The following is a 72,089-nucleotide window of genomic DNA, read 5'->3' on the forward strand; positions in this document are numbered from 1 at the left end:
AACAATTTAACGAAGAAGAAACTTCGCCATGAATACAAAAAGCTAAGAACACATGTGTTCATATGCAACAGCGGAGCGTGTCTCTCTCCCACACAAGCATGATGTAATCCAATTTATTCAAACACAAACAAAAATAAAAGCATACAGACGCTCCAAGTAAAGCACATAAGATGTGACCGAATAAAAATATAGTTTCAAGAGAAGGAACCTGATAATTTGTCGATGAAGAAGGGGATGCCTTGGGCATCCCCAAGCTTAGACGCTTGAGTCTTTTTAGAATATGCAGGGGTGAACCACCGGGGCATCCCCAAGCTTAGAACTTTCACTCTTCTTGATCATAGTATATCATCCTCCTCTCTTGACCCTTGAAAACTTCCTTCACACCAAACTTCTCATAAACTTCATTAGAGGGGTTAGTACATAATCAAAAACTCACATGTTCAGAGGTGACACAATCATTCTTAACACTTCTGGACATTGCTCAAAGCTACTGGAAGGTAATGGAACAAAGAAATCCACCCAACACAGCGAAAGAAGCAATGCGAAATAAAAGGCAGAATCTGTCAAAACAGAACAGTCCGTAAAGACGAATTTCTAATAAATACTTCCATTGCTCAGATCAGAAAACTCAAAACTAATGAAAGTTGCGTACATATCTGAGGAACACACACGTAAATTGGCATATTTTTCTAATTTTTCTACAGAGAAAACAGCCCAGATTCGTGACAGATAGAAATCTGTTTCTGCGCAGAAATCCAAATCTAGTATCAACCTTCGATTAGAGGCTTCACTTGGCACAACAAAACACAAAACTAAGATAAGGAGAGGTTGCTACAGTAGTAAACAACTTCCAAGACACAAATATAAAACAAATTACTGTAGCAAAATAACACATGGGTTATCTCCCAAGAAGTTCTTTTCTTTATAGCCATTAAGATGGGCTCAGCAGTTTTAATGATGCACTCGCAAGAAATAGTATTTGAAGCAAAAGAGAGCATCAAGAGGCAAATACAAAACACATTTAAGTCTAACATGCTTCCTATGCAAAGGAATCTTGTAAATAAAAAAGTTCATGAAGAGCAAAGTAACAAGCATAGGAAGATAAAACAAGTGTAGCTTGAAAAATTTCAGCACATAGAGAGGTGTTTTAGTAACATGAAAATTTCTACAACCATATTTTCCTCTCTCATAATAACTTTCAGTAGCAACATGAGCAAACTCAACAATATAACTATCACATAAAGCATTCTTATCATGAGTCTCATGCATAAAATTATTACTACTCCCAACATAAGCATAATTAATTTTATTAGTTGTAGTGGGAGCAAATTCAACAAAGTAGCTATCATTATTATTGTCATCAAGTGTAGGAGGCATAGTATAATCACAACAAAATTTACTCTCCATAGTAGGTGGCACCAAAAGACTTCTATCATTATAATCATCATAAATAGGAGGCAAAGTATCATCAAAGTAAATTTCCTCCTCAATTCTTGGGGGACTAAAAAGATCATGCTCATCAAAACCAGCTTCCCCAAGCTTAGAATTTTCCATATCATTAGCAACAATGGTGTTCAAAGCGTTCATACTAATATTACTACCAGCATGCAAATAAGATTCCATAGGTTTTTTAATTTTCGTATCAAACAATCCATGTTTTAAATCAGGAAATAGCAATAGAAGCTCATTTTTGTCCATTATGCCAAACTAGTGTAAACAAGAAACAAAAAGATGCAATTGCAGGATCTAAAGGAAATAGCTTCGAGTACTTACAATAGCGGAAATAGCTTAGTAGCCGAGATCCGGAGTGTGAGTACCTTTTACCTTTCCTCCCGGCAACGGCGCGAGAAAATAGCTTGATGTCTACGTTCCCCCTCCTTTCCTCAGACATGTGTTGGGCCTCCAAGAGCAGAGGTTTGTAGAACAGCAGCAAGTTTTCCCTTAAGTGGATCACCCAAGGTTTATCGAACTCAGGGAGGAAGAGGTCAAAGATATCCCTCTCATGCAACCCTGCAACCACAAAGCAAGAAGTCTCTTGTGTCCCCAACACACCTAATAGGTGCACTAGTTCGGCGAAGAGATAGTGAAATACAGGTGGTATGAATAAGTATGAGCAGTAGCAACGGTGCCAGAAAATAGCTTGCTGGCGTGTAGTTGATGGTGGTAGTATTGCAGCAGTAGTAACACAGTGAAACAGTAAACAAGCAGTAGTAACGCAGCAGTATTTAGGAACAAGGCCTAGGGATTAGACTTTCACTAGTGGACACTCTCAACATTGATCACATAACAGAATAGATAAATGCATACTCTACACTTTTGTTGGATGATGAACACATTGCGTAGGATTACACGAACCCTCAATGCCGGAGTTAACAAGCTCCACAATTACTGTTCATATTTTAGTAACCTTGTAGTGTAAGATAGATCAACAGACTAAACCAAGTACTAACATAGCATGCACACTGTCACCTTCATGCATATGTAGGAGGAATAGATCACATCAATATTATCATAGCAATAGTTAACTTCGCAATCTACAAGAGATCATGATCATAGCATAAACCAAGTACTAACACGGTGCACACACTGTCACCTTTACACACGTGCAGGAGGAATAAAACTACTTTAATAACCTTGCTAGAGTAGCACATAGATAAATTGTGATACAAAACTCATATGAATCTCAATCATGTAAAGCAGCTCATGAGATTATTGTATTGAGGTACATGGGAGAGAGATGAACCACATAGCTACCGGTACAGCCCCGAGCCTCGATGGAGAACTACTCCCTCCTCATGGGAGCAGCAGCGGTGATGAAGATGGCGGTGGAGATGGCAGCGGTGTCGATGGAGAAGCCTTCCGGGGGCACTTCCCCGCTCCGGCGGCGTGCCGGAACAGAGACTCCTGTCCCCCAGATCTTGGCTTCGCGATGGCGGCGGCTCTGGAAGGTTTCTGTGGTTTTCGTCGAACGTATCAGGGTTTTCGATCCAGGGGCTTTATATAGGCGAAGAGGCGGCGAAGGAGGGTCGAAGGGGCGATGACACCATAGGGCGGCGCGGCCAGGGCCTGGGCCGCGCTGGCCTATGGTCTGGGGGCCGTGCCCCCTCTGGTCCTTCCCGGGTGTTCTGGATGCTTCCGGTGAAAATAGGAACTTGGGCGTTGATTTCGTCCGATTCCGAGAATATTTCGTTACTAGGATTTCTGAAACCAAAAACAGCAGAAAACAGGAACTGGCACTTCGGCATCTTGTTAATAGGTTAGTTCCAGAAAATGCACGAATATGACATAAAGTGTGCATAAAACATGTAGATAACATCAATAATGTGGCATGGAACATAAGAAATTATCGATACGTCGGAGACGTATCAGGCGTTGATTTCGTCCAATTCCGAGAATATTTCCTTACTAGGATTTCTGAAACCAAAAACAGCAGAAAACAGCAACTGGCTCTTCGGCATCTTGTTAATAGGTTAGTGCCGGAAAATGCATAAATATGACATAAAGTATGCATAAAATATGTAGATATCATCAATAATGTGGCATGGAACATAAGAAATTATCGATACGTCGGAGACGTATCAGCATCCCCAAGCTTAGTTTCTGCTCGTCCCGAGCAGGTAAACGATAACAAAGATAATTTCTGGAGTGACATGCCATCATAACCTTGATCATACTATTGTAAGCATATGTAATGAATGCAGCGATCCAAACAATGGTAATGCAATGAGTAAACAACTGAATCATATAGCAAAGACTTTTCATGAATAGTACTTCAAGACAAGCATCAATAAGTCTTGCATAAGAGTTAACTCATAAAGCAATAATTCATAGTAGAGGTATTGAAGCAACACAAAGAAAGATTAAGTTTCAGCGGTTGCTTTCAACTTGTAACATGTATATCTCATGGATATTGTCAACATAGAGTAATATAACAAGTGCAATATGCAAGTATGTAGGAATCAATGCACAGTTCACACAAGTGTTTGCTTCTTGAGGTGGAGAGAAATAGGTGAACTGACTCAACAATAAAAGTAAAAGAAAGGTCCTTCAAAGAGGAAAGCATCGATTGCTATATTTGTGCTAGAGCTTTGATTTTGAAAACAAGAAACAATTTTGTCAACGGTAGTAATAAAGCATATATGTCATGTAAATTATATCTTACAAGTTGCAAGCCTCATGCATAGTATACTAATAGTGCCCGCACCTTGTCCTAATTAGCTCGGATTACCTGGATTATCATCGCAATGCACATGTTTTAACCAAGTGTCACAAAGGGGTACCTCTATGCCGCCTGTACAAAGGTCTAAGGAGAAAGCTCGCATCGGATTTCTCGCTATTGATTATTCTCAACTTAGACATCCATACCGGGACAACATAGACAACAGATAATGGACTCCTCTTTAATGCATAAGCATGTAGCAACAATTAATTTTCTCATATGAGATTGAGGATATTTGTCCAAAACTGAAACTTCCACCATGGATCATGGCTTTAGTTAGCGGCCCAATGTTCTTCTCTAACATTATGCAATGCTCTAACCATTTTAGTGGTAAATCTCCCTTACTTCAGACAAGATGAACATGCATAGCAACTCACATGATATTCAACAAAGAGTAGTTGATGGCGTCCCCAGGAACACGGTTATCGCACAACAAGCAACTTAATAAGAGATAAAGTGCATAAGTACATATTCAATACCACAATAGTTTTTAGGCTATTTGTCCCATGAGCTATATATTGCAAAGGTGAAGAATAGAAATTTTAAAGGTAGCACTCAAGCAATTTACTTTGGAATGGCGGGGAAATACCATGTAGTAGGTAGGTATGGTGGACACAAATGGCATAGTGGTTGGCTCAAGGATTTTGGATGCATGAGAAGTATTCCCTCTCGATACAAGGTTTAGGCTAGCAAGGTTTATTTGAAACAAACATAAGGATGAACCGGTGCAGCAAAACTCACATAAAAGACATATTGTAAACATTATAAGACTCTACACCGTCTTCCTTGTTGTTCAAACTCAATACTAGAAATTATCTAGACCTTAGAGAGACCAATTATGCAAACCAAATTTTAGCAAGCTCTATGTATTTCTTCATTAATAGGTGCAAAGTATATGATGCAAGAGCTTAAACATGAGCACAACAATTGCCAAGTATCACATTATCCAAGACATTTTAGCAATTACTACATGTATCATTTTCCAATTCCAACCATATAACAATTTAACGAAGAAGAAACTTTCGCCATGAATACTATGAGTAAAGCCTAAGGACATACTTGTCCATATGTAATAGCGGAGCGTGTCTCTCTCCCACACAATGAATGCTAGGATCCATTTTATTAAAACAAAACGAAAACAAAAACAAACAGACGCTCCAAGCAAAGTACATAAGATGTGATGGAATAAAAATATAGTTTCACTAGAGGAACCTGATAATGTTGTCGATGAAGAAGGGGATGCCTTGGGCATCCCCAAGCTTAGACGCTTGAGTCTTCTTGATATATGCAGGGGTGAACCACCGGGGCATCCCCAAGCTTAGAGCGTTCACTCTCCTTGATCATATTGTATCATCTCCCTCTCTTGATCCTTGAAAACTTCCTCCACACCAAACTCAAAACAACTCATTAGAGGGTTAGTGCGCAATTAAAATATACATGTTCAGAGGTGACATAATTATTCTTAACACTTCTGGATATTGCACAAAGCTACTGAAAGTCAATGGAATCGAAAAATCCATCAAGCATAGCAAAACAGGCAATGCGAAATAAAAGGCAGAATCTGTCAAAACAGAACAGTTCGTAAAGACGAATTTTATTGAGGCATCAGACTTGCTCAAATGAAAATTCTCAAATTGAATGAAAGTTGCGTACATATCTGAGGATCACTCACGTAAATTGGCATAATTTTCTGAGTTACCTACAGAGAATTTGGCCCAGATTCGTGACAGCAAAGAAATCTGTTTCTGCGCAGTAATCCAAATCTAGTATGAACCTTACTATCAATGACTTTACTTAGCACAACAATGCACAAAACTAAGATAAGGAGAGGTTGCTACAGTAGTAACAACTTCCAAGACTCAAATATAAAATAAAAATACTGTAGTAAAAACATGGGTTAACCTTACTATCAATGACTTTACTTGGCACAACAATGCACAAAACTAAGATAAGGAGAGGTTGCTACAGTAGTAACAACTTCCAAGACTCAAATATAAAATAAAAGTACTGTAGTAAAAACATGGGTTGTCTCCCATAAGCGCTTTTCTTTAACGCCTTTCAGCTAGGCACAGAAAGTGTGTATCAAGTGTTATCGAAAGACGGAGCATCTACAGCGGGGTGTGGAGTTTTCTCAACCATGCATAGTATTTTGGATACATAAGTTTCAGCGGCTCCCTTTTCATTAGTCTTGGGCTTGCTACTCTCATCAAACAAATTTTCAGGAACAAGCCAAGCATAGTTATTTTCTAGTGCCTCATGCATTGCTAGGAGCTTACAGGGTATCGGTGCTTTAATCTCCCCACCATCATTAACATTATTAGTGTACTTAATTCTATCCATATCCATCTTTTCAAGTGTTCTTTTAAAATCGGTGATCATGCCAAGCCTATCATGCTTACTAAAAACTTTTCTAGCTTCTTTAGCTATATCCGCAAATTCTCGCACTAAGACATTTAGAACAAAATCTCTCTTCCCTCCCCTCTCCATATCAGAAAGTGTAAGAAACATGTGTTGTATCATGGGGTTGAGACTAATAAATCTAGCTTCCAACATGCGTACCAAACAAACAGAGGCATCTTCATAAGTAGGGACAACTTTTGCAAGAGGTATATCTTTAAGATCTTCATGCATACTAACGTGGGTGAAAAATTCTTCTATATTATCTCTTCCAATTATAGACCCTTGTCCCACAGGTATATCTTTTACAGTGAAATTAAAAGGAAACATGTTGAAATAAGTAAATGCAAGTAACAAATTTTTTTGTGTTTTTAATATGGAGATTGCAAACAAGACAGTAAATAAAGTAAAGCTAGCAACTAATTTTTTTTGTGTTTTAGTGCAGCAAACAAAGTAGTAAATAAAATAAAGCAAGACAAAAACAAAGTAAAGAGATTGGGATGTGGAGACTCCCCTTGCAGCGTGTCTTGATCTCCCCGGCAACGGCGCCAGAAAAAGAGCTGTTGCCGTGGGAGTTGGCAATCTCTGGGGTGTAACTTCTCTTTAGTTCCCCGGCAACGGCGCCAGAAAAAGAGCTTGATACGCGTACAGCACGCGTCCGCTGGGAACCCCAAGAGGAAAGTGTGATGCGTACAACGGCAAGTTTTCCCTCAGTAAGAAACCAAGGTTTATCGAACCAGTAGGAGCCAAGAAGCACGTTGAAGGTTGATGGCGGCGAGATGTAGTGCGGCGCAACACCAGGGATTCCGGCGCCAACGTGGAACCTGCACAACACAACCAAAGTACTTTGCCCCAACGAAACAGTGAGGTTGTCAATCTCACCGGCTTGCTGTAACAAAGGATTAGATGTATAGTGTGGATGATGATTGTTTGCAGAGAACAGTAGAACAAGTATTGCAGCAGATTGTATTCAATGTAAAGGAATGGACCGGGGTCCACAGTTCACTAGAGGTGTCTCTCCCATAAGATAAATAGCATGTTGGGTGAACAAATTACTGTTGGGCAATTGACAAATAGAGAGGGCATGACAATGCACATACATGATATGATGAGTATTGTGAGATTTAATTGGGCATTACGACAAAGTACATAGACCGCTATCCAGCATGCATCTATGCCTAAAAAGTCCACCTTCAGGTTATCATCCGAACCCCTTCCAGTATTAAGTTGCAAACAACAGAGACACTTGCAGTAACTATGGTGCGTCATTCAATCAAGAACTACATCCTCGGACATAGCATCACTGTTTTATCCCTAGTGGCAACAGCACATCCATAACCTTAGGGGCTTCGGGCACTCCCCCCGATTCACGGAGACATGAACCCACTATCGAGCATAAATACTCCCTGTTGGAGTTACAAGCATCAACTTGGCCAAAGCATCTACTAGTAACGGAGAGCATGCAAGATCATAAACAACACATAGATTGATAATCAACATAACGTAGTATTCTCTATCCATCGGATCCCAACAAACACAACATATAGCATTACAGATAGATGATCTTGATCATGTTAGGCAGCTCACAAGATCCGACAATGAAGCATAATGAGGAGAAGACAACCATCTAGCTACTGCTATGGACCCATAGTCCAGGGGTGAACTACTCACTCATCACTCCGGAGGCGACCATGGCGGTGTAGAGTCCTCCGGGAGATGATTCCCCTCTCCGGCAGGGTGCCGGAGGCGATCTCCTGAATCCCCCGAGATGGGATTGGCGGCGGCGGCGTCTCTGGAAGGTTTTCCGTATCGTGGCTCTCGGTACTGGGGGTTTCGCGACGAAGACTATTTGTAGGTGGAAGGGCAGAGTCGGGAGAGTCACGAGGGGCCCACACGCTAGGCCGGCGCGGCCAGGGCTTGGGCCGCGCCGCCCTAGTGTGGCGCCGCCTCGTGGCCCCACTTCGTCTTCTCTTCGGTCTTCTGGAAGCTTCGTGGCAAAATAGGCCCCTGGGCGTTGATTTCGTCCAATTCCGAGAATATTTCCTTACTAGGATTTCTGAAACCAAAAACAGCAGAAAACAGCAACTGGCTCTTCGGCATCTTGTTAATAGGTTAGTGCCGGAAAATGCATAAATATGACATAAAGTATGCATAAAACATGTAGATATCATCAATAATGTGGCATGGAACATAAGAAATTATCGATACGTCGGAGACGTATCACTCCTCCAATGTTGCATACCTCGGTAGCTGTTGTTGGAGTAGCCATTGACCTGATATTGACAGACTCTCCATGAGCTGTAGTTTCCTCAAACCCGTCCGTGGAACACCACATACCACTAGCATGACATAAGAAGAAGTTATCGATCACAACCATGAAGCAATTCAGAAAAGAGCAATAGAACAACAGAAGTGTGGACAACAAATCTATTATATATTAAAAGTAGATTACGGGCTAACCAGAAAAAAGATAAAAAGCTAGAAATTCCCACAATAATTAGAAACATCCGACCATTTATTTGGTACACCAAAAATCTACAGCCATTAGATTAGACGTACGTGAAAAATTACCCATCTATGCCATTACAACAGGAATAACCTATAATGTATCTCTCACCGTTTTCTTTTATTTCCCCCCTTTTCTCCACAACGCGGCCGCCGCCTCCAGGATCAAGGCGTCTTGGATATTGACACCCAGCAGCTAAGGCGCGTACATCTCAAACCCCAATCTGGTCTCTTCTGCTCGAATTGCTGATCGCTTGGTTGATTTCTTGGTTACCATCTTCAATGCCGGATAATTTCTTTATCCCTGCATGGCCGATCGTCGTTTGGTTGATTGCTTGGTTACCATCTTCAATGCCGGATAATTTCTTTATCCCTGCATGGTGCATGGCCAATCGTGATATGTTCTGCTCGAATTGCCAATCGTTTGGTTCCCGGATCGTTTCTTGATCTCTGCACGGCAGATCGTTCCGTTGCCGCCCTCAATGTCGGATCATTCGTCTAAGCTAGGAGTGCACTAGCTAATGCATTACCATGTGCATGTGGGAGGCATGCACCGTCAATTATACATGCTGAAATTCCATTCTATCTGGTAGCTCAGGTATCAAGTCAGAATCGTGACCCTTAAAGATGGCAGGTGGTATTTATGCATTATTCTAATCTAAAAGGGGTTCCTGAAATCCTTAATAGGCCCCAAACGAAGTAAGCATGGAAGCATCCATGGCCAAATATGCCTCAGGAGAGCGAGCCGATCACCATGAGCATGAAGCAGATTAGGTCCATCATCACCTGCAGCATCAGAAGTAGATCATCCACTCCTCCATTATAATCTATATACACTGCAGTGATCCAGCGCGTGAACTACGGCTCACATACCTGCGCCTCCTCGATCCGCTCAGGAGCAGATTAATCAGGTGCGTGATCAGCTGCGGTATCTACTCTTCTATTATAATTTACATATACTTACTTTGCAGACGCACAATCTACAATTTCCGGTCAACTTGATCTGTACCCTTCTCTACACATGACTTGCTTGGTTGATGTTGTCTATGGCAAATTTTGGTACTATTAATAACTTAGGTTAGGGTACCAATTCTGGTAGAAAACCAAGCATGAAATTCTATCACTATTATCAGTTCTGGCATCGAACACCTTATTTACCAGATTGAAATTCTCAACTAAAAATTTGCAAATGGCAATAAATCAATCTTTGTTTTTTGAAGATCCAGGCATGAGCTCTGCAAAATAGCAGTAACATAAATAAGAGTTAAGTGGAGTTTTTAGTTTGTACAAGAAATATTATGGCTACATAGACATGAAATGTAATCCAACACTTAATTGCAGATTTTTTCACATTTATAAGATAGGAACTCCTATAAGTATTAGTACAGATGGAATCAACTTTATGGTTTCTATACATTTTGAGAGCAAAAATACCACTGTTTACCAGTGGATCAAACATCAGTTATTCAGGGTGCAGAAGTTACATGTCTTAACTCGATTGTTTTTCAATCTTCTAGACAGTTCATAGCATCATTTCCCGATCTGGAGAGCTACACCACTTCACTGATATCAGGGGGAACAATATGTAGGCGCTCAAGGAGACAAGAACATGATTTAAGGTGATGGCACCGGCAGCCGCAAGGAGAAAATTGATGATGTACTACTTCCTGGTAAATTAGTCCACTTCATTTTATCTGGTACATATCAGGATATTTAGAGACGCTAATGCATCTCTGAGTAAAATCCCCCTGTTTATTGTCAGACTAGAGAAGAGCAACTAAAATTTCTTGCAGTATCATGATACTGCTGATATATAACACATTATTATCTCAGCATAAGAGGATCAACACATCCCAGTAGGCTGGATGTCAAACACAAATTTTTATGAAGCTACAATGTTTTTATAAAGCTACAAATTTTTATAAAGCTACAATGTTACATCCATTTTTTCCTGAGCAAATAGCACCGTGGTGATTGGGACCTGCTGGCATTCTCATCTCAGTTCTTGCGCACACTATGGTTATGATGGTTGTCTCATAGATTGATGGGATGAGGATCCAATGGCAAACAAGAGTATCAACGTGAACAATACGTAGGCGCTCAAGGAGGCAACATGATCAGAGGTGACAGCCAGCAGCGGCCACAAGGAGAAAAATGATGATGTACTACTTCTTGGTAAAGTGCCCCCTCCATGTTTTCTGGTACGTGTCAGAATATTTAGAATACGTTAATGCATCACTGAATAAAATTTCTCGGTTTAGTGTCAGATTAGAGAAGAGCACCTAGAAGTTCTTGATGTATCAGGATACTGCTGATATAGAACACAATTTTATCTGAACATACAAGGACCAAGACATCCCAGTAGGCTGGATTTCACACGCAGATTAAATTGTCAAGCTGCAATGCTACGTCCATTTTTTCCTGAGGAAATAGCGCCGTGGTGATTGGGAGCAGCTGGCATTCTCATCTCAGTTCTCACGTGCACTATGGTCATGATGGTCATCTCGGAGATTGATGAGATAAGGCTCCAATTGCAAACAAAATATGCTTTGAGGATCTCAGCATAATTCTAAGGGATATATTAAGGCATAAAAATGAAAACAGCAGCCAGAGACCATCCGGTAGAATGACAATGGTTCTAGGAGGGGACTTCCGCAAGATACGTCCAGTTCTACCAAAGGAAATAAGGCAAAACATAGTCACTTTATCAATTTAAAGGACATATTTGACAGATGATATAACAGAGAAACAAATGGTAGCAAAATTTGCGGACTGGATTCTCAAAATTTACGATGAAACAAACACATCAGCAGAAGGTGAAGAATTGATAAAAATACCAAGTGACATACTACTGACAGAAAGGAAATGATCCAAAAAAGGTAATCGTACAAAACATCTAACCAAATTTGAGGAAGAGGTACTGCCAACAAGAATTCTTAGAAGAGCGGGCAATCTCATGTTCTAGGAACAAAATAGTCTGGGAGATAAATGAATATATAATGGATCAACTTATATACTGGTGAAGAGAAAACTTATCTAAACTGTGATACAATATGCAAATCAACAACCTTAAATGGTGAAACAAGATATGCTACACCCAAAGGAATTTCTAAATAGAATAACGTTCCCTCGAATCCCAAGTCATGAGCTAAAACTAAAAGTAGGTCTACGAGTGATGCTCGCCTTTCCAAAATATATAATGATAGATGAAACTTTTTAAAAGCCTGAAAAAAAATTTCAAATAAAATTCATGCCGTATATATATACACTTACAAGTTGATGCACTATATGGTAGCATGGATATGATCTACTACTCTACCAAAATAAAAGAAACATGCATCCTAATTTGATGTAATAAGCATGAAAAACATTACTTCCTTTAATTATAGTGGGATTGGACAACTGTACCACTGACCTCTGAAAGAGGATTACTAATATTGAAAATTGTGTATATTTATGTATGATATTATGATATGAGAAAAAAACTAAATGGGCCAACAAATTGTATAACTATAGAAATCATTTACTTTCCGAGATAACTTAATGAGAAACTAATTCTATGGTGCAGGATGGAATGGAAAAAAAGTTATGATCTATGTATACAGATGACCTGATGACGAAAACTCCCTGAAACTAGGAGCACAATATGAAGACGAATCTAAGATTGAATCAAATCAATAATATGAGAGGAAGAAGAGAGAACATAGCATCGTCTGATATCACAATAGAGTGTATTGGTACTTCCAATGCAGAACCGAAGTAGAAAAAAGTGCAGGCTGATACTAATGCATGACAGCGTCCTAGATGATTCAAAAGAACAGTACGCACCAGGACCTCTCTCTCTTCTCCAAGTAGACGGCCGAACACCTGCGCCGCCAGCCCCTCGCACGCCTGGCCAGACCCAAGATCCATGACCCTCTTCAGCCCGGAGGTCCGCCATGCTACTCCAACAACAATACATCTTCCATTTGTAGATTTATGGGCGAGGGAGAATATGAGCAAGTTGATTTAGGTGGATTCGTAAGACAAGCGGAGACAACCAGATTTAGTGGAATCCTGTGAGCGGAGGCAACCAGATTTGGAGACAAGCGGTGGAAAAAAAAGAAAGAAGAAGTAAAATGGAGCAATGGGGAAAAATGAGGATGTCTCACTGAAAGGAATTCAAGAATATAATATTATAATTTATTTTTATAACAACCCAATTAATTCCAAAGTAAGAAACCGTCCAATAAATAATGCACGAGACACGCAAACACATGAATTTCGGGGGGGGGGGGGGGGGGTGTAAGTGAGCTATTTCAAAGCATCTAGAAAGATATATACGAAAAATTATTATCCATAATATTTAGGACCAGATTTATGTATAAAAGATTTTTAAAAATAATAGTCCCTCTAATCCATAATAAGTTTTGTAGATTTAGTACTAAATATTAATTTAGTATTAATTTAGTATAACTTTATACTAACTTCGTAAAACTTACTATGGATCGGGGGCATACAAAGAAATTGAATAGTAAATTATACATTGGGTTAGATATATTTAAAGAATTATAACTAACTCAAAAATATTATAAGGTTAGTACTTATCTTCATACCAAGCTCTACTAAAAATTAAATTAATTGAAAATATTAGTACTTGAACATGAAATCTTAGAGTTTAGATAAACGCCTACGATTTCTTTTAGGTCATTCAGAAATGACTCCGCTCTATAAATCATATAATGAATTTTATAGACCATCAAGATGTGGGGTGGGCATGCGCGGGCTATAATAGTAGAAGAACAACTAAGTACTAATTTACAAATACATATGGGTTATATTCAATAATTACAAATAATTCGAAAACATTACAAGGTTAGTACTTATCTTCATATCAAACTCTACTAAAAATAAAATTGAATAAAAATATTTGTACTTTAAACACGCCATCCTATAATTAGATAAATGCCTACTTTTTTAGATCATTGAAAAATTACTCCATAAGAAATTTTACGGACCATCAAGATGTCGCCTGCGCATGAGCGCGGGCCACTGTGCTAGTGATAAACTAACAGGGGCATGCATGATCATTCCAAAAGTGGATCATAAGTTCATCCTACACTACCGTGGTGCCATCCTACCACCACAACAAAAGTGGGTGCCATCCTAACACCGCAAGTTCACCATCACCTGAGGGGTTAGTATATACCACCTCATCGTAGCTACAAAAGGGGTCCATCAAATGGTTTTCATCCCTAGCTACTGTCAGAATTTACATCATCATCATCATCATCATCATCATCATCATCATCATCATCATCATCATCATCATCATCACCAGCTCCATACATGCATCCCTGAACCACCCCCTCAAGGGCAACACTACACCATTGAGTGGTACTTGCCAAGTTAGTTCCTCAGCCAGAGGACGCGGTGTGGCTCGATCATGCCGACGAAGCTGGAACCCTGGGCTTGTGGTCGACGAGGTGGCTCAAGGCGGCCATGAGATCATCCTCGGCGAAGCCAAGCATGTCCATGACCGCATTGTACAGTTCATGGTGCATGTCCGTGGGCTTGTTTTCCCTGATGGCATGTGCGATGTCCTTCACAGCAACAATCATGTTGGTGAAGGCCACCAGCTCGTCGTCGGCGAAGGCGCCTCTCTTCCTCTTGCCGGTGCTCACCTTCTCAGGTGTGTCGGTGATACGTCCCCGACGTATCCATAATTTCTGTCATTCCATGCTTGTTTTATGACAATACTTACATGTTTTGCTTGCACTTTATGATGTTTTTATGCGTTTTCCGGAACTAACCTATTAACAAGATGCCACAGTGCCAGTTCCTGTTTTCTGCTGTTTTTGGTTCCAGAAAGGCTGTTCGGGCAATATTCTCGGAATTGGACGAAATCAACGCCAAACCTCCTATTTTTCCCGGAAGGCTCCAGAACACCGAAGAAGAGTCGGAGAGGGGCCAGGGGGCCACCACACCACATGGCGGCGCGGGCCAGGCCTTGGCCGCGCCGGCCTAGGGTGTGGCGCCCCCAGGTGCCCCCCTGCGCCGCCTCTTCGCCTATAAAAGCCCTTTCGACCTAAAAACGCAGTACCAATTGACGAAACTCCAGAAAGACTCCAGGGGCGCCGCCACCGTCGCGAAACTCCAATTCGGGGGACAGAACTCTGTCCCGGCACCCTGCCGGGACGGGGATGTGCCCCCGGAAGCCATCTCCATCAACGCCACCGCCTCCGCCATGCTCCGTGAGTAGTTCCCCCATGGACTACGGGTTCTAGCAGTAGCTAGTCGGTATTCTCTCCTCCATGTACCTCAATACAATGATCTCATGAGCTGCCTTACATGATTGAGATTCATCTGATGTAATCGGTGTTGTGTTTGTTGGGATCCGATGGATGATACATTATGATTAGTCTATCTATAAAGTTTGTGAAGTTATTGTTGCTGCAATCTTGTTATGCTTAATACTTGTCACTAGGGCCCGAGTGGCATGATCTTAGATTTAAGCTCTATACTTATTGCTTAGATTGTATCTACAAGTTGTATGCACATGTCGCTGTCCGGAACCAAAGGCCCCGAAGTGACAGAAATCGGGACAACCGGAGGAGATGGCGGTGATGTGAGGGACACATGTTTTCACGGAGTGTTAATGCTTTGCTCCGGTACTCTATTAAAAGGAGTACCTTAATATCCAGTAGTTTCCCTTGAGGCCCGGCTGCCACCGGCTGGTAGGACAAAAGATGTTGTGCAAGTTTCTCATTGCGAGCACGTACGACTATATACGGAAAACATGCCTACATAATTAATAATCCAGATGTTCTATCTTAATGCTTTGAATCCTATCAATTGCCCAACTGTAATTTGTTCACCCAACACTTGTCACTTATTGGAGAGTTACCACTAGTGTAGATCGCTGGGAACCCCGGTCCATCTCTCATTATTATATACTTGTTCTATATGTCATTGGAAGTAGTATCAACTATTTTCTGGTGCTATTGCTCTCATATTGCTATTACTGCTGCTGTGTTACTGTTACTACTGCTCTCATATCACTACTACTTTCACATCACCCCTGTTACTAGTGTTTTTCAGTGTGCAAATTTGAATTGACAACTCAGTTGTTAAGGCTTATAAGTATTCTTTACCTCCCCTTGTGTCGAATCAATAAATTTGGGTTTTACTTCCCTCGAAGACTATCGCGATCCCCTATACTTGTGGGTCATCAAGACTGTTTTCTGGCGCCGTTGCCGGGGAGGCATAGTTCTACTCATAAGTTCACCTGGGGAGTACACTTTACCTCTCTCTCTGTTTTATTTTATTTTGTTTTGCTTAGTTTACTTTTGTCTAGTTTATTTGTGCTTAGTTTATTTCTGTCTAGTATTATTTTGCGTAGTTTACTTTTGCTTAGTTTATTTTTGTCTTGTTTTATTTGTCTCATATACCCAAAAATCCATAAAAATTTGAAAAACCAAAAAATTAAAAACTGCTGTTATGGGAGAACCTACAACCTACTTGGAGCTTATAGAATGTTATAATAATTATAGAGAATCAAGAACTGGTAAAATAATGAGTGCTATGATAGAGAAATTAAATACAATTGCTAGAATCTTGCTTAAACGCCATGATATAAACTGTTGCTCTCAACAGGATACTAAACATCTTAAATTTCAATGTGGCTTTAGTGAGGAATTTTTTATTAAGAACTATAACCGGAATTGCTATATTCATTATGGGTTCGAAGAGGTAGAACAATTTGTCTTATTTATGGGAGCCTCTGAGATAGAATCCTTCATGGTTGAGAATTATGAAACTTGTGCTATTTGTAAGGACCTTAAAGATTATGTCTCTACTATCCTTAATTCTTGCATAGAATGCTACAGTAGGAATCCTTATATCCTTGATTATAAAGAGAGACACATTAATGCACAAGAATGCACTCACAATTTGCAGGAACCGGTGGAAGAAGAAATTGATGAACCTGAAAGCTCATTGGATGAAAAAGAGGAGGAAATTGATGAACCTGAATGCTCATTGGATGAAAAAGAAGAGGAGAGCGACGAACAAAAGGAGGAAGAATAGATTAGCTACCCATGCCAACCTTCTAATGAGAGTAACTCTTTATCTCTTACACTATTTGATTGTCCTCCATGCTTACCGAAAGAGGTTGAATGTTATGTTCCTGTGGATTCTCTTGAAATATTCCCTATGAGTAAAACTTGTGAGAATAATTATGCTACTGTTATTTATGATAATCCATGCTACTTTGATAAATCTTATGATAATGCTTTGTTTGTGCCTCGATGTCGAAATGCATGGTACTAAAGAATTTTGCTTAGCAAATGTTTATGATAAAGCTCTAGATGATGGTCCTATGTTACTTGATACTATTAATTGTACTACTAATGAAAATGGGATTGGAGAGTCCTTGACTTATTCTATGAGTCCCATATCTCTTGAGATTGATCAACTACCTTGTTATATTATTAATAAAAGTAAGTTTGAAAGTTTTTATTCCACTATTCTTGAACTTGATAAAAATTATGTGTTTGGAAATCATGAGAAGCATGCTGCATGTGATAGTTATATTGTTGAGTTTGTTCATGAAGCTACTGAAAATTATTATGAGAGAGTAAAATATGGTAGTAGAAATTTTCATGGTACTAATACACCTCTCTATATGCTGAAATTGTTGAAATTACACTTGTTCTATCTTCCTATGCTTGTTACTTTGCTTTTCATGAACTTGTTTATTTACAAGATTCCTTTGCATAGGAAGCATGTTAGACTTAAATGTGTTTTGGATTTGCCTCTTGATGCTCTCTTTTGCTTCAAATCCTATTTCTTGCGAGTGCATCATTAAAACTGCTGAGCCCATCTTAATGGCTATAAAGAAAGCAACTTCTTGGGAGATAACCCATGTGTTATTTTGCTACAGTACTTTGTTTTATATTTGTGTCTTGGAAGTTGTTTACTACTGTAGCAACCTCTCCTTATCTTAGTTTTGTGTTTTGTTGTGCCAAGTGAAGCCTCTAATCGAAGGTTGATACTAGATTTGGATTTCTGCGCAGAAACAGATTTCTATCTGTCACGAATCTGGGTCTAATTCTCTGTAGGAAAATCAGAAAATTATGCCAATTTACGTGCGTGTTCCTCAGATATGTACGCAACTTTCATTAGTTTTGAGTTTTCTGATTTGAGCAACGGAAGTATTTATTTAAAATTCGTCTTTACTGGCTGTTCTGTTTTGGCAGATTCTGTCTCTATTTTTTTGCATTGTCTCTTGTGGACTTTAAGCGAGCTTTTCTAGACATAGAGAGCTGTAGCTAATGTTTTATTGAGTTCTTGCAATGTGCCACTACAGGACCAAGGTGGATTCAAATTTTTTGAGTACTAACCCCTCTAATGAAGTTTATGAGAAGTTTGTTGTGAAGGAAGTTTTCAAGGGTCAAGAGAGGAGGATGATATATGATCAAGAAGAGTAAAAAGTCTAAGCTTGGGGATGCCCCCGTGGTTCATCCCTGCATATTTCAAGAAGACTCAAGCGTCTAAGCTTGGGGATGCCCAAGGCATCCCCTTCTTCATCAACTTATCAGGTTCCTCCCCTGAAACTATATTTTTATTCGGTCACATCATATGTGTTTTACTTGGAGCGTCTGTGTGTTTTTATTTTTGTTTGTGTTTGAATAAATTCGGATCCTAGCAATCCTTGTTTGGGAGAGATACACGCTCCGCTTTTTCATATGAACACTTGTTCTTCGTTTTACTTTTAATGTTCAATGATAAAAGTTGGAAGCTACAATACTTATCTTTATTTGGTTGGAAGCAGAAAATGCCTCATATGTCTTGGATAATTTGATACTTGGCAATTGTTTTGAGCTCTCAAGTAGATCATAAGTTTTTGCATGTAGTTTAAACCTATTAGTGGAGAACTACCGTAAAGCTTGTTAAAATTGGTTTGCATAATTGATCTCTCTTAAGGTCTAGATATTTTCTGGTAAAAGTGTTTGAGCAACAAGGAAGACAGTGTAGAGTATTATAATGCTTGCAATATGTTCTTATGTAAGTTTTGCTGTACCGGTTCATACTTGTGTTTGCTTCAAACAACCTTGCTAGCCAAAGCCTTGTACTGAGAGGGAGTACTTCTCGTGCATCCAAAAACCTTGAGCCAAAACCTATACCATTTGTGTCCACCATACCTACCTACTATGTGGTATTTCCTGCCATTCCAAAGTAAATTGCTTGAGTGCTACCTTTAAACAATTCAAAATTTATCACCTCTGATTTGTGTCAATGTTTTATAGCTCATGAGGAAGTATGTGGTGTTTTATCTTTCAATCTTGTTGGGCAACTTTCACCAATGGACTAGTGGCTTCATCCGCTTATCCAATAATTTTGCAAAAAGAGCTGGCAATGGGATTCCCAGTCCCAAATTAATTAACAAAAATAGACACTCCTCCATGGTATGTGATTGTTGGACGGCACCCGAAGGATTCGGTTAGCCATGGCTTGTGTAAGCAAAGGATGGGAGGAGTGTCATCATAATAAAACTAAAATAAAAAGGCACTCCTTCATGGTATGAGATTGTTGGCAGGCACCCGAGGATTCGGTTAGCCATGGTTTGTGAAAGAAAGGTTGGAAGGAGTGCCACCCAAAAATAAAAATTCATGGGAGCCGCTCTTGGAAGTCCGGTTGGCGAGGTAGTTAGTGTACCCATTACCATTCATTGACAACAACAAACACCTCTCAAAACTTTGCTTTTATGCTCTCTATATGTTTTCAAAATCAAAGCTCTAGCACAAATATAGCAATCGATGCTTTCCTCTTTGAAGGGCCATTCTTTTACTTTTATGTTGAGTCAGTCACCTACTTCCTTCCATCTTAGAAGCAAACACTTGTGTTAACTGTGCATTGATTCTTACATACTTGCATATTTGCATTCATCATATTACTTTATGTTGACAGTGTCCATGAGATATGCATGTTGAAAGTTGAAAGCAATCGCTGAAACTTATATCTTCCTTTGTGTTGCTTCGATGCCTTTACTTTGAATTTATTGCTTTATGAGTTAACTCTTGTGCAAGACTTTTGATGCTTGTCTTGAAAGTACTCTCCATGAAAAGTTTTGCTATATGTTATCTACTAGTTAGCAACTATAGATCATTGCCTTGAGTCACTTCATTCATTTCATATGCTTTGTAATAGTATGATCAAGGTTATGTAAGTAGCATGTCACTACAGAAATTATTCTTTTTATCGTTTACCTGCTCGGGACGAGCAGGAACTAAGCTTGGGGATGCTGATACGTCCCCGACGTATCCATAATTTCTGTCATTCCATGCTTGTTTTATGACAATACTTACATGTTTTGCTTGCACTTTATGATGTTTTTATGCGTTTTCCGGAACTAACCTATTAACAAGATGCCACAGTGCCAGTTCCTGTTTTCTGCTGTTTTTGGTTCCAGAAAGGCTGTTCGGGCAATATTCTCGGAATTGGACAAAATCAACGCCAAACCTCCTATTTTTCCCGGAAGGCTCCAGAACACCGAAGAAGAGTCGGAGAGGGGCCAGGGGGCCACCACACCACATGGCGGCGCGGGCCAGGCCTTGGCCGCGCCGGCCTAGGGTGTGGCGCCCCAGTGCCCCCGCGCCGCCTCTTCGCCTATAAAAGCCCTTTCGACCTAAAAACGCAGTACCAATTGACGAAACTCCGAGAAGACTCCAGGGGCGCCGCCACCGTCGCGAAACTCCAATTCGGGGGACAGAACTCTGTCCCGGCACCCTGCCGGGACGGGGAAGTGCCCCCGGAAGCCATCTCCATCAACGCCACCGCCTCCGCCATGCTCCGTGAGTAGTTTCCCCATGGACTACGGGTTCTAGCAGTAGCTAGTCGGTATTCTCTCCTCCATGTACCTCAATACAATGATCTCATGAGCTGCCTTACATGATTGAGATTCATCTGATGTAATCGGTGTTGTGTTTGTTGGGATCCGATGGATGATACATTATGATTAGTCTATCTATAAAGTTTGTGAAGTTATTGTTGCTGCAATCTTGTTATGCTTAATACTTGTCACTAGGGCTCGAGTGGCATGATCTTAGATTTAAGCTCTATACTTATTGCTTAGATTGTATCTACAAGTTGTATGCACATGTCGCTGTCCGGAACCAAAGGCCCCGAAGTGACAGAAATCGGGACAACCGGAGGAGATGGCGGTGATGTGAGGGACACATGTTTTCACGGAGTGTTAATGCTTTGCTCCGGTACTCTATTAAAAGGAGTACCTTAATATCCAGTAGTTTCCCTTGAGGCCCGGCTGCCACCGGCTGGTAGGACAAAAGATGTTGTGCAAGTTTCTCATTGCGAGCACGTACGACTATATACGGAAAACATGCCTACATAATTAATAATCCTGATGTTCTATCTTAATGCTTTGAATCCTATCAATTGCCCAACTGTAATTTGTTCACCCAACACTTGTCACTTATTGGAGAGTTACCACTAGTGTAGATCGCTGGGAACCCCGGTCCATCTCTCATTATTATATACTTGTTCTATATGTCATTGGAAGTAGTATCAACTATTTTCTGGTGCCATTGCTCTCATATTGCTATTACTGCTGTTTGTATTCTTACTACTGCTCTCATATCACTGCTACTTTCACATCACCCCTGTTACTAGTGTTTTTCCAGGTGCAGCTGAATTGACAACTCAGTTGTTAAGGCTTATAAGTATTCTTTACCTCCCCTTGTGTCGAATCAATAAATTTGGGTTTTACTTCCCTCGAAGACTATCGCGATCCCCTATACTTGTGGGTCATCAGTCGGCAGCCTTCTCAGGTGCCCCATCGAGGTTGACCGTGTCGGACTCCTGGGTTTCAGCATCCTCAGGTGCAGGATTTGCTACAGCCGAGCCTAGGGGCTCACTGGATCCCATGGCGTACTTGCCGGTGGCGAGGCCGAAGGAGACGATGGTTGAAGGAGATATGCCCTAGAGGCAATAATAAAGTGGTTATTATATATCTTTATGTTTATGATAAATGTTTATATACCATGCTATAATTGTATTAACCGAAACATTGATACATGTGTGATATGTAAACAACAAAGAGTCCCTAGTATGCCTCTTAACTAGCTTGTTGATTAATGGATGATTAGTTTCATAATCATGAACATTGTATGTTATTAATAACAAGGTTATATCATTGTATGAATGATGTAATGGACACACCCAATTAAGCGTAGCATAAGATCACGTCATTAAGTTATTTGCTATAAGCTTTCGATACATAGTTACCTAGTCCTTATGACCATGAGATCATGTAAATCACTTATACCGGAAAGGTACTTTGATTACATCAAACGTCACTGCGTAAATGGGTGGTTATAAAGGTGGGATTAAGTATCCGGAAAGTATGAGTTGAAGCATATGGATCAACAGTGGGATTTGTCCATCCCGATGACGGATAGATATACTCTGGGCCCTCTCGGTGGAATGTCGTGTAATGTCTTGCAAGCATATAAATGAGTTCATAAGAGACCACATACCACGGTACGAGTAAAGTATACTTGTCAGGAGACGAGGTTGAACAAGGTATAAAGTGATACCGATGATCAAACCTCGGACAAGTAAAATATCGCGTGACAAAGGGAATTGGTATCGTATGTGAATGGTTCATTCGATCACTAAAGTCATCGTTGAATATATGGGAGCCATTATGGATCTCCAGATCCCGCTATTGGTTATTGGTCGGAGTGAGTACTCAACCATGTCCGCATAGTTCACGAACCGTAGGGTGACACACTTAAAGTTGGATGTTGAAATGGTAGAACTTGAATATGGAATGGAGTTCGAATATTTGTTCGGAGTCCCGGATGAGATCCCGGACATCACGAGGAGTTCCGGAATGGTCTGGAGAATAAGATTCATATATAGGAAGTCATTTTATGAGATTTAAAATGATCCGGAAGGTTCTATGGAAGGTTCTAGAAGGTTCTAGAAAAGTCCGGAAGAAACCACTAAGGAAGGCGGAGTCCCAAAGGGACTCCACCTCCATGGCCGGCCAACCCTAGATGGGGAGGAGTCCCAAGTGGACTCCCCCTAAGTGGGCCGGCCACCCCCCACATGGAAGGGGGGAATCCCACCCCAAGTGGGATTCCCACCTTGGGTAGGTTTCCCTATCACATGGAAGGTTTTGGGTTCGGGTCTTATTCGGAGACTTGTAGTCCAACACTTGGGGCTTCCACCTATATAATGAGGGCCAAGGGGAGGGGGCCGGCCAACCCAACAAGCACAAGGTGGCCGCACCACCTCAAGTGGCCGGCGTCCCCCTCTCCCCAAACCCTAGCCGCCCCGCTCCTCCACTTCCCGCACGCTTAGCGAAGCTCCGCCGGGTTTCTCCACCACCACCGACACCACGCCGTCGTGCTGTCGGATTCAAGAGGAGCTACTACTTCCGCTGCCCGCTGGAACGGGGAGGTGGACGTTGTCTTCATCAACAACCGAACGTGTGACCGAGTACGGAGGTGCTGCCCGTTCGTGGCGCCGTGATCAAGATCTTCTACGCGCTTTTGCAAGCGGCAAGTGAACGTCTACCGCAGCAACAAGAGCCTCATCTTGTAGGCTTTGGAATCTCTTTAAGGGTGAGACTCGATAATCCCCTCGTTGCTACCGTCTTCTAGATTGCATCTTGGCTTGGATTGCGTGTTCGCGGTAGGAATTTTTTTGTTTTCTATGCAACGAATCCCTACGATGGTATGCATCTCGTCGTAGTTGGCAATGGGAACATTCAGGAACTCCACGTCCTTTGGGTGATCCTACGATACGAAGGGACAATGATGTTAGTTCTGCTCCTGGCTGATCAAAAGAGTTTGTGAGGTGGACTGAGTTAGTGAGGTGCTCACCGCGACGTGCCCGTAGTAGTGCTCACCCTCAAGGATGATGTATTTGGTATCCTCGCACCACTGAGCCCCGCTTAGATCGCGAAACCTGCTAATGGTGAGCCACCTCCGCCTCCACTTCCTGAGGTGATTGTACACCTGAGTGGAGCACACAGACACACCACAGTGCTAAAAAGGCCCTTCGCCACAAAATTGAGATGGACTTTCTTGAATCTTTTGTTAGTTCTCACTCCGTTCTGGATCAAGCCGCACATCTTCTCCAACACGAAGTTGGCATTCTTTTCCTGCTCGGTCTTTAAGGTCATCTCTGCTTTCCTGCGGTTCTTGTTCTTCTTTATGGTGGCCAACCTAGCCGCGACCTCTGCCGCTACCTGAGCCACCAGGTTAGGCACAGGAAGACGGGTGACAGCCACTTGGGAGTCATAGGCGGGCTGTGAATCGAGAACTTGCGAAGGGATCTAAGAGTCCCCAACGCAGACAAGAGCCTGGCTAAAGTCATCACAGAAGGAGTCCTACACACATCGTAGTACATCCTAAATCAGACAAGCAGTTCATTGCAACTGTGAATAGCACAAACCATACCAACAATCATCCTAAATCAGACAAGCAGTTCATTGCAACGGTGAATAGCACAAACCATACCAACAATCATCCTAAATCAGACAAGCAGTTCATTGCAACGGTGAATAGCACAAACCCTTGCAATATCATGGCAGGTGAGCACATTTGGGACAAAGTAGCAACCAAAAATGTCGAACCCTAGCAATATCATGATAGATCACCACAATCGAAACTAACCTCTGCTACAAGACCAAACCCTAGACAATATCTGACTACTCCTAAATTAGATCTAAATATTACCGCGGTACCGGAATAAAGGATGCCTTACAGTCATCGCCAGAGGTGAAGATGCGCTGGACCAGGAAGTAGATGAAGCAGCCCAGATGTACTCGCCGCCGCTGCTGCAACCGTCGCCGACCGGAGATGCGTACGCCTCTTACCTATTTGCCGACGGGAGGAGGAGCTCGAAAATTGTGGGAAGAGTGGAGAAGGGGGTAGAAATAAGCCATGGGGAACGGCGGGAGGTGACGGAATCCTTCCCGCCCCTTTTCACTTTTTGCCGATGCGGGAGAGAGCAGGCAACCAAACATGGCGTTTTCGTCTCTCTAGAGCCTGCCTATAGCATCCGTACGGCCTAGCAAACAGGTGTTGGTAACATACGTAGCCCGCTCAAAAGCAATAAAACCCAAAACAAAAAACCCAATAAAATCTCGCATCCAAGTCCCGTCCCGTCGCCTAACCCCATCTCCACCCCCACCTCCACGCGCTGCCGGCGCTTCCTCCCGGCGACCCCAACTCCGCCGCCCGCCCCGCTCAACCTTCCAAATCCCGTCGACAAGCAACCCCTATCCGCCACCCCAGTTCGCCCGAACCCCTCTCCGCCCCTGCATCCCATCGGGCTGGATCTAGGGTTGCAAGTGGAGGGGTTCTGGAGCCCCCCGCCTCGATGGAGGCGGCCGATCTCGCTGCCGACGACCGCACTTTCGAGGCCAACTTCACCGGCGCCGGCGCCAAGCAGCTGCTGGAGCGCATGCGGGAGAAGCTGCGGGAGTTCAAGGATGGCGAAGAATCCCTCGCGGTAAGATGACGCCGCTCGATCCCGCCGCCCCTTCCCCTCTTAGGTGCCTTCGCGCTTGTGCGTGGCTCGGTCCGTACTTCTGCGACTTGTGCTATTGTGTGACCTTGTCTGCTGCTTCTTCCCTCACTTCCTCTCCCATGATACTGTTAGATCTTACAACCTCGCTGGCTGGCAGCTTTTGCTTCATCTTTTTTGCTTCCTGGAATTTAGGTATCTATTGGATTGTAGTGATAGCCGTCGGTTCTAATTTGGTGTGCCCTCTAGTAGTCTCATGGATTACATATTTACATTGTACTGCGTCCAGGCGAATTCAGCCGGTGTAATAAGCCAGAAGCACTGAAACAATGTGTAGTTATGCTTGGTTTGTAGGGCCGTGAGCATTATGTATATTTGGTCCATTCCCCCTGCTGGAGGCACCTTTTACAATGTGATCATATCATCATACAGTAGGAATTCTTCTCTTATTAGTTTTTTCGTGTAATCAAAGAATGTTATATCTATTCAGCACTACTACATCAGTTGCTCAGGAACCATGGATCCCTAATTCCCTACTTTCAAGTATTAAAATTTCTGCACTTATGCACCATTCACTATGTCGTGTTGTTACTACCCTTTTATGGATACTAGGTGGTTGTTTGGCTAGCGTAGATTAGAGATCAGTTTTAAGAAAACGAGTTTTGATCGGATTTTTAGGAAAACCAGTTTTATTTACTTTTCTGTTAAGATTAGGTTCAAAGAAAACCGCGTTTGGTTAGCCTCACCTGTTTCACGGACTGGGAGAAATCGTCTTGCATACGAGGTAGGAAATTAGAAATACGGACGGGGATGGAGACGGGGACGGCGGCCGGGAACTCGTCGTCGCCCTTGATGGCTCGACCACCGCCATGTTCCCTGATGTCAGCGCAGCGCGAGCTCTGCGCCCATGCCTCGTCCTCCCTTCTGGCCGGTGTACATGGAAGTCTTCCCAAGTTCCCATCCGGCGGCGGCGCGTCCGGCAAGACGACGACCGAACTCGTTCCTTGAGCGCCGCCATGTTTCAGGGCGACAGCATCAACTTCGTATCCATTCTTCCTCCTCCCTCCTGGAGAGGTATGGCGAGGTTTTCCCATCCGGCAAGACGATGTCACAACTCGTCCTCCTCCTTGAGCGCCGCCATGGTTATGTTTCACGGCGACAACGTCAGCTGCGTATTCAATTTCCCTCCTACCTCCTGGACCGGGTGTTCCCGTCCGGCTAGACTGCATACCAACTTGTTTTCCTCCTTGAGCATGGCCATGTTTCCCGGCGACGACGTCAGCTCCGAGTCCATGCTCCATCCTTGCCAGGGTACACTCGTACGCCGGTGGCGCGTCCGACGCTTCCGGCGAGATGGCGGCCTAGAGGTTGGCATCCTCCTCGAGCGGGCGGCCGGGATGATAGCCTGCCATTGCAGCATCGTCTCCTCAGGGAAATCGAGTTTAGCTAAAATAAGCTTTTACAAAAACGTCCCAGACTCGTTTTTCCAAAAACGCAGATTATACGTATTACGAAAACAAAGTTTTCTTTCTCCATGAATTAGTGAGACCGTCCAAACAATGTTTTAGTTTGTTACGCCTTATAATGCGTTTGTACATAACCAATTCTCTACAAACTAGCTATCCAAACAACCCCTAGATGGAGCTTGAGTTATTGAAGTTGTGCACAACATGAACCCCCCCCCCCCCCCCCCCCCTTTTTTTGAGGTAATGCAGCTTGAAACCTGAGCATGTTTGTGCATAGCGTAGAGTTGATTAAATGATAGACCACTATCATCAACTCAACTCTTCCTCAGGGCCGTACTCGATAAACCGGGGCCTGGTGCGCAATAAAATTTATGCCCTATGCCTAAATAATCCAATTAATTTTGTTTTATTAAATGGATGATTATTTTTTCTTAAGAAATTATATCTTGATAAAAACAAAATATCAAAGTGCTCCGTCCATTCAGAATTATAAGCGCTTATTTTCGCAAGATTAAAATTTGAGCGATGATTAGTCTAACTATATGTTGATCATTGAGACAAAATTAATATTATCATTGAGAAGTGTTTTTAATTCAGTAATATCAGTTTTGTATTAGGCAATCCACCTTTTGTTGTAGACAAATTCTTGCTCAAGGATGTATTTCAAGAAGCGCTTGTGATTTATATTTCTGAATAGATCGGGTACTACTGCAGTATTGTATCTTTTAGGTGGAATGCTCTAATAGTTGGGTGTGGCCCAACAAGATAGTCCAACTTTAGTAGACCAAATAATGCATGAGAGAATGTTTGAAATGAAAGAACAAAAGACTGAGAAATGAGAAGAAAAGCACCCACACATAGATAAATGAAATATTGGACTGTACCAATTTATTGTTAGCAACAGGCCAACAGCTTCCTTTGGAGGCTGGGAAGAGCAAGAATCAAAGGGTATTATGGGCCGGGAGTTGCTGGCTTTGTGTGAATAATTTTCCAGCGCACAATTTCTTTATTTACTTTAGTGCCTAATGCTCAATTAGTCATTTGATTTGTAGTGCTTAGGGAAAATTTGGACCCCTAGTTTGGGGGCCTGTGCATATGCACTGCTCTGGCACATGGTATTATATGGGCTTGCTCTTTCGTATTTTTACTGCTGGTTTTAACCAAAATTGTAACAGTGAAAAATGCCTAAACCATTATTGGAAAAATGCCGTATATTTTGTACGTTGTTTTTGTGTTTGGCTACAATACGTCTGATGGAAAATCTTCTTAGTTGCCGCATACCTGCAGTGAATGCCATCATCTTAATCAGAAAGAGTGAAGTATGCACTTGTTATCACAACATATTCATTTTCTCACGCATTGGAAGCTTAAGCATCATATTTTCTTTTGCCTGTTACTTTATTGCATTATATGTTTTAGAGAGAGCAATACGTTGATCTCTGTTGTTATCTGAAGTGCAGGACTATGTTATGGTGCTGCTGACAGGTAGAAAGCGCAAGGATGAGGCCAGTAAGGACCTCAATATTTTTCTGGGAGCTGATGATAGTGCAACGTTTATTTCATGGTTAGTACTCATGACATGTGATTTGTATTTCTCCGTGTGTGAACTAAGTTGACAACCAATCTTTTTTTTTGACACCTTTGACAACCAATCTCAGTGTATTTTTCCACTTTTTTCTCTGTTAATGATTACTATCCAATATTCACTTATGCAAAATGAAGTGGTTTGCACAGTTTATTGTAAACTTCTTTTGCGTGTGATACACATAGAATTCACAAATTGATATTTTTAGTTTTTGCATGGTTGTTAGTAAGTTGGCTGCTTATTTACTATAGTATGACCCTGCTTTGCGACTGAGAAGAGTTTACGCCCCTCTCTCTAAGTGGATTTTTGTTGTATACAACGGCATGGATATTTTTTGGGCTACTATTGTAGTTAGAAGTAATAGTTGATATTCATATTGTCTTAGCAAGTGCATATTGGACGTTCTTATAGGTTGTGGGATCATGTAACTGTATTATTGTTGTTTTATTATACTACACCAACAACAATGGGCATGGATATTTTTTGGGCTTACTATTGCAATTACAAGTAATTGATATTCATATTGTCTTAGCAAGTGCATATTGATCACGCCATTGTATGCTCTTATAGGTTGTGGGATCATCTATCTTTGAATTTGCACCTATATGTGCAAACACAAGAAAAGCGCGAGGTAGAGAACAAGGGTGATGAACCAAAAGAACTCCAGGGGAGACATAAGTCACTTGAGGTGCACTCCAGAAGCAAAGATCAAATTCACAATGAGCATACAAGTGAATCAAATACGACCACCAGGAGTTGGAATAAGAGGGAATGGAAAGGAACTGGTCGAGAGGGTAGTAAAACCTTTCCACTACGAAGTGTATTAACAGATATTTTGCACGGAGAAGAGAAAAAGCTGCAAAAGTCTATTGAAATACGACAGCCTCCATTGTCTAATCAACGGAATGGCAGAAAGCGTGATAGGGAGGATGAACCACAAGAAACAAAGGTGCGTAGCAAATCTTAATTAAGGGTGTTTTTTTGTTAACCAAATGGATTGCCTGCAACACTAGACTTTCATGTCTACCTGTTCTGTACTTTGCCACGCCTTGCTTTTTTTTATAGCATGGTGTGCCCTGGATCTGAATTTTAATTACACTGTATTTAAATGTTCAATATCTTATGCTTCTACACATCTCACAACATAGAAGCTTGTTAACACTGACCTGCGAATCTTTTTAGTGTTATCAATAATAATACATAAAAAAATATCAATTTTTAGTTTTTGGTTTTAAAAATGATTATGTTGTTAGGTTCTAGTTGATAGATTTTCCAACAGTTGCATTCCAAAAAATAATATTGTCGGCAACTGACAGACCAAATGTTTGCTTCCACGAATATGAATATGAAAATGAATTTGTGAGCTACTGAGCTTCAACTAACTTTTTATGCTACAGTCACCTATTTCCTATTAGGACCAACTGGCCGAGTGAAATGTTGAGAAACTCTCCGAATCAACAAACTTATAATCATATAATGTTCTTAAATATTGTCTGTATTCTACTTTGAGAAAGAAATTGCTTATGCTTTACCTATAAGTGTTGCAATGTAGTAAGCCTCCTGATTTCTTGTACAACTATATGAATCCACTCTTTAGGAATCCACTTAAAATGTTGTTTTTTCCCAACTGAAATAAAAATGCGATTTACAATCAATTTTCTTATTTTATGCCCAGAGAGAATTGCCTTCTCGTCCCGTGCTTGGTGCATCCCGCCGTCTTCTGCAGTTTGCTGTTCGAGATGCTGTAAAAGCTGTGCAGCAAACTAGCAGCTCTATTGAGCCATCTTCTAAGCGCCTACGTTCTGTGGTTTCTACATTATCCACAGACAACCTGAATGGTCAAAAATCAGAACGAACTACAGACAGCCTGCGTGATAGGAGATCAGAAAGATCTACAGAGAATGTGCATGACAGGAGATCAGAAAGATCTAAAGACAGCGTGCATGACAGGAGATCAGAAAGATCTACAGACAACTCAAATGATAAAAGATCAGAAAGAAGTAGGCAAATTCTACAAGTACCTGGAGCTGCTTTAGCTCTTAAAGCTGCTGCAGAGGCTGCTGCAGATTCTTCCAAAGGAAGATCTACTGGAAGCGTGTTCAGTCGACTAGGTCAAGGGAATGCTGTGAAGCAACCATCTCGTTCTCGTGAAGAGAGGAGAGATTTTGAGCCAGTTACATCTGTAGATGATCATGATTCTGATCAGCATGATAATGATGAAGAGATATCAGGAGACCTGAACATAGAAGATGAGGAGGATGAAATGAATGTTGATACTACCTCTGATGATGATGTGGACATAGATGATGGAACCACTCGATACCAAGGTTCTGATTCACATGCTGGTGCTGTCTCTTCAGTTGTGGAGAAGAAATTTACATCGACGAAATGTAGCACTGAACCTGAGTCCAATACGACGAGGCATTCAAGTTTGACTAATAAGGGGCAACCTCTTTCTTCATCACCAATAAGAGGAAGCAAAACTGTGGCTGGTCCAGTTAATCTCAGTTCTGTGGAACCTCCCAGTTTTGCTACACCAAAAGATGTTCATGTTGTGGAGAAGCTGGACATCACACCCATGAATCCTAATGTTACCTCTCCGGCTGTTAATGTCAAAGTAAGTTACCTCATACCTGTAACAAGAACTTTTTAATGGTAATTTGCAACATGTTAAGCATTTGCAGATGTCTGTTTTGATTATCTTATCTGTAAGTTATGAAAGAACCATTTCTCGGACCATTTTAATTATCTATATTTCTGTGTTCTAGGTTTGAAAAATGTTTATCTGCTGTGATTTTTCTTTTTTTGCATTCGAGGCACATAGATGAATTGCCATGTGAAATTGGCTATTTTTCTCTTTATAGGTTTAAATCATGACTTAGGTACCTTGTTGGTATTTCAGCCATAGCTGAAACAATTTAATATTTGCCCTATTCACAGTTTCTGTTGGATGTTTGCATGGAAGTGATAACTTGTATTCATTTGCCATTTGGCTTGGATGGAGTGTCAGTAGGGTCGATGGACCATCATGTGAAAAAATAACATCATTTCAACGTCTTGCTGGTTAGTGTCTACTGGATTGAACTGGGCAGATTCAGTTGTTTTTAAATAATTACTTTGATATGCTTTAATCTCTTTGTGGCCAACTGCATAGGCCTGTGCTCATATCATACTTATCCTTTGGCCTTTGGGGTCGTCATTCGGGTCTGGTGTTTTAAACGGAACATCTCGGTACTAGACCATTCCGCTGTTCCGTTTTGGGCTTATATAATTAATTTATACACATATGTACAGAAATATTATAAAATAAAAATGTACGAAACAACGAGAGGAGTGAATGCTTGAATGGTGGCCAGGCCTAGCATTGCTTATGCCTGCAGCAAAAGCAGGCTGACCCATGCATCCAAGTTCAAGAAGCACCGAAAGCACCAGGCCCAATGCTCCATGCGACGTGCCTCTTGCTAGAAATAGAACATCCAGATCGATATTAGTCCCACCCCACGTATGAGAGGAACCAGACGTGGTGCTGGTGCCTATGATAAGAGGAGAGTGTGATAATAATGCAGCAGTGTATTGTGCCTACCGGTAGTGTAATGCACCAATGTCCGATACAGGAAATCTGTCTGGGATGCAACGTGTCGGCTGGAATGACTTGAATTTAGGTCAGTACGGAATGCAAGCTGCTGCGTTTTGGTCAAGAAAACAGAGTGATCTGGTAATTCCGGCTGGAACAGAACGGAATCAAAAAGTTTGGTTGATATGCCATCATCGAAAGAAATTTGGGATGAAAACTGAAAAGCTAAACCTAGTATTAACAGAGTTGTCTAAATATAGGACATAGGCTCATACTTTCGTCCTTAGCTTTCATTTTGAAGATTTCTGTTAATAAATAGAAGATTTTGCATTCTATGTGTTACATAAGGTGCTGATTACTTCTTTGTTACATTCTTTTGGACATTGGCCTTGTAGCATATGTTTGTCAGCTGACCTGCCTCAGTGTTTATATTTCTTATAGAAATTAGGAATTGTGGTAGATGTGCTCTAACTGTACAAAAATTGCTCAGGAATCAGGTAATGGAGAAGTCCAAAAGGAGTCACATCGGTCTGCAACGTCTGGTACGTAACAAAATTCAGCGTGTAATATATATTTTTATATTTCATCCAAGAGATGTGCAAATTGGAGCACTAAGAATCAGTTATCAGTAGAGAATGCTTCACATTTGACAGAATACCATTTATTATTTGATGTAACACAAATAGTTTTCTTTGCAGTTACAAGTTCATACAGCTCTGTGCATCCCACTGAGGATGCGGATTCAAGGACCCTCTATGTTAGCAATGTATCTATCCTTACATTATCACCCTTTCTTTTTTAATGCCCTTGATTTTTCTATTCATCTGCCAATTCTGTTTGCAGGTTCATTTTGCTGCCACCAAGGACTCGTTATCTCGCCATTTCAACAAGTTTGGTGCGGTGCTGAAAGTAGTCATTGTTACGAATGCAGCAACAGGGCAGCCAACAGGGTCAGCTTTTTTTCCTATGCTAATCATTGCCGATATAAGATTTTTAATGTTTCTTTTAGTTTTTGGTTACATATTAGATGCGATAAAATTGATGGGTGGCATATCTAGTTCGTAGCAACCATCCAATGATATTAGGCTACTTCCCTTAGCTCTAGGTCAACATGAATAATGCCTGAAAACATATATGGACGTTTATGTTTCCAGACTGAATCAGTACCAAGACAAACAGAAACGTGAAATATATAGCAAACCAGAAATGAAAGGAGGATCCCGCAAAGAAAAGTAATAGAAAGGAGTTGAGTAGATTTGGCATCTGCATTAAAAGGCCCGCTTGAAACCATTTAGTAGGTGAGCATCACACGTCCCCATTGGCAATAGTATGAATGCAAGTTTTCAACTGGTATATTAGACTGAGGAAAGAACCAATGCAACCATACTTTGTTGTACTTGTCTTTAATATCAATTAGGTGCATGAAATTTCATGGACCTAAGTGGGTACAGGTTCTGAATGGGCATGGGTAAAGAAGTTTAAGGATCTTAATGTTGAATTTTCAAGTTCATGAGCCTAAGTGGAACATAGTTGCAAGTTGAAGGAGCTAAAATAAACTAGGCAATTCATTCTAAAGTCAGCAACTATGAATCAGTTTCTTGAATAGACATCAGTGACTGATTTTTTATCTGATCCAGGTCCGCATATGTAGAATTTTTACACACAGAGTCGGCTGAGCGAGCTCTGTCATTGAATGGTACATCATTTATGACACGCATTCTCAAGGTACGTCCGCTTCCCTCTTTTGAAGTATTTTAGCCTGTCACGTATCATTGAACATAAAGCACAATCCTTGCAAGTTGTAACTGTTAAAGTTTTGCTTTCCTGTAATATATGTTTCTGCATTGGTGTGCTGTGGACCTCGTTGCATGAGAATAGCATAATCGATCTCTTATTGTGGTGGTTAGCCTTTTGGGTCACCTTTGAACACGTTAGCGACGCTTCTGAGAGTTGAGTGCACTGCATAGGTGATACTCATGCCATTTTCTTGTACTGTAGGTCGTGAGGCGAAGCTCTCATGAAGCTGCTCACTTTTATGGTTGGCCTGGCAGTGGTCGGTCATCAATGTATGCTAGGCATAGTAGGATGGCATACCCAAGGGGTGCCCTTCCTGGCAACTCTTTTAGAGGACGTACTCCCATGAAGGCAGGTGCCAGAAGTTTTCAGTGGAAGCGTGAGGCTTCAGGCACTGATTCAAATGCAGTTGCGAAAACTGACATGAGTGTGTCATTGCCTTCGGCTGAACAGGTGCTCCCACCAGCCACATAGGGGGGCGATCATATTTCATATATATGATCATAGTGAGAACCAATTGGTGTCTTTCCAATTGTGCAGCATGTGTGAATGAGGACAATAAGCTGAGAAGATTGTTGCTCCAAAATGCTGCTTTGTAAAAAGACTTAACAGGAAAATCATAAAAAAAAGTGAAAAAAAGGAAAGGAAAAGGGGGAGCGGGATCTGGAATTCCAATCTGGTAAACTGCAATGCTGATACCAGGAGATGGCCGTGTCCTGTATTGATTATCATCAGGCTGCCGTAACAAGCAGTTCTCTTCAGCCATCTGGAAGGGGCTTACACACATCTGAAATAAGTGCAACTGCTGTTGTGTTGATGGTCTTCAACGAGGATTGACTGCCAAGTAGATAAAAAGGAGGACCAGTTTTCATGGACATGATATTCTGGTGCTTAGTATGCGCTCTGTCAATGTAAGCCCCAACTGTATAGCGAGCTATTTATTTGTACTCTTCTCTCAGAACCCCTTCCCAATCAAAAAAAGGTGAAAAAAGAAAAGAAAAGATAGTTCTCCTCCGTGTCATTTTTTTTATTGAAGCAACTGCTTTTATTTCATATGTATCGACTTTTTAGTTAGACATTCATTCAGTTTGTGTTGAACATTGTTACTTTGTCTGCAATATACTTTATTATTCACAAATAAATTGTGTTGAAAAAAACAGTTTTTTATGTCTTGTATTGAGTTTAAATTATAGACATTCATTTAGTTTGTCCGGTGAACATTGTCTGAAACCCTTTCCTATCCGTAAATGAATTGAGCATCCTTGAGTTCATGAATGCTTCGAGTCTTACCCTCTGTTATTTCATTACTGCTTTTGCGTTATCTTTTGGCTACAAAAGTCTGGTTCTCTACTTGTGTATGTACGTGAGATGCTATAACGTTTGTTTCACTGGCTGCAACTACTAGAGACGTGCATGCAGTTTTAAGTAGGGGTGAACTAACGAGTTGCTTGGCTCGTGAAGGCTTAGATTGTTAAGGTCGTTAAAACTAAAAACGAGCTGATGTCATTATTTGGCTCTATTCGTTATGTGCTAACGAGCTAGTAAGTTAGATAAAGTTATAATTAATTAGCTGCTCGTGAGGCTCGTCCGCTTGTTTGTTTACCTCGTTAATAATATCGAGCTAAAATTGATGTTTAGTTGTGTTCATTACTATCACAAACTAAGCTAAAGTGTTTAGCTCGTTAATAATATCGAGCTAAAATTGATGTTTAGTTATGTTCATTACTATCACAAACTAAGCTAAAGAGTCAAATAGACGAGCTTTCGTTTAGCTCGCTGTGCTTCGAGCCATTCCTCGAAAGGGTGTCAGGCCTAGAGTTGCATCGACACCGTCGGACACACAATGGCTTGGTTCAGATAATGAGTAGCAAGGACCGAATTGTAACACCTTTTTAATTCGAGGACTAAATGTAAAATGCTGAGCCTGTTCTGTGATATAAGGGATAGGTGGGGAGGTTGGGAGGATCAGTAAATAAACAAATTTATATTTTCCTGTTCAATTTCATATCCGGCGGTTCTGGGTGTCGCTCGCCCCCCTCCTCCTCCGGCTATCCTTCCGCCGATCTCGTCGGAGCCAACCCAAGGCTTGACAAGGTGGTATCAGAGCGGTGATCCTCCGACCGCTCAACCGCCTGAGCGGTGTATCCCTCCCTCCCGTCCCCTCCTTCGCTCTAGCGAAGCGAAACCAGTCGACAACCACACCACCAAAAACATGTTGCCTTTCACGACGCCGACGTCGCGCCATGTCTCACCGATCCATATCGGCATCGCGCGCCAGCCGCGACGGCGCGGTGCTGCGCTCCGCTTCCTCCACCGATGCAGAACTAGCGGCCTTGCGAGCACATCAACGAGCGGAACGCGACTCACGCTCGGTCGTCCGTCGTCTACGCCAACACCTAGTCGAGAAGGCGTCAACTCTGGGGATGATGCATGACCGGATCGAGGCAACGAACCTGGTGCAGATGCAGATGGCATCCATGATGCAGAAGATGCAAGGAAGCCTGGATCGTCTGGTTCTCGAGGAAGGTATACCCATACCCACTACTTCTCCAAACCCCAGCACTGGCCACACCCTCTACACCCCTCCGACACGCGCAAACACCATCCTTTCACCCACCCGGAAGCTTCTACACCAAATCCCACCACACCAACCACAAATTCCGCACCTTTTCCACCAAGACTGGGCCAGTTCGCACCGTAGTAGCTCCCTATCCCACCTAGCACCACAGGTGTTCGAAAAAGTGTCGCCATGGTCACTTATGCCGCTCCACAGCCTTATGTGAATGTGCCATCGTCTTCCCACCATCAATACACGCAACACACCACTCCCATGACCCAGCCACAATACTACCAAACCCACTCACCTCGCCCACAGCCGCAGGAACAACCACATCTGCCAGTTCCACACGAACAACAATATCCAAGGGCTTATCAACCCCAACACCACAATTCTTCACACTACATCATGGTCACCAACATCCAACAACAACCTAGACAGCCAACACCTACAAACCGTACCAACACAACAGAAGCTCCCTATCCTAGACAATCCAACGAACAACGTGTTCCTCGCACCTATTCCAATAGCACCACCTTCCAAACGGAGCCACAACTGCGAACACTACACGTGGAATTGCCAAGATTTCAGTGACAATGTTCGAACTTGGATATTGGAAGTGGAAGACATCTTCAAGCTGGTTGGTATTACAGGAGAGAGCAGGGTGAAGTGGGGAATAGCGCATATCCGTGGCCCGACAAAAATCTGGCTGAGCAGCTCTGGGATTGATTTGCAGCAGGTTACTTGGGCAGAATTGTGCCAGTCTCTTATTGCCAGGTTTCCAGATACAGTGACAATGGATCCAATGCAACAGCTACATCAGTTAAAGCAGAGAACGTCAGTTGACAGTTATATCACAGAGTATGAATCATGGAGGCAAATCATGAAAAGAGGTCACCAATACCTGCCTGATGATTTCTTCATTGACAGATTTATCAGTGGGTTAAGTGACAACATCAAACACTCAGTCCAATGTCATTGTCCAACTTCTCTGTTAAAGGCATATTGGTTTGCTCGATAGATAGAGAAAACCAACAACTGCCAGACAGTAGCAATGAGAAGAAACCTGCCAGCTGCTCCTAGGAATGCACCAATATGCAATGGTCCACCAAGATATAATTAGGGGCGCAATGCTAGATGCCCTAGTCAATGCTGGCACTGTCCAGAAATTTACGTGCCAGGACACCGCTGTCCTAATATGAACAGAGCTATCAACATGATGATCATGCAAGGCTATCCAGACGAGGAAGCAGAGGAGGTGGAACACCTGTTGATGGAAGCAGCTCCTATAGCAAAGGAACCAACTAATATTGCACAACCGGCAGCAGTGGCAGCACAGGAAATCGATGATGAGGTGAACATGATGGAAATATCAGCAACAACCTATATTGGTGCAGCCGATGAAGCAACAATCTCCTTGCCCATCAAGCTTAAGGGAGTTCTAGCAATAGCATTGGCAGATACAGGAAGTACAAACACGTTCTTGGATCTCCAATTTGCTATGGATCATGAAATAGAACTGACACCTACAGCACCTCGAAGCGTGAAAGTGGCAGGAGGAGGAATTTTAGTTTCAAATGCAATAGCATACAACCACATGTTCATGGTACAAGGGACATCCTTTTATGCTGATTTCCGCATACTAGAACTCAAAGGTTCAGATGCCATACTGGGAGTCAATTGGTTCAAAATACATAACCCAGTAACTTTTGATTTCATTGAAAGAACACTTACAGTTGGATATGGTGCAAACGCCTATACATTCAGTGACACCTTGTTTCTGTGGACGACTTAATGGTTTTTGCAGCAGCATGTGATAAATTGCTTAAAGAAGATGCAAACGGCTATATTCTGTACAACATGGAAGATGTCAGATCCACTCTGACTTAACTTGAACAGACAACAACACCCAGTGAATTTCAGCGAATACTGCAGGCTTTTGCTAACGTGTTTCAAGAACCAGAGGGGTTGCCACCTCACAGATCCCATGACCACGCTATTCCTCCGATTCCTGGATCGAAACCACCTAATTTTCTCCCATATACATGATGTCACACAACCAGAAGAATACCATAGAAACAATTATTGCACAGATGTTGAAAAACAAAGAGATTCAGGCTAGCAATAGTCCATTCTCATCGCTAGTCATTCTGGTTCTCAAGAAAGACAAGAGTTGGAGGTTGTGTGTGGACTTCCGTGGACTAAATGAACAAACAATAAAGAATTGTTTCCCTATTACAGTCATTGAAGACTTGTTGGATGAACTGCATGGTGCAACAGTATTTTCCAAGCTGGACCTGAGATCAGGATATCACCAAATTCGCATGAAACCTGAAGAAATTCACAAAATAGCATTCTCCACACATCTGGGGCACTATGAGTACAGAGTAATGCCGTTTGGGCTTAGCAACGCACTAGCAATATTTCAGAACTTGATGAATTATCTATTCTCCAAGCAACTAAGAAAATTTGTTCTGGTATTCTTTGACGACATATTGGTTTACAACCAGACTGTGGAACAGCACAAATACCATTTGTCAGTGGTGCTAGAAATCCTACGAGCAAATCACTTGAAGGCAAAGCTCCCAAAATGTGTATTTGGCCAATTATCGGTGGAATACCTAGGCCATATCATTTCAAGAAATGGAGTCTCCACGAATCCAGCAAAAATCAAGGATATATTGGAGTGGGAAACAGCAAAATCTCTCAAGAAATTAAGGGGTTTCTTGGGTCTCACAGGGTACTACAGACGACTCATTAAAGGATATGCAATGGTTTGCTAGCCGTTATATCAAGCACTCAAGAAAGACATTTTCCATTGGGAAAAAGCACAAGAGGAAGCATTCAACAAACTGAAGGAGATTATGACATCTCCTTCCCTGTTACGACTGCCAAATTTCAGCATTTCATTTGTATTGGAAACAGATGCATGCAATACTGGACTCGGAGCGGTCCTAATGCAAGAAGGCCGGCCTATGGCATTTTACAGTCAATGCTTGGGACCAAGATCAACTGCTCTGTCAGTTTATGAGAAAGAAGCATTGGCCATTTTGCATGCACTCAAGAAATAGCGACATTATTTCTTGTCAAACAAAGTGATTATAAAAACAAATCAACAAGCACTAAAATATGTGTCAAATCAGAGACTGCTTGAGGGCATCCAACACAAACTGATGCTGAAACTATTGGAGTTCACTTATGAGATTGAGTATAAAACAGGCAAGGAAAATAAAGTGGATGATGCCTTATCCGGGAAATTCCAAGAAGACAACAAAGAAGATGACACAGAAAAAGGCCCTATACTGCAATCAACAAACATTGATCACCATACCAACTTGGCTGCAAGAGGTCCAGAATTCTTATGCAGAGGATGAACATTGCCTGAAACTGTTGCAAGAGCTGGCAATTACTGAGAATAGTCACAACAATTTTACCTTGCAACCAGGAATTTTGCGCTTCAAAGGGAAAATTTATACTTGCAGCACTACTGGCCTAAGGGATAATTTTTTTGATACATTCCATTCCTCACTGTTTGGTGGACACTCGGGAGTAAAACTGACTCTAAAGAAGATTCAACAATCATTTTACTGGCCCAAGCTGTCCCAGTTCATCACTGAGAAAATTGCAACTTGTCCAATCTGCCAAATCTCTAAGTCAGAACATGTGTCCTACCCCGGATTACTACATCCTCTCCCAATACCAACTCAAAAATGGGGATATAAGCATGGATTTTATCCAAGGATTACCCAAATCATGGGGAAAAGAACTGATTCTGGTGGTCGTGGATCGCTTAACCAAATATGTTCACTTCATTCTTCTGGCACATCCCTATTCCGTGCAGACAGTTGCTGATGTGTTCATGAACACCATAATCAAGCTCCATGGCCCTCCTGCAAGTATAGTCAGTGATCGAGATTCTATATTCACCAGCCACTTGTGGAAGCAACTCTTCTCCAAATTCAAGACACAACTCAATTACAGCACAACTTATCATCCAGAATCGGATGGCCAGACCGAACGAGTGAACCAGTGCTTGGATCAGTACTTGCGTTGCATGGCGTTTCAACAACCCAAGAAGTGGTGTGACTGGCTAGCAACAGCTGAGTGGTGGTACAACTGCTCCTATCATTCGGCAATTCAGATGTCACCCTTCCAGGCCTTGTATGAGTATTCTCCTCCTTTGCTCCAGAACATTCTAGTTCCATTGAAGGAGGCCCAGGAAATAATAGCAGTCACAGCAGAGAAGGAGAACATGGTGTCTCTCCTACAACAGAATCTCCTTAAGGCACAAACTAGAATGAAGAAATATGCAGAACATTTGAAGTAGGAGACTTTGTATACCTCAAGTCAAAATCCTACAGGGAAACAACTTTAGGCATGAACAACCCTCCTAAATTTACACCGAGGTGGTATGGACCTTTTAAGGTTCTCAAGAGAGTGGGCACCGTTTCATATCAGATACAGCTTCCTGACAAATGCAAATTGCATGATGTTTTCCATATCAGCCACCTGAAGAAACTGAAAGTGGCTCCCCTGGTTGTGTTACAACGCAGAATTGTCCCTCTTTCAACTGGAGAATATGACGTAGCAGTTTCGCAGCGGTTGATCCATTGGGAGGCGATGACAGCTGACGAAGCGACTTGAGAAGATGCAAGCTTTATCCAGGAAACGTTTCCAGAATTCCAACCCTGAGGTCTGGGCTTCAGAGGGGGGCTCTGTCAGGTCTAGAGTTGCATCGACACCGTCAAACACACAATGGCTTGGTTCAGATAATGAGTAGCAAGGACCGAACTGTAACACCTTTTTAATTCGAGGACTAAATGTAAAATGCTGAGCCTGTCCTGTGATATAAAGGACAGGTGGGGAGGTTGGGAGGATCAGCAAATAAACAAATTTGTATTTTTCTGTTCAATTTCATATCTTATCGTGCTTCTGGCGGTTCTGGGTGTCGCTCGCCCCCTCCTCCTCCGGCTATCCTTCCGCCGATCTCGTCGGAGCCAACCCAAGGCGTGACAAAGAGACCTTTCGTATTAGTTTGAGTTTGTGCGCGTGGCTATCCCTGATCCCTGGGTGGGCGTACGCCCTAACCTGCGTGGATCCATACCGTGCTTGGGAGTCATGTACCGAAAAGTGTATTTGGTACATGAGCACCAGTGCTCCTGATTTTTAAAAATCATATTTTTTAAATTAGAAAAAATATGAAATTAAATACCCACATACATATAAACATTCTGAAGGTACGGTAGAAATTTTGAAGAAAAATATGTTATATTTTAGGCTATACAAAAAAGACAAATTTCTGACAAATATATACCTCTATACGTAGCCACAAATTTGTTTTTTTCCTGTAGCTCAAATTACAATGCAATTTCTACCGAAACTTTGCATGAATATTCAGAATATGTGTATGTATTCATGAAATAAATGTGATGATTTTTTGAAATGCAGAAATTCAGTTTTTAAATATTTTAAAAACCGAGAGCACTGGTGCTCATGTGCACCAAATTTGCTTCCGTCATGTACTGACTTTTGTTGTTGTTGCTTTGGTCCTTGCAAAACAAGATACGCCTTGTGATATGTATGCCGCTTTAGTACAAACATGGAGATGCTGAATCCCTGCCGTAGTGGCACACCTTAAACCCACCCGTGCGTGCAGTTGACGACGCCACAAACCACACTACAGTACGTCGGTGGAACGGAGGGAGAAACCAGGCACGTCCTCCACAAGATCCTGCGACGCGAGCACGTGAAGCAAGCTTAGTGGTTTAGCCTCCGGCGCAGTGCGGCAGCTGCCGCTAGTGGTTTTGCTGCGGAGCCTAGCGTCACCTTTCCGTCATGACCATCCACGGCGGCGGCGGTGTCAGGTTACGTACCTGGGCCTCCGTGGACGCCTTAAGATAATAATCCAACGGCGTCACTAGAGATAACCCGTGAATGGTCCACGGCCACGTCAGCATGTGTGTATGCATACCCGCAGCGACTGTCCGACCTCGCACAAAACATACGCAAGGGGCTTCCGGTTTGTATTACGTACCGTCTGTACGTTTCGTAGCTCTTTCGTTGCACCTAAAAAAATATGTATATGGCTCGACGATCACCAAGTCATGGCTTCACAACGAACCTTTCCCCATCCTTGAAAAAAAGAAACCCGATTCGCCCTCTCCTCCCATGGCAACATTGTGTTGTCACGGCTAAGCTAGTCAATCGGGAGGATTAAAAACCATATCTTGTCGGATTTGGGCGTTGCCTGGGCCACACTCCTTGTGCGATACAGCTTTAGGTCCAATCTACGGATTCTCTGCTTGATTGAGAAGCCTTGAATGAAATATCATTATCATTCTGCTTATAAAATACTATCAAAAGCAGCCACTTGAGCGGGCGGTCACGTCGTCCTTGCGCGCGGATGGATAAACAAATCGTTTCGATCTTTCCTGTATGTAGGCGATGAATCCTGTTGCTGTGCTTTGTGGGGGCAGCCCACTAAACCTTATTTTTCGGATAGATTAAGCAATCCAGTTGTGGCTGGATCGGAATGGGGCTGGAATAAACGGAGCATTAGTCGGCACGAGTTGGAACGTGCCTCTGGTCTAGGCACCAAAAGCTGGATTCGCCTACTGTGAACATACGTAGTAACCGGGTCAGACCAGCTAATTGAGCTATGCCTAAGCCGTGGTAGTAGTTCGTGCCCTTCCACACGTGGCAAAAATCCAGGTTTAATTACCAAGAAAACGCACCTCCCACTAGTGGGTCAAAGTGGACAAGTTACCTGACACATTTTGTATTACGAGCGTGCGCCGAACAATATGTAGTGGCAGTAAAAATGTCAAACTAGCTTGAACCGAACATCCAAATGCCTCGCATCACCTTTGACAACGACTCCTCTAATCTACGATCCGCGCGCATTTTCAAAGGATCTAGCACTATGCAAGCTAGAGCATCTGTACCGACAGCCTGGTAGATTTATTTGTGTCCCGGCTCTATTCTACCTCTCATCGGCGCCTCTAAATGTGCTGGCATATTTTAGGGCTCAATCAAATTAGCGATATGCTCGTCTGACCCAGACTTTTGGCTCTCGGGTGCAGGCGCACCCTATATACTCCAAAAATTGTAGTAATTTCAAATAAAGTTAAAAAAATTCGAATCCTTTTGGGAATCAAAGATAATCAAGTATTGTACTCTTGTAAATTTGTTTGGCCAAAAAATGTTTCACATTGACTTCAGGCAAAAAAAAAACAAATCTATGACGAATATAGCGTGAATAGTACTTTAATATAGGACCTCCAAGTCTGTTTTTTTCACTCAGGAAACAAGAGAAGTTATTCCATGGTGAATCTTTCGTATACGAGTACAATACATGATCATCTTTGATTCCCAAAAAGATTTGATTTTTTTTGACCTTTTTCTGAATTACTAATTTTTTTTTCCATATAGGGTGCGCTTGCTCCCAGGTTCACCCATGCAATTTCGTATGCTCGTCCCGACTCCTATCCATAGGTGTTAGGGTGGAGGCGTCGTCACTCTACGGCATGTAAGATTTGGCGGTGGGGCTAACTAGCGGCAACAGAAACATCGGTAAGATTTTTTTTTATAACCGGGAGAGGTTGTTCGCCATGTTAAATGGACGCACATGTTTACTAAGCAGACATAGATCAACACACCGTCGTACCACCACCACCACCACGTGGCTCGCCCATCCAGCAATGACAAAGCTTTTCATCGTAAATGGGCACGCTTGGCTCATGGCTGTATTTGTACACCACCTCTTCTTGTTGTTCCACCTCGCATCTTCTCCTTCTCGCCGCCTCCGCAACCCTAGCCACCCAACATGTGATGTCTCACAACTACGAGGCAGGCGGTAGCGGCTATGGTGCTAGCCACAGGACGTGCCCAAGCCTCGTTTGTGCAACCTCAACGAGTAATACATCCACCACCAAGACAACACCTAAAATTCAGCCTCAAAAGCGACCCCTCCAAGAAGGGAATAGTGCACCAACACCATCGTCGCCCGATCAAAGATCTTAGGTTTTGACCCTGAAGATAGTCCCCGCTCTCAAAACAATGCCTTCAACAAGGACATTGCCAGGCACAAGCGGTTAAGGCCAGACCTTGGGTTTTCACCCTGAAAGGTAAGACTCTGAACTTCACATGTGCGGCCGCCCTCATTTTCATACCACTGCCATGAAGTTCGGAACACCAAGCAAGCCCCTCGACAGCGCAAAAGACTTGAACCTCCATTAGCTAGTCCTCCAATCCGGCCTTGATGATATTCTCTTCTTCTGACTTCACCATGGATCAGCTGTCACTTGGTGTCAACACAGAAAAGAGCTTCGCGCAGCTCCCTGTAGAACCAAACGTTCTAAATAAAAGCATGGACGCACGACCGAATACCACCGATCCAGCAAATTCTGGGCAATAAAAGCACTGTTACATTCGCCGGCGGTGCCTTCCGGAACTCAACAGTCCGGCCAGATCATGAAGGGCAAGCCTCCGGCAGGTCTTCATCTTCTCCCAGGAGAGACTCTAGGACTGTTATCACCAGTATTTGACCGAGTCAGAGGTGGGCCGCGATCAAGATGGATTTGAAGAATATACATGGTAGAATTACGTGAATCGGCCTGTTATGCTGAGTTTGGGCTAGTTTGCCCTTGTATCTGTAATTGTAGTAGATCGCATCTTAGATTAGAAAATAGAGTTTTACCCGTGCACGGTTAGGTGCACGCCTGAATTAGGAGTCCCCTGGACTATAAATATGTATCTAGGGTTTATGGAATAAACAACAACTCACGTTCAACCCAAAACAAACCAATCTCGGCGCATCGCCAACTCCTTCGTCTCGAGGGTTTCTATCCGGTAAGCGACATGCTGCCTAGATCGCATCTTGCGATCTAGGCAGCACAAGCTCCACGTTGTTCATGCGTTGCTCGTACTGAAGCGTTTTTGATGGCGAGCAACGTAGTTATCATAGATGTGTTAGGGTTAGCATAGTTCTTCGCGTAACATGCTAGCGTAGTGCAACCCTTGCATATCTAGCCGCCCTCACGCCTATCTTAGGCGTGGGGGCGGCACCCCGCTTGATCATTATTTAGTAGATCTGATCCGTTACGATTGCTCCTTGTTCTACAAGGATTAGTTTAATATCTGCAATAGTTAGGCCTTACAAAGGGGGGGAGGATCCAGCGGCACGTAGGGTGGCGTTCGCAAGTCCTAAACAGGATGTTCCGGGGATCAACTTCGTGTTGGTTTTTAGGCCTTGTTTAGGATCGGCTTACGAGCACCGTGCGTGGCCGCGAGGCCCAACCTGGAGTAGGATGATCCGATTATGCGGTGAAAACCCTAAATCGTCGTAGATCTCATTAGCTTTATCTTGATCAAGCAGGACCACCATATATTCGTGCACCCCGTACGAATCATGGGTGGATCGGCTCTTTGAGCCGATTCACAGGATAACCTGAGAGCCGATCGAGGCTCGTATTTAATGTTTACGTGTATGCCATGCAGGAAACTAAGCTAGGCATCCCCATCACCTTCCTGACCAGGTATAGGTCAGGTGGCACGCCCTTGCGATCAGCATCGGGTGTGTGACCAGAAGTGCTTTGCGGGCCGTCGCTCGGAGGGGTCTCAGCCAGCCGCAGCTCTAGGCTCTTCCCGGCTCTACGGTGTTGACCCGTCGCTGCCCGTCGGTGGGTTTCTGACGTCAACACATTCTGGCACGCCCGGTGGGACAATCGTCTACATCAGCCACATCGCCATCTACATCTGAGATGGCGGACGGCACGCCAGTCACCTACGAGGAGCTGCCCGACGAGCTCAAGAAGAGATATGACGAGATCAAGGCCACCCTCGAAGCCGACCTCATCGGCTCTTTTCAGAGAACCCGTTCCCATGGCATCAGATGGAAGGGATTCTCACCGGAAGGTGCACTCGATGGGATAGACCTCTCTGCCCCGTCGGAGGAACGCACCAGGGGCCTGCGGCAGGAGATCAACTACTTGGTGGCTCACTCGCTACATCGCCACTCTGAGAACCTGATCAACACGTTGGAGCGTGTCGCTCTTCGCGTGATCCAGGAGATCATAAGGCACCAGTACTCGCCGTCAGGACCAGCTCTCGGGACACATCAAGGAGAGTTGCCACTCCAGTCCCGTCCACCGCTGCCATATGCGTTGGCAACACCGGAAGTGCCGGCTACACCGGCATTCGTCGTCTACAAGATCGGTGGTGACCCCAGTGACTACCAGTTCTTGACCGAGGCGCCTAAGGAGATCCCTCACGGGTACGCGTGCACGTATGTGCCGGATTGTGGCAACTGGGCACTCACAAACCAGGCCACAACATCAGGGACTTCTGGGAAAACAGGAGGAACGTCAGCGACAGAGCTTGAGAAGCAGACGTGGCTAACTAAGTACGCCACCCCGACGAACCTCCAGAGCTCAGCTCCTGCAGTTGGCTCAGAGCTGGAAAAGCAAACATGGTTGGCTAAGTACGCCACCCCGGCGAATCTTCAGAGTTCAACTCCTACGGCCAGCACAGCGGATCAGATCAGTACTATACTGAGAGACCAGTTCGGCATGGTGCCGAAAAGGAGGGCAATCGGCTATTCCAAGCCGTACCCCGACGAGTACGAGATGATCCCGCTGCCACCTAAATATCGGCTCCCTGACTTCTCCAAATTCAGTGGATCAGATGGCTCCAGCTCCATCGAGCACGTCGGCCGATATTTGGCACAACTAGGACCGGCTTCAGTGTCAGATCAGCTACGCGTGAGGCTCTTCTCACAGTCCCTCACGGGATCGGCTTTCGGATGGTACACCTCTTTGCCAGCAGATTCCATCCGGACTTGGAAGCAGTTGGAAGAGCAGTTCCATATGCAGTACCATTCAGAAGCTTCCGAGTCTGGCATCGCCGATCTAGCACAACTACGTCAGAAGCGCGGAGAAACTGTTACAGAATACATCCAGCGCTTCAGGAATCTTAGGAACCGATGTTATTCGGTTCGTATAACTGAAAAAGAAGCAGTCGAGTTGGCAGTAGCAGGCCTTGCAACACAGCTCAAGGACATGGCCTCCCAAGCAGATTATCCTTCACTGGCGCATATGGTTCAGAAACTGTCGGCATATGAACAGCGCCACCCGGACCTGTACCAAGACAAGTTCAAGCGTGCGATAGTCCTGGTCGATGCAGAGGAAGACGAAGTTCCTGCGGGAGACCAAGAGGTAGCAGTGGCTGAATGGACTCGGGGAGGAACCCCCGTGCCCTGCAAATGGGTAAAGCCACCAGGCCCACCCAGGGGATTTGATTTTGACGTGACCAAGACTGAGCAAATCTTCGACCTCCTGCTCAAGGAGAAACAGTTGACGATTCCTGAAGGTCTCAAATTCCCCACGGCGCAAGAGCTGAACGGAAAGCCATACTGCAAATGGCACAACTCGCTCTCCCATGCCACCAACGACTGCAGGGTATGGCGTCAGCACATCCAAGCGGCGATAGAGAAAGGGCGTCTAATTTTCAACCAGTACGCCATGAAGGTCGACACCCAGCCCTTTCCCGCCGTAAACATGGTGGAGTGCATGTACCCTGAAGGTTGCCAGCCAGGATCCTCGTTCAGCATCAACATGGTAGGACCTGGGAACCACTCTGGCAAAGATGGAGACGAGGGCAGCTGCTCTCGTAGCAAGGACACAGAGGAGGCCGCTCCACGCGATCGGCTCCGTCATGATGGCAAGCGCTACGTCACAGAGGGAGAAGTGAAGAACATAAGATATCAGCGACCCCTCTCTGATCACCTCCTCAACAAATATGTGAGTCAGTATGACCAACGCCGACGGTCCACCTATGATGATGAAGGAGATCGTCTGGCTAGAGAAGCCAGAAGACATCGTCGGCATGATCGCGATGAAGAGGAGCACGAGCGCCGTGCCACGGAAAGATCAAGGGAGCAAGATGACAACGCCAGGCACTGGGACTGCCCCTTCTTCAGACACTGCTGGGATTCAGGAATGAGCCGATTGCCCACAATCGGCAATTGCCCAGAATGCAACCAGAAGAAGAAGGAGGCAGCCAACGTGTCTGTGTTCGAGCGCTTAGGGCCTCTCCCGCCACAGAGCAAACGTGCTGAGTCCCCTCGGTGGGCAGATCTCGAGGATTCAGAAGACGAGGGACAAGAAGAAGAAGAGGACAGGTGCCACCGTCCAAGGTGGTGCCCTGACGGACTCAGCCGTTCACAAAAGCGCAGGGTTCAGCGTTTGCGCGGCCTGGAGGAAGCCGAAAGGTTATACCTGCATACGCTAAGGAAGGCACGGCCTGATCTGGCTGCGAAAGTTCAGCGAACCCTGGATGAAGAGGGTCGTCCACGGAAAATGGAGTGGCGCCCCAAGCAAAGGAAAGCCGATGATGAAACATCGGCTGGTACAAACATGGTGTTCATCCTCCCTTCGGAGTTCAGCGCTCCAGGATTAGATGAGATACCCGTGGCACAACTTGACTGCGGCCCACGGCTGGTTATCTTTGAGAAGCCACGAGAAAAAAGCTACAGACATCTGAAGGCCCTGTACTTGCGAGGATATATCGATGGGAGGCCTGTAAATAAGATGCTGGTGGACACCGGAGCGGCAGTCAACATCATGCCGTACTCTATGCTACATCGGCTGGGACGCTCTAGCTCGGATCTAATCAAGACCAACGTGACATTGAGCGATTTCAACGGCCAAGCGTCTGAGGCACAAGGAGTTCTGAACGTGGATCTGACCGTAGGAAGGAAAACTATCCCTACAACGTTCTTCATCGTCGATAGCACGAGCACTTATGTCGTTTCGCTAGGAAGAGATTGGATCCACGCAAATCGCTGCATTCCCTCCACGATGCACCAATGCATAATACAAAGTGGGATGGAGATGAGGTAGAGGTCGTCCGGGCCGATGACTCAGCCGAAATTTCAACGGGCCGGCATGAACGCATGGGAAGCAGCAGGCCAAGAACCCCTCTCGGGTATCAATTTGGATGATCATGAGCGCATCGACGTGTCGAAGGGAAGGGTTAAGCTGGTTTTATCCACTGGCCTGACCATGTAGCTGAAGCGAAGCAATGATCAAACATGGCGAGGCTGATCCCTGTGATCGGCCCCAAAAATCTTTGAAGGGACATTACGGAACCTTCAGTCAATGCTTCAATCATCATGGAGGCCGATCCCAGCAATCGGCCAAAATTATCCTCATCACATGTTCTGCTTGTGTCCGTCCTTGTTCCTACCGGAGCCGACATATGAATTACAGAGCCGATATCTGCCATGCCCTGACAGATTCGGCTCGGGGGGCACCTAAACACGATGAACTTGGGAACAGATGCAGGGGGACATGCGTGCAATGAAATATTGGGGGCCGATAGGAGAAAATCGGCCAGTAAAAATTTTTTTTTTGGACAGCCGATGCAAGGGCATCGACTTTAGAATTGAGAAACAGCCGATGTGCAGCCATCGACTTTAGTGGAATTATGCGAGGTTTACTGAACCTCCACCAAATCCCGGCCAACTGTGGTGCCTTCTGCTTCGTCGCAAGAGTAAAACAATGGAAGTTGTTTCGAGCCGATCCGGGTTCCTGAAACTTTTTGTTGATATTAGTTCAGCCGTGTTGACAGAAGGGGTATATCGGCTGTCTAAGGAAGAAAGGTGATCGGCTTTGGCGCATTCTCTCTGATATTCTCGCCTCGAGTAAGGCTCGGGGGGCAGCAGGCCTGGTGGATACTCTGTTTTGCTCTGTTTAAGGAGCCGATTGGGATACCATCGGCTGATCCTTCATTGCAACCTTCTTCACAAATGATGAGTACTGAAGAGGATCATTGGGTTTGGTTGGAAAAGTTCAAAGGTTTTCCTGAAGATTCTGCATTTTCCACCAGATTTAGAAAATCATCAGTTGAAGAAGGGAAGGGTGAATTTCAAAGGACCGATGCGTTGCTATCGGCTCATTACGCATTGGCAAAGGAGACGAATCGGCAAGGTCAGTAGAAGAGGGAATCGGCTCAATTAAACTCAGAAGAAATCGGCAAAATCAAATTGGGGAAAAGTTCTTCATTGATAGGCGAGATTTCTTACATAAAGAGCTAATTGCTCTCGAAAGGAAATACGAGGGGGTACATTGCCCCATCTACTACTACTGGCCCTATTCTAGAGGTCCTATCTACGGGCCATCACTGCCCTCGTCGTCGCCGTCGTCGCCGCTGTCGGCGCTGCTTCCGGCGGGCTCGTCGTCGCTCCAGTGGCTGCCGACCGGGCCCTCATTGTCCTCATCTTCTTCGTCAGCGTCATCGTCGCTGTCGAAATCGCTGAGGTTGCTCGGCCAGGGGCAGAACCGCTTGGCCGGCGGCTCGTCGGAGGAGGTGTCATCCTCCTCCTCTTCCTGCTCCTCCTCCTCCTCGGAAGAGGTGAAGTCGCAGGAGAAGCTGTCATCGTCGCTCTCCTCCTCCGTTTCCCCAACGGCGAGGAAGCGGAGGTCGCTCTCCCCGTCGGTCAGGGACTTGTCGTCCTCTGACCAGATGGAGAAGTCGTGGCTAGACTCCTCCCCGGTCGCAGTGGCGCGGCGGGTGTTGGCCGCGTGGACCTCCGCCGGGTGTACTCCGGTGTCGGCTCACGGGACGTGGAGGACTGGCTGGCAAGATCCGATGGGGCAGAGGAGGAGGAAGACATGGTGGCGCAGGAGGGCTTTTGGAGTGCTAATGCGAAGGAGATGCAGGGGAGAACTGTTCGTAGCGGTTAAATAAAAGGGGATATAGTGGAAATTCAATGCCACAGCAGTTTCCGAGGAAGTGGTGCCTAAGAAAAAAAAAACTGCCAAGTCACGCGGGGAAGTTGAGAAGGCAAGGCATCATGATGAAGGATACTGCAACGGTTCTGCCACGACATGACCCGACGAAAGTAAGCAGAGTGATTTTGGAATTACCAATTCCAAAACCAGGGGGGCATGTGTTATCACCAGTATTTGACCGAGTCAGAGGTGGGCCGCGATCAAGATGGATTTGAAGAATATACATGGTAGAATTACGTGAATCGGCCTGTTATGCTGAGTTTGGGCTAGTTTGCCCTTGTATCTGTAATTGTAGTAGATCGCATCTTAGATTAGAAAATAGAGTTTTACCCGTGCACGGTTAGGTGCACGCCTGAATTAGGAGTCCCCTGGACTATAAATATGTATCTAGGGTTTATGGAATAAACAACAACTCACGTTCAACCCAAAACAAACCAATCTCGGCGCATCGCCAACTCCTTCGTCTCGAGGGTTTCTATCCGGTAAGCGACATGCTGCCTAGATCGCATCTTGCGATCTAGGCAGCACAAGCTCCACGTTGTTCATGCGTTGCTCGTACTGAAGCGTTTTTGATGGCGAGCAACGTAGTTATCATAGATGTGTTAGGGTTAGCATAGTTCTTCGCGTAACATGCTAGCGTAGTGCAACCCTTGCATATCTAGCCGCCCTCACGCCTATCTTAGGCGTGGGGCGCACCGCTTGATCATTATTTAGTAGATCTGATCCGTTACGATTGCTCCTTGTTCTACAAGGATTAGTTTAATATCTGCAATAGTTAGGCCTTACAAAGGGGGGGAGGATCCAGCGGCACGTAGGGTGGCGTTCGCAAGTCCTAAACAGGATGTTCCGGGGATCAACTTCGTGTTGGTTTTTAGGCCTTGTTTAGGATCGGCTTACGAGCACCGTGCGTGGCCGCGAGGCCCAACCTGGAGTAGGATGATCCGATTATGCGGTGAAAACCCTAAATCGTCGTAGATCTCATTAGCTTTATCTTGATCAAGCAGGACCACCATATATTCGTGCACCCCGTACGAATCATGGGTGGATCGGCTCTTTGAGCCGATTCACAGGATAACCTGAGAGCCGATCGAGGCTCGTATTTAATGTTTACGTGTATGCCATGCAGGAAACTAAGCTAGGCCTCCCCATCACCTTCACGACCGGTATAGGTCAGGTGGCACGCCCTTGCGATCAGCATCGGGTGTGTGACCAGAAGTGCTTTGCGGGCCGTCGCTCGGAGGGGTCTCAGCCAGCCGCAGCTCTAGGCTCTTCCCGGCTCTACGGTGTTGACCCGTCGCTGCCCGTCGGTGGGTTTCTGACGTCAACAAGGACCTACGCCTTTATTCAGGTTGGGACCCCACCTCCTCGTCGTCCGTCATGCCGCCGCCGAGCCGAGGCTAGGTGCCGCCATCGAGACCCCCGACGATAGGCCCGTGCCCAGGCCCGAGGAAGGCGAGGGAGGGGACGTGGATAGGGGGGGGGGGGGGGGGAGCGGTGGCGCTTTAGGGTTCCCCCGGCCGCCACGCGGGGGCGACACGGAAGGGACGGGGGCCTGGCCTCCGCAAGTATCTGTGCGACTATACGCATACGAGAGATGCGAATGTGACGAAGAAATTCCCCTCTTGGATCCGTTGCTTTGTATCCGCGACGCAAGCTACAGGGTTCCCCCAATTTTGAAGGGTACGACTTGAGGCCTTCCGGTAAAGATGACGTTGACTAACCATGTCGTGCGTTGACCCTTGCGCCAAACGGTTGAAACGTGCTGTCTCCACGCGCAAGCACGAGACCGGGCCGCGCGCCGATTAGGAGGCAGGGCACGGCGTGGTGATAGGAAATTACTGGCGCGCGGCGCGGAACGTAGGTTCGTGAGCGCGCGCGCCGCACCGTCAATGGCGCGCCCATGATTGATTGATCCCACGGCCTATCGCATGCCGTTCGCGGCATTGGTTAGCTAGGTGGCCAGCTCCCAATCGCGCGCGCACATGTTCCTCGTTCTATATCTGGGTTTGGCTCGGGACCATGCCTGGAGGAGGCGACGCATTTTTTACTCCGAGAGCCGGAGCCTGTGTTTACCCTGGCTGTAAAAACGCACGTGACTAATCACCACGTACGGCAATGAACCCGCAACCAGCAGGAGGAAGAGTGGCAGTGGCTACAGCAATCGCGTACGGCGTCGACACGTGGACGAGGCGGTGCGGGCCCCAGGCGGTATATTTAGCGGAAGGTGGTCGCGTCGGCTCGTGCGATCAGAACCACCAAACAAGCGCGCTAGATAGCAGATCAGCTTCAACCAATCAGCCCAAACTTCAGAATTTCCTCAATCTGATCGCAGATTCCAAGTATCCTTCACGGAACCTCAAACAAACTCAGAAAAACATCAATACCTCACCACCAGATGGCTCTAGGGGAGGGAAGAAAACTCAACCGCAGGCAAGGCCAGGGAGAGGAATACGATCCAACGTGGAACAGAACCACTCGGTAGGCGCCGGAGGGCCGGCCGCCAGCGGCGGCGGCGTTCCAACCCTATATCACCAAAATCACCATCGCGAGAGAAAACCGTTTCGGTCACGAACTCGAAACTCCGTTAATCTACGATCATCGTTTTCAAAGGATCTAGCACTATGCAAGCTAGAGCATCTCTACCGACAGCCTGGTAGATTTATTTGTGTCCCGGCTCTATTCTAGCTCTCATCAGCGCCTCTAAATGTGCCGGCATATTTTAGAGCTTAATAAAACTGGCAATGCGTTTGTCCCGACTCCTATCCATAGGTGGTAGGGTGGAGGCGTCGTCACTCCGCGACATGTAAGATTTGGCAGTGGGGCCGACTAGCGGCAACAGAAACATCGGTAAGCATTTTTTTTAATGACCTAGGAGAAGTTGTTTGCCATGTTAAATGGAGGCACATGTCTGCTAAGCAGTCATAGATCAACACACCGTCGTACCACCGCCACGTGGCTCGCCCATCCAGCAATGACAGAGCTTTCCATTGTAAATGGGTACGCTTCGATCCAATTGACGGCAAGTCGAGGTGGGGCATATGAGAGATGTGACGAAGAAATTCCCCTCTTCGATCCCTTGCTTTGCATCCGCGATGCAAGCTACGGGGTTCCCCCAAATTTGAAGGGTACCACTTGGGGCCTTCAGGTAAAGTTGCCGTTGAGTAACAACCATGGCGTGCGTTGACCCTACCGCCAAACGGTCGAAACGTAGTACGGCTATGACCCTGAAAGACGACGCGTAATTTCGCCGTGCCCCGCTGCCTAGCACGCACGAGACCGGGCCGCCGATTAGGAGGCAGGGCGTGGTGAAACTATAGGAAAATTGCGGGCGCTCGGCGCGGCGCGGAATGTATGGCATGCATAATGTAGGTCGGCGGTGTATCGTGGTCGCGCGCGCGCCCGCACCGTCAATCGCGCAGCGCACCCATGATTGATCCCAAAGGGGCCATGCATGCCGTTCGCGGCATTGGTTCGGTAGGTGGCCAGCTCCCAATGGCGCACATGTTCCTCGTTCTATATCTAAGTTTGGTTCGGGACCATGCGAGGTCGCGTGGAGGAGGCAAGGCAACCACATTTTTTACTCGAGCCCGACGAGCCGGAGCTTCTGTTTGCCCTGACGCGCGCGCCGTAAAAACCCACGTGCTTAATCACCACGTACGGCAATGAACCCGCAACGAGCAGGAGGAAGAGAGTGGCAGTGGCTACAGCAATCGCGTACGGCTTCGACACGTGGACGAGGCGGTGCGGGCCCCAGGCGGTATATTTAGCGGAACGAGGTCGCGTCGGCTCGTGCTAATCCGTATTCGGACAGCTCAGCGGCTGGGGACAGCGACACGGCGACCGAGTGGAGATGGGTGCGGGCACGGACGGACGGACGCCTGCCTTCCACGGTTCCACCGCACCGCACTCTGCCTGCTTTCCGTTTCTTGTTGGTGGCATCGATATCGATGATCGGGTGCGGGGGCGGCCGGGTCGGTCGGTCAGCTTTGGGCGGCTACAGCCTGCCTGCCTTCCTTCTTACCTGGGTGGGACCCAGCTAGCCCCTTCACATGCCGCACGTGACATGCCATCCGCCATACCGTTGTCCCCAAATGACGCTTCTCTCCCTCGGGGTACAACTTGCCATGTGTGCCGTGTGAACCCGTATCCATCGACGTACAGCCCGCAACTTCTTGCAATACCCAAAACTGTCGGTATACGGACAAAAACCATACACAAAATCTCCACGACTCTGGATGCATGCACCCTTCAAACTTTTCTACTCCCTCCGTCCCAAAATATGAGGCGTCTAAGGATTAGTTAAAACTCAATGTTTTTAAAGTTTGATCAAGTTTATACACAAAAATATAAATATTTACAATAGTAAAATCATTATCAATAGATTCACCCTAAAGTATATTTTCTTAATATGTCAATTTGATATTGTAGATGTAAATATTTTTTTCTAAATATTTGGTCAAAGTTTGTAAGGTTTGACTTTTGACCAATCCTTAGATGCCTTACATTTTGGGATGGAGGGAGTACATTTTAAAAAATACGCATCACCCTTAATAGAGGCTGTAAATATTAGGATGGGTATCCAAATTTTTCTTTCTGCGGGTAAGATAGACCTTTATTACGAAATTGTGGTTACAACTAGCTCACATTCAACTTCCTGAATAGCCACATCAGGTCACGAACCAAGCGAAACAGAAGTATTATGCTCTATCTATCCTCGTGAAATTCGCGAGACAATAACTAGCCCTAACTTCCGAAGAGTCTACATTTACGAACTTGCAAACTCCGTCAAGACTCGCTAACAACTTAATATCGGAGATGATATTTAGGTACAAAGATCGATCTAGTGTCCTCTCCAAAGCAGCCGAGATGACTCGTGTGCAGTCGGATTCAACTATGCTTGGCATATGGATTCGAGCAACGGATAACTCTAAACCTTCTCGACAAGCCAGTAGCTCAGCTTCCAGAGCGTCGGCAGAAAAACTGGCATGCCGGAAAAATGATGTTCCCCTCTTCATCTCTGAGTGCGAACCATGCCACAACCTGTTGTTCCCTCATTAGCTCCGAAGGAGCCGTCGATGGATAATTTAACCCAACCTATGGGTGGTTTCGACCAAACTTTGTCAGGGGGTTTAGGTTGTCGATGGAACTCCACCTCTGCCACGGTAGCGACCGCAACACCTTCCCCCTTGAGGATTGCTTCCGTGGTCTCCTCGGAGCCCTTCAAGACTTTTGAGGTGCAACATAGAAACCTCCCTCGATTGAAATAGTAAGGGACTTATCATGTATCCGAAACCACATGATGTATGCAACCTAAACAAACAAATATAATGTATCCGAAGTTGGTTTATTTCATCCCAACAAAAAGTGGTTTATTAACTACTCGCTTTGTTTCATATTAATGGACTCTACTTTAGAGCATCTTCAGCCGTTGGGGCTCCCAGACCGAAATCCGGCGCTATTTAGCCCCGGATTGGATGACAATTTGGTCTAGGGAGGCCCATTTTCCCAGTGGCGAGTCCAGGGTGGATGAAAGTTTTTGACAAAATACGGCGAATTCGGACAAAACTAGGCGAAACCCGTTCAAACATAAGCGAAATTTAAAGATATTTAACTTATATAGGCAAGTTCGTACATATATAGGTCGAATTCGTACATATATTTGAATTCGGCCAGATGAAAACATAAACTTAAACTAATAGCGGCCTTCTACATGCCTAAATGGCGGTAGAAGGCCGTGTAGTCGCCGCCGTCGTCGTCGGCGCTCGAGCTGGCGGCGTCCTGGGGCGGCGCCGCCTCGTACCAACGGCTCGAACCCTGGCCAGGGTCGCCGGCGTGTGGCGGCGTCGGCAGGTACATGTCGTCGTCGCTGCTCTCCTCGAGCTTGATCAGCTCGATGGTTCTGGGCGCGACGTTCGTTGCCACGGATGGTCCGGTGGCGTGGACGGCGCGTTGCCGCGCGGCGGCCATTTCAACAGTCGACGCTGCTGCTCCGCCTCCTGGCGCTCCCAGTCCTGCCTGGACCACTCGAGGGCGGCATCGATGGGGAGGGTATTTTCGGTGGGCACCAGGTCATTCAGCGACCTGGCGATCACCTCCTCCATCGCGGCATCCTCCGCGCGCTTGGCCTCCTCCTCGGCGAGCTTGTTGGCGGCGGCCTCCTTCTTCTACGTCTTCCTCTTCCGCCCGCGCGATGGAGAGGAGGGCTGGTCACGGATAACGAGGGCGACGCTCCTGCGCCCTCTGGTCGTTGGCGGAGATGCCGACTCCTTCTTGACGAAGACCGGTGTCGACGGAGACGCCGACTCCTTCTTGATGAAGACCGGGGGCGCCGATCCGCCGGACCTGGACGCGGGCCTCGACCCAGACGAGGAGGAGGACGCCGTCATCCTCCTCGGCGTCCAATAATTGCCGTGTCGGCGCGACACGGTAGCCGCCTCCGGTGGCAGCATCGCAAGAGGGGGAGTTCCCACCCTCGATGTACGCGAGCACATTCGCGAGGGTGCGGTTAGGCGCGCTCCACCACCGGCGGCGGCCGGCGGCGTTATTCCTAGCGGGGGGTGGAGGAGGCCCGTCGTAAGCGGCGAGTTCACGCTCGTACCTGCTGACAAGGGATTAACTTGTCAATGCCTACGGGTTGTAGACTAGGGTTTAGTTGGAAGTAGAGGGCAAGTAGATCTCGAAGGTTTCAGCCGAAAAGTACTCGACGATTGTGAAAACTAGGGTTTGAGAGACAATGATTCGATGCTTTCTTTGTCCCTCGACTCCCCCTTATATAGGAGGTGGAGCCGAGGGATTCGTATTGTACAAGTTACAGAGTCCGGGAGGGTTTCCAACTCATCCCACAAGATTACAAATATTATCTCCTAATACAACTCTAGCTTTCCTTAATAACAACTTGGGCTTCCGATTCTTCTTATTCTTCGAGTCGTGGGCCTTCAGTAAACCCCGGGTACTATCTTCGACAGGCCCATTGGGGGTGCCTATGTCAGTAGCCCCCGAGATTTTGATTGAATCGTAGAGTCAGGGAAAATCTCCACTGTTTATATTTACTGGACAACTTTAAACTTCTCTATATTTCTTCATATGAATTTCTATATTGTACAGGGATAATGGTAGTTGGGGCTAGTTCATCTGACGGATCAGGTACTAGTTAACTGCTCTAGTGGCAATCCGCAAAAACCTACTTCAAGATCACGTCCCTGGACATGATCTAGGGATACTGGTGTAAACTTAGACAGGTGCCGCTTAAGGTCTTACCATTCTGTCGAGTCCCGGTCATATTTATCGGGTACCTAACGCGTCCGTTAGGATTTTTCTTCATATTTGTTGATACGGATAAAAGTAGCAAACCGACGTCAGAGACGGCGCCACGCCACACAGAACGGATCTGGGGTCTTACCTTCGCAAAGTTTTGCGGCATTCAGAAATTGTTCGCAACTTTGGCGTTCTGAGAATATATTGTCGAGTGCTTATTCGGCTGTTGGAATGGCACATTTTATTGAGTCAACGGATGACTTATATTGACCTCCCGATGGGAGTATATGTAGAGTTACTTATAACTCGAAATATACTCTCTTGTTCTTCTATCTTTCTTCTTTTCTCTTTCTTCTTCTTTTTTTTTTTTTATAATTTCATCGGGCACGCGAACAGTTCCCGATGGGAGTAGCCCCCGAGGCTACAGCCAAGGACTTGTGCTTGGGTGTAGACTCCACGCCTTATGCCGCTATATTTTCTTTTCTCTCCCGATATTTTCAAATCTCTCGGGTGCGCGAACAGCGCTCCCGATGGGAGTAGCCCCCGAGGCTATGAGAAAATATTTGTATTTGATCATAGGCTCACACCATTTCTATTTTGTCTTTCTCGAACTTTTTATTTTTTCCAAAGTAGCCCCCGAGCATTTGATCAAAAACTTGTATTTGATCAAAGGCTCTCCAATATCTTTTGCTATCCCCTTTTTATGAAATTGTTAAGTCGAAATTTTCTCTTGCTGAAGTGACATCATTGCTGACGCCACGACCGTTGTTCCTGGAAATCGCGAGATGTTCTCTCTCGCTGCCTTGCGGGCCCAAGTTACGCATTATATTGACACGTCGTGCAAGTGGGGGACACACGTCCTCCGCTTTTCCTGGCGCACGCACTGTAACTCCTCCAGGGTGAAATTACTTTTTTACCCCTGTTCCATGTGTACATCATCTGCCGCACACTTTTTCCATCCAACGGTACGCCGCTTCGCCGCACCTCTATTTAAGATCCCCTTCTTCTTCCTCCAGCACGTTCGCTCGCGCCGCTCCTCTTCTCTCCTCTGCAAAAATCTCCTCTTGCGCCCCACAGTTCCTGAGCTCAACTTCTCTCGAGCTGCACTCCTGCGCCATTGTTGATGCCACCGCTGGATCGACTGTGCAGCACGCCGGAATCAACGATGGCTTCCGCAGATCTGGGGAGCGCTGAGTGGAGAGATCCAAAATCACTGCCCAAGACATCAACCTCCTGAAGAAACTAGGGATCAACAAGAAGCCCAAGGCGCTGTGCTTTCCCAGCGAAGAGAGCTACCCAACCCCTCCAATGGAGTATCGGGTTAGTTTCGTCGATCATCTCATCCGCGGCCTTTCTGCCCCCATTCACCCTTTTCTTCGGGGGTTACTTTTTGTTTATGGACTGCAACTTCATCACCTCACACCCAACTCTATCCTCCACATTTCCATCTTCATCACCCTTTGCGTGTCCTTCCTCGGCGTCCAGCCTAACTGGGCGTTGTGGAAGCGCATCTTCTTTTGTCGCCGCAATGGCTCTCCCAATGTCGCCTATAACATAGGCGACATTGTTATCTGCGTTCGCCCTGATGTCGATTACTTTGATGTCAAATTCCCTGACTCAGTTCAAGGGTGGCGCAAGAAGTGGCTGTACATCCATGAGGAGAATCATGGATGTGCTGAAGACAACATCCCTCCTTTTGATGGTGCCGAGAAAATCTATCGCCGCCGCTCCTGGGATGCAGAGGCTACCGAGGAAGAAAAAACGGCGACGGAGGCATTGATGACCCGCATCCACGAGCTGCAAAACACCCGCGGCAAAGAGCTATCGGGTATCCAAATCACGGCGTATTTCCTTAGAATCAGAGTGCACCCTCTGCAGGCTCGCAAAAATCCCCTCTGGAAGTATGCTGGCGACAATGATGTGGATCGGTTGTCGGTGGATTTATCGGTCAAGGATTTAGAAAAACTTGTCCGGAAAATCTCCTCCCTCAGCAAGAAAGATCCTGTCCCTTCTTCTTGTCGCGTAAAACCATATAGCGCCACCAATGCGCTTCCCAAGGTAACCTTTGTCGACTTGCTCATTTTTGTTTGACATCCTTTCCATAACCCTTTTATTGACATCTCTCTTTGTTTGTTTTTTATAGAACCATCCAGATCTTGTCTCTCTTCCTCCCCTTCCTGAAGGTGGAGAAGTCGAAGAACGAGCCGTTGTCACTGATGACAACCAAGATGCTCCTGTCCCTGATAGTGGACCCGCAGGTTCTCGAAAATCTGCGGGATCCTCTGAAAAGGAAGCTGAATCCGAGGGTACCACATCGGCACACTCTCATCCTCCTGCTGTTTCTCCAAAGAACAAAAGGAAAAGGACTGATGTCGAAGATTCCGGCACCTCCAAAGCCGAAGAAGCTGCTCCTTCACGTCGGAAGGCAGCTTTCGATCCATACCTTGAAGCCCTCGTCAGTTCGTAAGTCACCTTTTGTCTCTTACTGTTTTGCTACTTGAAGATTTTTGTCTATCTTGCTTCTTATACTGTCGCCATTTAATCGTAGTGGTGACGAGGAAGAAATGCCAGCTATTGATGCGACTGCTCGAACGAGTACGTCGCATACTCTAGTTGTTTCTGAGGTGCAAGTTGAAGGAGAAGAATCTTCGCCTCCTCAACAAAACACCGACGCACCTACTACTCCTGCAAGCCCCCTTGTCCCTTCACCAAAAAGGGCAAGGGTTGAAACAATCACGGAGCATACCTTGCAATTGGGTAGCTCCTCGACTCCTCTTTTGGATGACGTAAGTCCTTAAATGCTTCCTGATGCTGTCGATATTTTCTCTGTTTGCTTCTTTTGATTTTGTGCTATCGCATTTTTTCCCTTACCGACGCTTTCTTTCTCTATCTTTCTTTTAACAGCCTTTGGTTAAGGAATTCATCCGCTTCGGTGCCCAATTCGTTGGGTACCGCGAGTATGCTAGCAAAGCTGAAGGTAATGTCTTTCTGCTTCTCTTTCCCTTGCCTTCTCACTCCTTTCTTGTCGTGATTTTAACTAGATTTGACTATCTTGGCAGAAAAACTGGCGGAGGCCAACGAGCGTGCCAACACACTTGCTCAAAAATTAGAGCAAAGTGAGGAGGCTCGCAAGAAGGCCGAATCAGATGCTATTAAGGCTAGGGCAGAGGCTGACAAGGCCAAGGCCGACGCTGCTGGTGTCGAAGAACTTAAGAAGAGGCTTCACGACGCCGAGACTTCGCTGAGCGAGCATACAACCGCACAATCTGCTCGCGAGGACGCGATTATTAAACGCCTGAAGTCGCAAAACCGTCGCTTTGTCAGTGAGTACCCGAACCATTTTGTATTCTTTGGACTTGCTTTTCTTTACTCGTTTGTTGATCAACAAATTTCTGCCTCGATAGGTAAAACATCTCAGGAATTTGAACTTGAAGATCCCGACAATGATCCTCTTCTTGACGCACTTGCGTTCCTTGAATTTCATGGAACAGAAGCACGCGACGGCATTGACCATGCTAAGGAAGGACTGTCGTGGCTCTTCCCCTACTTCTTCCCGAAGAAAGAGGAACCCGCGACTTTTCTTGCTCTTGCCAAGTGCTTTAATCCGCCAGAAGATCTTGGACTGAAGCTGCGCCAAGAAAATATGAAGGTTCTTTGTTGAAAGCACCTTTATCGCCTGGTTCTTTGACAGCTAGCAAAACATCGACTGGACCAAAGTTGGCGACACACAGGAGATGGAGACCACGAAGTGGCGATCACTGATCAAGGCTGCGAAGCCCAACACAAAGAAGATCCTTGCCTATCTTGGATTCAAGCCCACTCCTGCTCCCAGCTCGTCGAAGCCGGAGGTCTAGTAGAATGCCCTATCTTTTTCTGCTTTTCATTTTCCTGTTCCTTCTGAAGTTGTCGCCACAGTAGCTTTGGCGACAACTGTCGTAGTAATTCTTTTGAAGACTCCTTCTGTAATATCTGTGTAAATGTCCCGAAGATCAATGGAATTCTATTTTGCGTGACCATTGATACTGAAATTTTCTTTTCCAGTTGATATTTGATAACTACTCCACAAATCCTCATCCTGCCGACACTTTTCCTGCTTCTTCCTTCTCGAAGAAAAAACTTGTCGATGATGACCTTGTCGAAGGTTCTTCAAGAAAACACTCCTCGCAAGATTTGCAAGAACTTCGCCAACAACTTCAGTCCATGAAAAAGCAAACTCTTGCAATGATGGAGCAATCTCGCAAAGCATCCAAAAGGGAGAGGATTGCCCTTCAACAAGCTAAAGAAGCCATAACTGCCAATGAAGCTGCTATTTCGGAAGCTGAAAAAGCAACTACTCGAGAAAATAGTATGCTCGAGCTAATGACTGAAGCTAGTGTGGATATATTGGGTATGCTTTTTCCAACTTAGAGCTTCCTCTGTCTTTTGCTGTACCCCCCCTTTTTTTTTAAATTTCTTGTTCTTTCGCTTGATAGGTTATGTTCTCGACACTGCTGCTGAAGATGAGAGGGTGAATGTAAGGACGAACCTCCTCGTTAATCTTTCTCTTAACCACGGCTGTCTATTCTGGGCCACTCCCGAGCGGACCCAACAGATTGTCAGGTTCCAAGATCGCGCGTGTCAAGTTCGCGAATTCTTTAACTTCTGCACGAGAACCTTGACCCTTGTTTACAAGACTATGTTTCCGCGAGATGAAGCTCCCGATACTCTTCTTGGATTGATGGAAAAGTTTCGAGATGCTCCTCGGATTCATAACTTTGTACGAGCTCAATTGACTGCTGGAGCAAGATTTGCCATGATCATGATACATATTTGCCATCCAAAACTAGATCTGATGAAGATTGTCCCTGACTGCCTGGCCAAGAAATCGCGACGAAAGAATAACGTCGACAATATCAATGAAATGGTGACTCCTGTGGCCGAAGCGATGATGGATGAACTTCTTTGCATGGATTCTGAATTTTTCATCAAGGGGAGCTATGCTGAGCACAAGACAACTGCTGCAAATAACAAAGGTTTATCCATAGATAGTATGTTAGGCCTTGACTGATTTGTACTATATTGCAAAAAGTTATATCTATATTTTTGTCGAATTTTTTGTCTATATTGCGAAGTATAATCTATATTGCGAATCCCCCGAGCCTTTGACTGGAGCTTATACTATTTTGTCTTCTCGAAGAATTTACTGTTTTGCGAGAATATATGTATTTTTGTGTCGTGGGTTATGAGCCCCCGAGCCTGTCGAAGAAAAAGGATGTATATCATCACTTTCTTTTATTATATTGCAGCACCGCGAGCCTGCCTCATTAAAAACCTTTCCAGCCCCACTCGGTGCCCTGAAAAGGAAAAGAGTGCGTCTGAAAACTCGCGGCCATTTCAGTACATTGTATTTTTACAAAGGGGGACTATATTTCGGCTCTAAGCGTAGAACCGCCTGAGCTGCGCCACGTTCCAGGGGTTTTTCTCGGGAACCCCTGTCTTCTTGTCCTTGATCCTGTACGCTCCTCCTTCGATTACTTCTGTGACGACGTAAGGGCCCAGCCATGGCGACTCGAGCTTTTCAGTACTTTGCTGATTGAGCCGTAAGACCAAATCGCCGACCTGGAAAGATTTTGGCCGCAATCGTCGACTGTGGTAGTTTTTTAAGTCCTGCTGGTACTTGGTGACTCGTGAGAGTACTTCATCTCGAGCTTCATCGAGTGCGTCAACATCGTCTTCCAAGGCTCTTCTTGAAGTTTCTTCGTCATACTCTGTGACTCTTGGGGAATCATGCTCTATTTCAATCGGTAGTACTGCCTCAGCTCCATGGACAAGGAAGAACGGAGTTTCTTGTGTCACCGTATTTGGTGTCGTTCGAATACTCCACAAAACACTTGGCAATTCTTCTGGCCAAGTATGCCGAGTCTTTTCAAGCGGTCCTAGCAGGCGCTTTTTAATACCATTGCAGATGATACCATTGGCTTTCTCGACTTGGCCGTCGGTTTGCGGGTGCCCAACTGACGCAAAGTGCAATTTGATGCCTACTTCTGCGCAGTATGCTTTGAACTCCTTGGACGTAAAGTTACTAGCATTGTCTGTGACGATGCTGTGAGGTACTCCAAATCGAAAAACGATGCCCTTCACGAATTTTATTGCTGACGCTGCATCTGGTGAATTTATCGGCTTCGCTTCTATCCACTTGGTGAATTTGTCGACAGCAACCAACATGTACTCGTATCCTCCTGGCGAAGCCTTATGCAATTTTCCCACCATATCAAGACCCCATTGGGCAAAGGGCCAAGACAATGGTATTGTCATCAACTCTGCTGCTGGAGAGTGGGGTCTTGCCGCGAATCTCTAGCACGCGTCGCAGGGTCGTACTATCTCTTTTGCATCCTCGATTGCTGTCAACCAGTAAAATCCTGCCCGAAAAACTTTGGCCGCGATAGCTCGACTGCTCGCGTGGTGACCACATATTCCCTCATGTACATCCTTTAAGATTTTCCTTCCTTCTTCGGGTGTAACGCACCTTTGCAGCACGCCCGAAATACTTCGCTTGTATAACTCCCCTTTGAAAACTGTGAAGGCTTTGGACCGTCGAATAACTCGCCTTGCTTCAACTGGATCGTCGGGTATTTCTTTCCTTAGGATATACGATATGTACGCTTGCATCCATGGGACTTCTACCATCATTACCAGCTCCTGGTCCTCTTCTTCATCTGGAGTTTCTTTGAGAGGCACCGAAGTTTTCTCCTCCTTTGTCTTCTTCTGCGCCTTCTTTGGCTTTGTAGATCTCTCAGCTATTTCTTCATAAAACACACCTGGCGGGATTGGAAGGCATTGCGACCCGATGTTTGCGAGAACGTCGGCTTCATCATTGCTTAACCTACTGATGTGATTTACTTCGCATCCATCAAATAGCTTCTCAAGCTCATTGTACACTTCCTTGTATGCCACCATGCTATCATTGACTGCATCACATTGGTTCATAACCTGCTGAGCTACCAATTGTGAGTCGCCAAAGATTTTTAGTCGAGTTGCGCCGCAGGCTTTCGCCATCTTCATCCCGTGTATAAGGGTTTCATATTCTGCTTCATTGTTAGATGCGTTTGGAAACGTCATCCGTAGGACATACTTCAATTTGTCGCCTTCAGGTGATATGAGTATCACCCCTGCACCAGCTCCTTCTACTCTCTTGGATCCATCGAAGTTCATGGTCCAAGTTCTCGACAAATCTAGAGGTCCTGTATTTTGCAGCTCCATCCACTCTGCAATGAAATCTGGCAGAACTTGCGACTTGATTGCCTTTCTTTTTTCATACGTGATGTCCCGAGGGGAAAGTTCTATTCCCCAAAGGGAGACACGCCCTGTAGCTTCTGGATTCTTCAGTATGTTTGATAGAGGTGCTTCATTGACCACTATTATCGGGTGTGCCAAAAAATAGTGGCGCAATTTTCTTGCTGTTGTGATCACTCCATATGCTAACTTCTGATACTGCGGGTACCGCTGTTTGGAAGGCGATAAAACTTCACTGATGAAATATACCGGCCTTTACACTCCATGGAGTTTTCCTTCTTCCTCTCTTTCAACGACTAGCGCCGTGCTAACCACCTGAGGTGTGACTGCGATGTATATCAGGAGAGGTTCCTTCTCTTTCGGTGCCACCAAGATTGGTGGTGTCGAAATTGTGCGCTTTAAATCCTCTAAGGCTTGATCTGCCTCTTCATTCCATTGGAATTTCTCTCCTTGCTTGATTAGAGCGTAGAACGGTAACGCTTTTTCTCCCAATCTGGCGACGAATCTACTTAAAGCTGCGACTCGCCCAGTTAGCTGCTGTATCTCCTTCAACTTTGTTGGCTTCCTCATTGTTACGATAGCTTGGATTTTTTTGGGATTTGCTTCAATCCCTCTTGCTGAAACTAGAAAACCAAGAAGTTCTCCTGCAGGGACGCCAAAGGAACACTTCGTCGGGTTCAACTTGAGGCAGAATTTGTCAAGGTTGTCGAAAGTTTCCTTCACATCCTCGATTAGCGTCGTCCCCTTATTTGATGTTATGACGATATCGTCGATGTACAATTGTACGTTTTTCCCAATTTGTGTCGCCAAGCACTTTTGCATCATCCTCTGGTATGTTGCTCCCGCGTTTTTCAGACAAAAAGGCATTGTTCTGTAGCAAAACACGCCGTAAGGTGTGATGAACGCTGTTTTGACCTCATATTCTTCTTTCAATCTGATCTGGTTATAACCAGAGTATGCATCCAAGAAGGAAAGACGTTCACATCCTGCTGTGGAGTCGATGATTTGATCGATCCTCGGGAGGGGAAAGTGATCCTTTGGACAATGTTTATTGAGACACGTAAAATCGACGCACATGCGAAGGACTTTAGTGTTTTTCTTCGGCACCAACACTGGATTTGCTACCCATGTGGCCTCTGTATGCAGCTCCTTGATAAAACCAGCTTCTCTTAGTCGATCGATTTCTGACAGCATAGCTTTGCGGTTTGGCTCCGAAAAACACTGCAAAGGTTGTTTATTGGTCTCGCTAATGGATCCAAGTTTAGGTGGTGCTCGGCAAGTTCCCTGGGTACTCCTGGCATGTCAGCTGGACACCATGCGAAGATTTTCCAGTGCTCACGGAGGAACTCGATGAGCGTGCTTTCCTATGCGAGGTCCATGTCCTTTGCAATGGACGTCGTCTTTTTTGGGTCTGTCGGGTGAATCTGCACCTCCTTAGAATTTTTCTCAGTGTTGAAAGTTGATTCTTTGTTTGGCCTTCCTACATCTGGCAGCACATCATAGTCAGTCGTGAGTCTTGACGCCATGTATTCTGCTTGCATCCCGAAAGTTTCTGACAGTCGATGAAAATCCTTATCGCACTTATCGGCTAGCGCAAAGCTTTCTTTGACTGTGATTGGTCCCTTAGGCCCAGGCATCCTCCATAGCAGGTACGTGTAATGTGGTACCGCCATAAACATAGCATATGCTGGGCGTCCCAACAAAGCGTGGTATTGTGATGGGAAATCCACGACTTCGAATTCCAGCCTCTCTATTCTGTAATTTTATCGGGTCCCAAACTGAACGTCGAGATTAATCTTCCCCAGCGGATAACTTGGCTTCTCCGGTGTGATACCGTGGAATCGCGTGTCGGTTGGTTTTAGGTTTGCTAGGGATATGTTCATCTTCCTTAGTGTATCTGCATACATAAGGTTTAAACTGCTGCCGCCATCTATGAACACTCGAGATACGTCGAATCCTGCAATTATTGCTGGTAAGATAAGTGCTGATTGCCCTGGTTGAGGAACTTGCTGTGGATGATCCGCTATTGTGAAGCCAATATCTTGCCCTGACCAGTTAAGATACTCGACTGTTGGTGGAGGCATCTTCTCTGCCATGAACACCTGTCGCGAGTTTACTTTCTGAGCTCTATTGGATGGCCTGCCTTTCTGAATCATCGAGACCGCTCCATTGGAATTGGGATCAACATAAGACGGTGGTGCAGGTGCTGCCGCAATTCTGAGCTGATGTCGATTATCGTCCGTAATTGCGGGAGGAGGTGGCAGGTGAATCTCACTCCTGGGTCCTTGAGGATTTCTGGGTGCTGCCTGAGCATTGGCATGCCCTGCCTACCTTAACATTGCCTGAAAATTTCGGCAATCCTTCTGCAAGTGTCCCGACTGTCTTTTTCCGTTGTTGTCAAGATAAAAATGCATTTGACACGGCCCGTTCATCATCTCCTCGGGAGACACGAAAGGCCTCTGAAACCTCGACCCGGTATTTTGCCTGTTGTTTCGAGAGTCATCTCTATTGTCGCCTCGCTGCTCGTTGCTCCTCTGGTAATCATCTCTATTGTTTCCTCCGGCGCTTGCTCGGAAGCCAGCCGAAATTTGCCTAGGTGCATCATAGCCCGAGTACTGCCGAGGAAATCGTCGCCTATTTTGATAATTTCGGCCGCGGTCCTCCTCTGGTGACCTATGCCGTTTGTTGTGAACATCATCTTCTCCATCTGCCCATCTGTTTGCTATCTCCATCAATGCTGATACTATCTTTGGATTGGTTCTCCCCAAATCCTCGACAAAATCTCCTCGCCTGATTCCTGCGACAAACGCATCTATCGCTCTCTCGTCAGATATATTCTCTGCCGAGTTTTTGATGATATTCCACCTTTGGATGTATTTTCTCATTGATTCGTCTGGCTTCTGTCGACACGCCCTCAATTCCTCTAGCGATGCGGGTTTTTTTGCAGGTGGACCGGAAATTCTTGACGAATATGTCCTCGAATCTTCCGAACGTCATCTCCATAGGCTCCTCCAGATACGCATATGCATCCAAACGGGAGGGCGGGTGAGGAACAAAATTGACAGGACCAGTTGCGATCTGTTTACCTCGATCCATCGCGTTGCTTGCTGTTGATGAAGTCGACAATATTGAACGTGCCATCAAGACCAGATCCTTGACGCCTCTAATTCCCACAGACGGCGCCAATTGACAAGGGATTAACTTGTCAATGCCTACGGATTGTAGACTAGGGTTTAGTTGGAAGTAGAGGGCAAGTAGATCTCGAAGGTTTCAGCCGAAAAGTACTCGACGATTGTGAAAACTAGGGTTTGAGAGACAATGATTCGATGCTTTCTTTGTCCCTCGACTCCCCCTTATATAGGAGGTGGAGCCGAGGGATTCGTATTGTACAAGTTACAGAGTCCGGGAGGGTTTCCAACTCTTCCCGCAAGATTACAAATATTATCTCCTAATACAACTCTAGCTTTCCTTAATAACAACTTGGGCTTCCGATTCTTCTTATTCTTCGAGTCGTGGGCGTTCAGTAAACCCCGGGTACTATCTTCGGCAGGCCCATTGGGGGTGCCTATGTCACCTGCGCCAGAAGAAGGCGGTCCACGCCTCGTAGTTGTCGGGGAAGAAGCGCGGCTCCACGCATTGCTCGTCACTGAGAGTGATGAGCACCGCGTCGATCTTCGCCTCCAGGGCGGCGCGACCCATCGGCGGCGGCAGGATCGGGACGCCGTCTGCGCTGAGTTGCCATCCTCCTAGCGCGCGGAAGTCTGGCGGCGCCGGGTAGCCCGCCATGTGGAGAAGCCGGCCCTCCCATTGGTGGAGAGAGCTGTGGCCGAAGCCATTGTTTGGCCGCGCCATCGTTCACCATTGTTTGATCGCCGCTAGCTTGCTCGAGATTGGGGAAGATTGAGCATAGTGAGCGTGGTGAATGCGGCCAGACATGGTAGTTCGGCGATAAATAGAGGTTGACGCGTGTGAAATCGAGGCGACGACATTAACTCGCCGCGTGGAAACGACATGTCCAGCGAAGACTGACCGGTGGTAGGCTTTTTCAGCGCGCGGAACGATGATCGGTCTCTCTCGCCGACAAGTTGGGGCCACCAGCCGCGCGAGAAACTTTCTCGGTGTTTCCCGCGCTTTCGTTTCGTCCGGAGTCCCCGAGGGGCCGGGGATGGCCTGGGCTCCCCGGACGGATGAAAGGCCTAATCAGGACGAAATCGAGGAACCAGGGGCGGCGACTGAGCCCATTTCGTCCATCCAGATGAAAAAAACACGTTCTGGAGGTCTCGTCGGGGAGACGGCGGCTGGATGCTCTTATCTAGATTTTTATGTATGTAATATGGACCGAAGAGAGTAGTTAGTTTATTACTTTCCAGATAATGAGCTGAGGTCCATCCATCCATTTCCATCTTCCTTGTCATGAGATAGGTGCATGCGAAGGAAAATATCCACATGAAAATAGCACCGGCAGGTCCATCCATCTTCCTTGTAATGAGAGGCGTGTCCGCGTGCCACCCACGAATACGCACGCACCTCTGTCCATTTCCATTTCCATCCCTTGCTCCGTAAGAAAGAGACCGGCCATGCCCACAGGCAGGCAGCCTGTCAACGATAACTCGAGTCGCTCCACCACGCTACCCCGGCCGAATACGCACGTCCACCCGCGTCGTACGTCTTCCCCAGCCAGCCAGCAAAGGGCAACACCGCCATTTCATTCCATTGCACGCCCGGAGCGCCAACGCGGCCAGCACTGGAAATAACACGGCCGAGCCGACGTCGCTGTCGTGGGACGGCAAGGGAACGCGTACGCCGCCCGTCTTCCTTCTCCTCCGATAAAAAGCCCTCCCCCTCCCACCCTCCGTCCCCGCACATCCAACCCATTTCCTCCCCCCCAAAGCCACCCAGCCTCCATCTCCAATCCCATTCCTTGCCCCGCCAGCGCCAGGCCGGCCTCCTCGCCCCCGGATCAAAGCTAGCTCCGTGTCGACCAAGGGCGCGCGAGGGGATCGTCTTTGACCTCGTATACTACAGGCGTCATGGCGCAGCGGGACAACAAGGTGGAGGAGCCGACGGAGGTGCACCTGCACGCGCCGGACATCGCGCTCTGCGCCAACAGCTGCGGCTTCCCGGCCAACCCCGCCACCAACAACCTCTGCCAGAACTGCTTCATCGCCGCCTCATCCACCTCCTCCACGTCCCCGCCGTCCCCGTCATCCTCCTCCTCGCAGCCGGCGCCGTTCCCGACCCTCTTCGACAAGCCTAGGGCGCCCGCCGCATCGGCGCAGCCCGTGTACGTGGCCGTCGACCGGCCGGCCGCCGGCCCCGCCGACCCGAAGGCGTCCAGGTCGTCGTCGGTCAACCGCTGCCACAGCTGCCGGAAGCGCGTCGGCCTCACGGGCTTCCGCTGCCGCTGCGGCGAGATGTTCTGCGGCTCCCACCGCTACTCGGACCGCCACGACTGCAGCTTCGACTACAAGTCCGCCGCCAGGGACGCCATCGCCAAGGAGAACCCCGTCGTGCGCGCGGCCAAGATCGTTAGGTTCTGAAGATCAAAGGACAAGGAGGACATGATGATATACACACACACGGAGAAGAAATCTCAAGAAAAATCCACTCTTTTTTCCTCTTTCTTTCCTTCCTTTGGAAAATTAAAGGCGAGCCACCTAGGTGTTACCGTGAATGAAAACGGAAAGGAGAGAAAAGGTGGAAGATGGTGATAGGGGCGGGCGCGACGAAGGACAAAACAGTGCGATGATAACCTTGTGGTTGTTGTAGTGGTGGTTGGCTGCCGGCTCGCGGCGGAGGAGATGAGGAAGATAGGGTGGGTGTGTGGTGTTGTCCCATGATCTCTCTATTTAAAAATTCAATTTCCCTATATATTTGTATAAATTATCATCAATCGATCGCTTGGGTGGTGTCATTTCTCTGCAGTATTGTTGATCGCCTTAGCTATCAATCATCGTTTTCCTTCCATCCAATCCACTGGGCGCGAATTGTCGTCGACAGCTCAACCATTGACGACGTCGGGAGCGCTGTCTGATTGATTGATACACGTACATGGCTGGAATCGGATTAGATCGGCGGGCAGGCGAATTATTGGGCAGGTGCCCACCTTCATGACGTACAGGTTCATGGTTG

General features: G+C 45.5%; 2 protein-coding genes across 2 annotated transcripts; both read left to right on the plus strand.

The window, feature by feature from the left end:
• Positions 1-25,264: 25,264 nt before the first annotated feature.
• Positions 25,265-35,241, plus strand: LOC127316867 (uncharacterized). The gene is made up of 9 exons (XM_051347338.2): positions 25,265-25,648; positions 28,590-28,693; positions 29,285-29,663; positions 30,390-31,331; positions 32,779-32,830; positions 32,987-33,054; positions 33,132-33,238; positions 33,926-34,013; positions 34,287-35,241. Exons 1-9 carry the CDS (start codon positions 25,517-25,519, stop codon positions 34,554-34,556), a joined length of 2,142 nt encoding a protein of 713 aa, XP_051203298.1. The 5' UTR covers positions 25,265-25,516; the 3' UTR covers positions 34,557-35,241.
• A 35,560-nt stretch (positions 35,242-70,801) lies between these two features.
• LOC127316866 (zinc finger A20 and AN1 domain-containing stress-associated protein 11-like) lies at positions 70,802-71,850 on the plus strand. Its single transcript, XM_051347337.2, has one exon. It carries the CDS (start codon positions 70,988-70,990, stop codon positions 71,495-71,497), a length of 510 nt encoding a protein of 169 aa, XP_051203297.1. The 5' UTR covers positions 70,802-70,987; the 3' UTR covers positions 71,498-71,850.
• Positions 71,851-72,089: the final 239 nt, after the last annotated feature.

The sequence above is a fragment of the Lolium perenne genome, chromosome 7 (genome assembly GCF_019359855.2).
Source record: "Lolium perenne isolate Kyuss_39 chromosome 7, Kyuss_2.0, whole genome shotgun sequence".
NCBI lineage: Eukaryota > Viridiplantae > Streptophyta > Magnoliopsida > Poales > Poaceae > Lolium > Lolium perenne.

Coding starts and splice junctions, on each gene's coding strand:
- LOC127316866 (XM_051347337.2), top strand. CDS start 70,988: ATGGCGCAGCGGGACAACAAGGTGGAGGAGCCGACGGAGGTGCACCTG.
- LOC127316867 (XM_051347338.2), top strand. CDS start 25,517: ATGGAGGCGGCCGATCTCGCTGCCGACGACCGCACTTTCGAGGCCAAC. Junction 32,831..32,986: donor ACATCGGTCTGCAACGTCTG/GTACGTAACAAA, acceptor TTTTCTTTGCAG/TTACAAGTTCATACAGCTCT. Junction 33,055..33,131: donor GGACCCTCTATGTTAGCAAT/GTATCTATCCTT, acceptor TTCTGTTTGCAG/GTTCATTTTGCTGCCACCAA.